Source organism: Uloborus diversus, chromosome 3, assembly GCF_026930045.1.
Source record: "Uloborus diversus isolate 005 chromosome 3, Udiv.v.3.1, whole genome shotgun sequence".
Lineage (NCBI taxonomy): Eukaryota > Metazoa > Arthropoda > Arachnida > Araneae > Uloboridae > Uloborus > Uloborus diversus.
Window position 1 is genome coordinate 195370032 of NC_072733.1, and position 72089 is coordinate 195442120.

The 72089-nt window shown below is 32.9% G+C and overlaps 1 protein-coding gene across 2 annotated transcripts; it reads left to right on the forward strand.

Annotated features, from left to right (window-relative positions):
- Window positions 1-3990: 3990 nt before the first annotated feature.
- LOC129218590 (cytokine-like nuclear factor N-PAC) lies at window positions 3991-60011 on the forward strand. 2 transcript variants are annotated; one of them, XM_054852906.1, is made up of 5 exons: window positions 3991-4073; window positions 19187-19433; window positions 37888-38762; window positions 48497-48774; window positions 59501-60011. In XM_054852906.1, the coding sequence occupies exons 2-5, from the start codon at window positions 19194-19196 to the stop codon at window positions 59947-59949; spliced, it is 1842 nt and encodes a 613-aa protein (XP_054708881.1). In that variant the 5' UTR covers window positions 3991-4073; window positions 19187-19193; the 3' UTR covers window positions 59950-60011. The 2 variants fall into 2 exon arrangements, with proteins under 2 accessions (XP_054708881.1, XP_054708880.1); XM_054852905.1 differs by having other exon boundaries at window positions 3992-4073; window positions 19165-19433.
- Window positions 60012-72089: the final 12078 nt, after the last annotated feature.

Consider the following 72089-nt stretch of genomic DNA (forward strand, 5'->3'; position numbering starts at 1 on the left):
TGTTTTCATGAAAAATAGTGTTTATAGTAAAACTAGTATCAGATTGTCTTAGTAAATTCAACAATAGTGCACGATTAAGAACTTTTGATTGTGAAGTATCTTTATTTGAATGATAAAGAAAATAGATGACTTGCTTTAATACTCATTGTATTTTGAACTTATTCAAGCCTAGAAATATATCTTTCTATTCTAAATATTATTTAGAATATAAAAAAATATTTCTATAAAATAATAATACAATTATTTTTAAAAATTAGAAGAATTAGCATCTAAAGCCTCTAGGATTTCTTTTCCTTTTTGCTTGTCAAATACAACAATTAGAATTGTGAGCAAAAATGAGAAGTTTTATGGGATCTGATCTTAATTTAAGAAATGTATTGATCCTCAAAAATCCATACTCTGAACAGTAGTTTGATAGATCATTTTTGAAAGTAATAAAATTAACAATTTATGCAGAATAAAGTACTTAATGATAAAATAGATTTTTTCTATTTAATTCAATCTAAATTTAATGGTGGTAAGCTAAATCTAAAATAAAAATTTCTTCAAAGTGATTTTCTTATACATTTAATCTGTATTGAATTTCTATCACCTGTAAATATTCTGCTGTAATTACTTACCTTAGGATTGTACTACATAAATTTGTTTGATATTGAACCTATAAGTCTTCTCTCTTTCTGTTTACAACAACAGAAGTACACAACCATTCAAAGAAAATCATGTATATCCGCAAATCAAGTTATGCGTAATTTTTTCATTTTGTAATTTAAAAATACTTGCTAAAATAATACGAGGGATAATGTGTTTGTATATGAGTTATTTTACAGTGTCTAATAATTGCAAGGGTAAATGGGGGCTACCACTAAAAGCCCACAGTGGTCCACGAGCAATCTTCATGTGATCTGCAAACATTTTAGTTGATGGTGAACAGCATCATTTTTGTAGCTGAAATTAAATTTATCAAAAAAACTTTTGGAATCATATGATTTCATCACACATAATTGTTGTAAAAAAATATCTCCATTGTATGTGGTGTCATTTATCGGTTTGGGGAAAGGGTATAAGTTGAGAACTTTTCCCTCCCCCCAAGCCGAAAGAAAAAAAATGTAGGAATCTGCGAGAATTTTTTTGAAAATATAAATTTGCCAAAGTAAAGAGTCTTATCAAAGAGTAAGACATGATTTGGAAAATGTTTAGTTACTGCTATAATCAGCAGTGAAATAATTAGATGTCTTTAATCATCTCCACTGGAGCAGCAAGAATTTTAACCTGAATGGGAGGGGAGGTCTATAGTCTTGATGTGTTTAATTTATCTAATTGGTAGCAAATTGCTAACTCTACCGTTTCTACAGTAATAAAATTAGCAGTATATGTTGAAGCTAAGAACTCTGGGGAGAGTTTGACCTTCAAACCATTCTTGTTGCACCACTACTTATGTCAGATTAACTACCAATTAATTTACAATACCTCATTTTACACAGATTTCATTACACACAGTTTAAGATCTGACTCCGTTATTTCATTTTATATGGATGAGTTTTGATTTATGCAGATGCAACATTAAAATGCATCAAGTTTTTCAAAATTTTCATATTTCAAACTTCTAAGATTGTAGATAACAAATGATTTGGCATGCTTATAAGGGAGCTTGAGCCATTGGAGACATTTTTAGAGCTCTTTTCAGAAGTAATGTTATTAAACTCGCACAATTCATAGCTCACTTGAAAAAAAGCTTTTAGAAGTGACAAATAAGAACAAAACCAACAACAATACCAACATTGATGATACTCGACCGAAAGCTTCCACATTTAAATTTTGAGCCATATTTTGACAGTGGATCTTTCTGATTTGTGTTTATAAAGGAAGATCCCATCATGGAAATGATGCAAGTGACCATGGATGTGCTCATGCCCCACAAAGGAAAAGCCCTGCATAGAAAAATGACTGCCAAAGGAATATCATAAACAGCTCTTATTCATATTCCCTAAGTTAATTCATATTTTCTTCATATCCATTGTGTATTTGTATTGGAATTAGTACATATTTTTTATCAATGGAACATAACCTAACCTATTTTAACATTACTGTTAAGTCTTCATTTACACAGCGTTTCTGTGGAATGTAACCCCTGCAAAAAACGAGAGTCCATTGTATGTAGTTTACAATTTACATGTTGGTTATAAGTAGTAATCCTTACTAAGTGTTTGCTTTGCACATTGCAGAGTTTTAAAAAAAGTGTAATTTTATTTTAAGTGACTGCTTTTTTTCTCTCTCTCTCTTTAGCAAGTGTAAAAATTAAGTGGGATGCTGCGAATACAAATGCTATCAGCCGCAGAATCGGCATATACTTGCTGGAGCTGTAGACTGGGATCATCGGTCTCACAGTATCAAATAAAGGACACTGAATGGTCGAAACGAAGACAAAAAAGTTGATAATATGTAAACACAATATATATGTATGTTTTAATGAAACATATTTGTTATAAATAATATGTATGTTTTTTACATATTACCTAGCTGATAGTATGTAAAAAAAATGAATAAAAATTTTTTCCCCAATGAACTTGTAAATATATAAATTGTTCCTTTAAGAAAAAAATAAGCATTTTGATTATATCATTTATATGAACGAATGAGCGAACAAAAACACTTATGATGGAAATACTGTCAATGGGAAGAACTATCATGCTTAAATCTGATCCTTACTCTTAACAATAATGAATCTTAATTTCCCACAATCTTAACATTTGGCATAAAAAAAGTAATTTGCTGCTCATTAAAAATGATAAAAAGTGAAAGATATTACTGTCAGTAATCTAATTATAAAATAAATGATAAACCGTCAATTTTCCTCTAGTCTAGTTATTGTAGCCGTAAATTATGTCATTTTAAGACAGAAAGGTCGAGGGACCTTTGACCAGTGCGCTAGGAATAAAACACAAACGCACAGTTTTGTGCCACTTCTCAGTAAAGACGAATTCCGTTATTTGAAAAAAAAAAATCGTCGCACAGATTTCCATCCTTCAACTAAAAGAGGTAAAACAAAACCCTAAAACTGATGGATGGAAGGCTGTATGCCGATTTTTTTTAAGACTGAATTCTGTTTTAGCAGTATTGCCCGACACTGGCTAATAGCTATATATAATCGGCCAGTGTCACCTGGCCTCATTGGCCGGTATTGGCTCGAGTATCGGCCAATGCTGCAAAAGAGATTGCTACCCGGTATTGGCCAATTTAGTTCTGCCGGTACTGGCCAATGCTGCATCAAGTATTGCCCAATATTGTTAAAAAGTCGACCGTTCGACGCTGGCCAACCCAACTTTAACCGATATTGGCCAAAACTCGCTCCGAGTATCTGCCAATACTGCGGGAAAATTACCGGCCAACATTAGCCAATTTTGATTTGCCAGTATTGGCCAATACTGGCAACGAGTATTGCCCAATATTGTAAAAAAGTTAGCCGTTTTACGCTGGCCGACCCAGCTTTACCCGATATTGGCCAATCTACCAAACACCGTGGTTATGACATTGGCCGATACTGCTGTGCTGCTGGGGACAAGACAAGTTTTCTTATGATACCTTTTCCAGATTTGTCAGAAATATTAACGGCTAAACAAGTGTTTCTACAAATGTTACAGCTTGAGAGCTTTTCATTTTCGTTCAATACGTTAAAATACTCGAATGACATTTTTTCCCTTTTGCTTAAAAGTTTAACACGCCGAACAACGGGCAATCGCCACAATCGCCATCGTTTCCTATATAGATTCTTTTTGGTGCGTATGGGGAGGGAGGGGGTATTATTTTGAGAAGTAGGCAAGTGTAATAGTAAACTATTGTTTCTCCACTTGGCTTAATCAACAGCTTGAAACGGTAACCGGTCCATTAACCGGTAGATCATAGACCGTTGCTGTTACAACCGGTTAGTCACCGGTAGACCAGTTAAGATGGTCGAACGCAACCATTGACTGCAGTTAAAAAACCGGTTCGACAGCAGAACCGTTGAAGCTTTTGCTTTTGCCAAGCATTTAAGATTGGAAAAATTAATTTATTAAGATCAAGAGGTCTTTAAAGAGGTAAGAAAATTTCCAGATGAATATTTATGTATATATTTTTATGTACTTTGATTTAAATCAAGCAGATGTTTGTGATTCAAGCAAACTATTGGAATATTTTTCAGTTGATGCAAAGAAGATGCTCTAAAATGGGGGAATCGAAACGAAACTTCCCCATCATACAAAGAAATTTCCTTTAAACGCACGCTTGGGTATTTTTTTGTTGTCATTTTTTTCTTTTAAACACCATAAGAAATTGAGAAAGTTGTCTTTCTGAAAGCAAAATAAGGTAATTTACAAGACTGCACATTGAACATCAGATACCTCACGTTTTCGTCATAAACAAAACTTAGGGTTTGAGTGCCAGTGAGGTAGCCAGAAAACCTTTCCAGGAAAGGTTTTCAAAAAAAAAAAAAATGTATATATATATATATATATATATATATATATATATATATACACAGTCGGATCCCGACTTACGCGAGGGATGCGTTCCAAGACTCCTGGCGTAAGTTAAAATTTCGCATTGTGGAAAAGTGTTGTGTGTATGATTTTTTTATTGAAATACCCAATCATTTTAGACATTTAAACACCTTTTAAACTGTTTTTTGACCATTTTTTAACTATGCATGAACGTTTCTTGCATAAAAAGCTGAATTTTTACCGATTTTTATAAAAAGTTGCATTATTCAACATAAAATACTGGTAAGATGCACAAAATCAATGATCAATGCTAGAGAGCGACATAAAAATAATAAAACTACGGTACGTACAATATGTAGTAATAATGAAGTATTGCACTGTAAGAGTCTATACACAGTAGATACAATAAGTTACATTTATAACTTAAAAATTGAAGATGATTTATCCTGCGCAATCTGATCGTCATTCTAATATATATTTAAATGCCGTAGCTTCACATTTACTTTTATAACATTTACATCTATAGTGACACCCCTCTGGGACCCCCCGGACTTATACGGATTGCCTTCTCTTCTTGACTTTTAATTATACGTATGAAAGATTCACCCTATACCTGATTGTCGTGCTAACTTCGACCCACTTTCTAGTTGTTCAAGCGTATCAAGAATCTTTCCCTTTTCTTAAATTGTTGCAAACTTAAGCTTTTTGTTTCCATTTTCAAACTTTAGATGAAACAACGTGCCTTGATGCCACAATATTTCATCACCTTTCATATTTAGAATAAATAAATGATAAATGAGGAGTGGTGATACATGCAAACTAACAATGCTATGTTTATAGTGCGGTATGTGGGAACTTGCGCAGTCAGTGGTGCTGAAAAGATGAAAGTACATCTACGAATTTTTGTTTAGCTCTCAATAACAAAGCCGAAACTTTGCATCACGATTCCTTTCCAAATTTTTTTCATGTTGAGAGCGAGAAATTCGCGTTAGCTCTAAAATTCGTTGCTCCTGAAAAACTCGTGTTATAGCTATTTCGCGTCAGTTGGATCTCCTTGTAGCGGGAGTCGACTGTATATATATATGCATACATATAAAATATAAAATTAAGCAAACAGATTTTCAAATATTAAACAAATTATAAATAATTAATGATGATAAAAAAGAATAATGCAAACAGCTATTAAGTAGGAAAAGATAAGATATATATATAATATATATGCATACATATATAAATATATATATATATATGGGCAATTCTCAAAAAAATGAGCTTCTGAAGGCACTTTTTAATTTAATGAAATATAATTTTTTACAAACTTTTTTTAAAAAAAATGGACATTTCAAGGTATATGAAAACAATATTTTTATAATTTTTAAAATGAATTTTATACCATCTATGATTTAAATGTAAGACTTTTAACTTTCAAATAATGCAGACTTAGGAGCAAATTTTAATGTTTATTTTTTAAATTCCTTGCCATATTTGGTCAAGTTGTTTACCCAAATTTGTATGATCATGGTATGTACTACTTAAACAAAAAAACAAATTGCATTTGAAAGCTAATTATCACTAGAAAAAATGTAAAAAAAAAAAAACCTCTAACCAAAATGTCCCGTGTGTTACTTTTAAGAGTATTTTGTTTGTGTACAAACTTCATATCACTGAAATAAACAAAATGTATCTGGGTACAAAAGACATTTATGTAATGCTTCCAGGGGTCTGTCCAGGATTTTTCACAGGGTCCGTTTTTTGTGAAAAATTAAATAATTTTGTAAAAAATGAATAAATTTTGAGAAAAATAATTAATTTCGCAAAAAAAAAAAAAAAAAAAAAAATTGTTAAAACGAAATTTTATAATTTAGAAATGGCACAAACTGCATCAATTAAACTTAAAGTTGAGTGTTTTCCTCTTCTATGTCGAGAATATCATTATGGAGTGTTTTTCTGATATTTGGCGAGGGGGGGGGGAGGCATCGCTCTCTCAAGTATCAATATTTATCTACCATTCTACATTTTGTTAAATTATACTACAAATATTTCTGTCCAGTATTTAAAATAATTGTAACAAAAAAAAAAAAAAATAAATAAATAAAATTCAGAATAGGGTTCAGCATTTAACTTTGTGACCCAAGACACTCTTAAAAAGCACAGAATTTCCTTTAAAACGTATAAATTCCGTGATTTTAACAAAAATAAAAAGTTATTTTAATTGTTTACCTCTTAACAAAGCGTAATAAACATCAAAAATTCGAAAAATCGGAGTCCGATAGCGGATGCAAAGAGATCGCAATTCTCAAAGTGAAGGCATCAAAAGTATAAAAACGACTTGTAAAAGAAATATTTTTGATAAAATTATTTTAAAATTGCATTTTAGAGTCCTATGATAAACTTTTCATTAACATCTGTGGACACAGTTGAAGCAAAATAAATAAATAAATAAATGAAATAAAATAAACCATCTATTCAGCATTTTAATTTTTGACTCATAACAAAAAATGGAATTTTGCTTTAAAAACTTGAAATGAGAGTTCTAACAGAAATAAAGAGACTTTTCATTTATTTGCATCCTAATAAAGCGAAGTTAGCTCGAAAAAAGAACAAAATATGACTCTCATATCAGATTTAAAGGATTGCATTTTTCAAAATGTAGACATCTAAAGAAAAAAAACGGTAATTAAAAGAGTTTATATAAAGTTAATCATCCTTGTTAGCATCGAAAAATCAAAACCCATATAATTTTCTCCCAAAATAACAATTAAACATCGCACCGCACTGTAAAAACGCAAACATTGACAAGCTAGTAAAATGAGAATATTTTCTAATCATAAAGGTTCAACGCCAGATGCTAAGTGGTGATAATTTTAAAGTTGGTAACCCTATCTGAAGCGATCATATTTTTTCCCCACCCTTACTATCCTTTTGCAGTTCTAAGTTCATTTCGCAGATATATATTATTATTGTTTATTAAATCATGAGCGGAAGAAAAGTGCTTACCAATGCCTTTTCAGAAAAGTTTACAACAACGCCGCTGCTAATTAGCTGTGATAAAACAAACAACCATTATATTTATTTGGCAGTAGCAATTATTTATCGCTTGCAGGAAGGAGCATCGCAAGAGTGCGGATTTTTCTCTTTCAAAATTAGCCGATTTTGTATAAGCTGATCCCTCTAATTTGACTTCAAAAAAGGTTCCAAAAATTATCGGTTTATACACATATGCATTGTTTTGCTTTCAGATTTGCTCTTTTAATTAACAATTTGTGAAAGATCCGATCTTGTTTATCAGAATTTTGTGAAGGGTCCGTTTTGTTTGATCGGGATTTTGTGAAAGGTCCGTTTTGTTTGATCGGGATTTTGTGAAAGGTCCGTTTTGGTTGATCGGATTTTTGTGAAGGGTCCAATAACGGACCCAAATATCCTCTGGCCAGACCCCTGGCTTCAAAAATATAACGTTTTAGGATGTACATAAATTTAATCAAACATGTAAGAACTATAAAAAGTTTTTTTCCCATGCGTTACTTATGGTTCACTAAATGTGAACTGTCCTCTATTTTCAGCAATACTACTGGTGGATTAATTACTTTGACTATATTGTCACATAGGTACCACAACCTATGGCCCCTATATATAAGAGCCGACACATCAGCTTAAGATCTGCCATTTTGGATCAGAGCGAATATTTGAGTGGTTGTCTTTTCTATCAAGTTATCGCGTTTGTTGAGTTTTCACTGGGAACACGTGAATTATTTATCAAATAAAATATTATTTTTGGCTAATTTGGCAAAATCCAAAACTTTTCTCTGGTAACCCTAGCTCTGCAACAATGAAAAATCTGATCCAAAATTGTCTAAACTTAAGCTAATGCGCCAGCCTATCTATATAGGAACTCTACCACAACCTGTCCTCTTTTTTTGGCTATTTACATGTGTTAGGACCAGCCTTGACCATAACAAAACTTTAAATTCATCATTTTCATTCACCGGGCAATAATTTCGCCCGGGAAAATATTGGAATCATAAGTCACTAACACCCAATTCCCTACAGTGAGTTCAGAAGTTGGATTTTGAAATTCATTTTCTATCAACTTCTTTGCAATATGCATCATGATATAATATGGATTTGGCACTGATTTGATCACATGATATCTTTTAATGTGCCAGGAATAGGTTCAGTTTCTTCCCCCACATTGTCACTTTCAGGAATTTCTTTATCCTCAATTAAAATGACAGTGGTACTTGGTATTAGGTCCCTTCACAACAAGTGCAAAATCCTTGGCATTCTGAACTAGGACTGCAGATTGGCCCTTGCTCATCACTGCAGTTCTTACTAAGAGACTTTGACCACCCACCAATTCCATCAACAATACCTTTGCCGTATGATGCGGCTAGGTATTTCCAAACAAAAGTCTTGTGATTGCGAAAAACATAATTTGAATTCAAGATGTCATTATTCAAATTATTTTTTTTGCGCCCTTGTTCCTGAGCTCCCTTCTTTTTTTTACTCCTTCAAACCTTTTTTTTTTTTTTTGAGCGATCATGATTGCTTATTGTTCTCACTTGACAGTTTTGAATTCCAATAATTTTATTTTCCCACCGCCTCCCTCTGCAGCACCACCGTCGGCCAGCCGCCTCATGATGCTGCTCCTCTAGCGAAAATCGTCTCCAGGTTGCGTCACTTACTTGCCTACACTTACACATACACCTACACACACGCAACATACAGACACCTACACACATGCACACACCTACACATATACACAACTACCCACACACAAAGACACGCTTACACACACTCGTGATTGCAAAAAACGTGATTTGAATTCAAGATGTCAAAGTTCATATTTTTTTTTCTTCTAATTTTATTTTATTTCTGCCTTCAAAACATGTGCACCTTCGTTTTTTTTTTTTTTTTTGACCTCCCCTCGAATCTGTGTGACTGTTTCTTTTTGCGCACTCAAACCTGAGAGCTTTCTCTCTTTTTTTGCATCCTTGAACATGTGCGCCTTCTCTCTTTTTTTTTTTTTGCCTCCTTGAACATGTGTGCCTTCAGTTTTTTTATTTTTATTTATTTATTTATTTTTGCTCCCTTGATCCTGAGCGCCTCCGTTTTTTTCTCACCCTCAACCCTGAGCTTTTTTTTTTTTTTGTGCCCTGGCACCTTTTTTTTTTTTTTTCATTGTATTTCATTTATGCCCTTGAACTTTTGAGAATTTGTTTTTTTTCCTTTGTGCCCTCCCCTCAAAACTTTGCGCAAGTTTCTTTTTGCTTCCTCAAACCTGTGCGACAATTTTTAAATTTTTATTTGGCCCTTTGTACTTATGCGCTTTTGTGTCTTTTTTTGGGGGGGGGGCTTTGCGAGTAAGGGTTGGCACCCTTTTAGGGGAACTAGTTCGGCCCTGGTATAAAGATCCATTTTTGGGTCCAAAATGTAAATTTCGAATAAAAAAAGAACTATTCATCAATTTTTTTTTTTGAAAATGTCTATAACCTTCCCAGCACTAATCTAAAAAAACTGAAAATTTTAACGAAATCGGTCTGGTATTTTCTGAATTCACCCTGTACATGTACATTTGGATTTTGTGTTTTATTAATATAAAGAATATATTAAAGCTAATTTATAGGCATACTAAATCTCACTTTAAATCTCAGGCTAACATGGATGTTAGGAAAAATTATTATTTTAGCAGGGTAGTGGAACCTTGGAACAGTTTACCGGAAGAGGTGGTAATGAGCAAGGGAGTAGATAGTTTTAAGAGGGCCATTGATCTTTACTGGGGATTGTAAATTGACTAGGACCAGTCTAGCTGGGTCCAGAGCCTGTTGCTGGTCGTCACATTTGTATTTGTAAATTTCATTCGTAGTCTTCAGTGTAATCGTAACTTCAATAAGTATACATAATCCGGGAAGGTTTGTGACTGAAGATCTGTGATGCGACTTATATGCAACATACAGTGCTTCAAGATTTATTTTTTTTAAATTTATAATTATTTAATTTAATTTATTTATTTATTTATATTTATTTTTAGTATTTTTTTTTTTTTTCAATCTGAACTTTTTTTTGGACATGAGGCTCATAGAAGTAAAGCCAATACTTGTATTTTACATCAAAAAGTACTATAAAAAAAACAGTTCGTTTAGAAGATGATTTTTTTAATGTGTTAGGGGGGAGTACCACCCTGATTGTAACTCCTTGCTACAAATGCTCATATTTTTTAACTTTTCTTTTCTCTAGTCCCCCAGAAGAATGTTAATGTTTAATATAATGCTCCCTCCCACTCCAAATAAAAATATTGGCTTAGAAAAGATTGGGAGGAGGAGGAGGTTGATCTCCAGAACTCCAAAACAGGGTGGGTAATAGAAAGGAATAGTGGTCATATTTGCATGTCCGGATCTATACATTTTGGACTCCCCTGCAACTAAATCTGCACGGCCTCTCCCCAGAGGCCTGCAGTGTATATTTGCAATGTTAGTCTTAGTGCTAGTTTTTTAGTTTTTTTTTTAGTTTCTTGGGACATCGGGCCCCCTTAAGGCCATGCCCCCCCCCACCCCCCACTCCTCACGCTGCAGGGTCTGCGGGTACTCAGATCCGGGACTGCATATTTGGATTCAGGAGTCATTTCATACAACATTTTACAGAAACGACTGATACAATCGATATTGATAGTGTTGTTAAAGAATTTCTGTCGATAAAAAGTAGAAAATTTAAATTTTAGGTTAAGAAGAAAAAATCTTTTCAAGTATAAAAAAATGTATCGATCAGGAAGTCAACATCCAATTGCTATTCGAGTCCAATTTCTGCTACCAACATTCTTTCATACTAACCTTTTGTCAGAATTTTATGCTGTGATTTCTTAGTTAGTCAATCCTTATCTGTAAAGCTCTTGTAAATAATTCTATCTTTTATATATGGGAGTCTGGCACTACACTCTGTGCTGTTAATGAATGGCTAGAAAAAGGTAGGTGAAGTAGAAGAGGACCTGCAAACCCTGCATGAGGGGGAAGGACACGCTTCTAAAGGGCCCCACAGACCAAGAAACCAAAAGAAATTTCACTAAATAAATTTTCAAAAACTATACTCGAGTTTTAACAGTTGAAAATGTTTTTGTAATGTTTTGGTAAAAATGAGGAAAAATTGAAATTCAACACTGAAGCACATAAGAAGGGGTGGGGGTGGCAATGTAAAGTTTTAGCAGATTTATTTTCTTGCTGAGATAAAATATAAAATAATCAGTTTCCAAAAATCAGGATGAAAAACCTACGCAGCTTCAAACAAATAAGTTAAAAACCTTAAAACAATAATACCGTATTTTCCTGCTTATAATCCGTGGATTATCTGCTAAGAAACGAAAAGTTTATGAGGCACGGATGATTCGCTGCAGCGGATAAACCTGTGATTTTTTCCCTTAACACAAACGCATTGATAGCGACTGTACGCCGACTGAATGTTGTTTATTTTACAAAGCATGCATGTTCTTCCGCACTGCCTGCATGTAGGTTATTTTACGTTGCTTGAATGTTCCTCTTGGGGATTAGAGATGAGTTCAGGCTCATTTTTGAGAGCCCTGGCCGAGCCTGAATATTTGTAACCGAGCCCGAGTGATATTGACTCGAAGCAAAATCCGAGCTCACCCGAGCCTGAAGGAATTTTTCTTGTATCAAAAACCGAGCCTTCTACAGTCTGATATGATCTCTCTGTTAATGAAAAATGTTACGTCAAATGTTCTTCATTAACAGAAGTTTCTAAATTTTCTTAAAATGCTCCACTTCAAATGCATTACTGTATGACATATTGCAATAATAATCGCAAAAAAAAAAAACACTATAAATAATCGTTAATTTTTTTTTGGGGGGGGGGGGATAAATTTGACATTGATTGAACTGATTTAATGTTCCTTTCATTTTCTCACAGTAGGAAAATGTTTATTTGCTTTGAATTTGTATGGGAATTGGCGATTGAATATCTGTACTTGAGCACGAGCCCGAAACCTATTTTCCGTTCTAGAGCCCGAGCCTGCTTCGGGCCCGGGCTGAGCCTGTCTCATCTGTATTGGGGATTAGGTCATGTAAAATGAACAAGATTACATTGAAATAGGTAGCCATTTGCACAAGATTAGACTGTTTCCTCCTTTGTCTTGACTCTTTGTTTTTCAAGTAATTAGTGTACTATAATCAAGATTTAAAGAAATCTTTATATTTTAGATTATATTTCAGATTAATTTTGATTATGCCTTCAAAGTAATTACCTTTTCACATTTTTAGTTTAGTTGCTCAAATGGTATGTTATTCAAGTTAATTCAAACTTTTTTTTTTAACATTGTATTATTCGTGGATTAAAGGCCACCGCAGATTACGCAAAACTTTTTTTTTCTTCAGGTCGATATTAGGACCTGCGGATTATAGGCCGCACATGGATAATATGCAGGAAAATACGGTAATAATTAATTGATAACACAGCTAAACAAATGAATTCAAAATATGAGTGAAAATAAAGAAGCAGTTAAAGACATACAACAAATACTACTTTTGAAAGCAAATATTTTTCAATTTCAAAACCTGTTGTTTTCTTTTTTTTTCCCTTCTTACATGAAAGTGTTACCTACTAGAAGTAACCATAAACAATAGCCCAGCTGTGTTCCAATTATTTTACTCATAAAGAAAAAAAAAATTTTTTTAATGCCTTGTTCATAGAAATAAAAAAAAAAGAAAAAACTTTTAATATTTAAAAATCGAGGCCAATTTAATATCAAAGTAGAAATTTTGTTAATTGGGTAAACAATCAGCTATTTTAATGAATTGTGGAAACATAATATCAAGCTCTCTTAATTAAAGTATGCCTTAATTAGTAGTTTCAAATGTCTGTTAAAAAATAGTATTTAGTAAACTTGAGGATATAATGGCAATTTATAATTTTGGTAGAATGCTTATTATTGATGTATTTCTCCTCCATAATTTATTTTCACCTCAGAAATAATGACATTGATAAGGGTCTGTCACGGAGGTGAAGAATTTTCCATTAATATAGGCCTAATAGATGCAATTTTCATGGATTTTTTTTTCTTCTTTGCTACAATCTGCACATGTTAAGCATAGGAAAACATTTTCACTACTTTTTTTACATTAATTTACATCCCTGAGATTCAAGTTCACGGAGGTGAGAAGTCAGAATAACCATACTAAGTTTTTGGAGCAAGATCTATCTTTTTGTTTTTCGACAAAAATCTCACAACTTCAACTACGCCTGAGAATAAACAAGGGAGCTAACTCCCTTGTATCATTGAAAATACAATTTGATGTCATTACTGTCACGTGTGAATGAGGAATGACATTTTGCGTTTAGTTAACGGAAGTGAGAATTTATTGTGTGACATGACTTCTTGTCCTACTAAAACGAACTAAAACACAATATTAAAAAATTAAATGTAACAATTAGTATTTGAGACACTTGTGAAATGAATAATCAATAAATAAGTACATACTTTTAATTAACAAGTTATTAAACAACATAAACAGTCACACAAGGTGTGTGACTTGCCACGGAGGTGAGAATTTGCATGTTGTGACAAAAATATACTAAAATAAAATATATTATTAAAAAATTGTTGGCAGATTTAAATAGATGTATTTTTGATGAAATTTAAAATCATTGTTAAATGAATTGTTCCTTGAAGTTTTTACTGTAAAAGGCGTGTGACAGAAAAGTTACGCTTTTTGAAGAACGACGCATCAACTACCTTTTAATATTGGAAATAAATGTTGAAACCGGGGGGGGGGGGGGATTTGACTTTTAAACATCCTCTCTGGCTGTTCCACTGAACTTGGGTATTTTGGTTTCCTCCCATAAAAGTTGAAAACACTCATGAAAGTTTTTTTTTTTGAATATATATATATATATATATATATATATATATATATATATATATATATATATATATATATATATATATATATATATATTTTGTGTATATATATATATATATATATATATATATATATATATTTGTGTATATATATATATATATATATATATATATATTTATATAATAATAATAATAAAAGTGAAAAATATTGAAAAGACCACACCAAGAGCCCATAGATGTGCAACGCAGCAAAACTAAAAAGCCAAGTAAATATAAAATTAAGCAAACATAATTTCAAATATTAAACAAATGATAAATAACAAATGATGATAAAAAGTAAAAATGCAAACAGCTATTAAGTAGGAATAGATAAAGAGTGAATCCAGAGCTCATCAGCCGTGGAGGATTCATTAATTATGGTCAAAAGACCAAAATTTTAACTATAAACTAGAAGAGAATGTTTATGCTCCAGTACATGTAATATAGAGTAACAATGGGCAAAAGCACCACTTGCTAAGCCAAAAACAATAAACTAGAGCTCAAACCTAAAACTAAAAGCAGGGGGTTTCGCCTCGACTAATTAGGAAAACAAGTTCCGATAATTAGCCTTCCACGGGACAGTACCTGCCTATAACAAAATTGTCTTACCTTGAAATCCATGTAAACATAACCAAATCCATTGTTCAATCTGATAAAAAAAACATTCTATTTGTCAACAAAACATTAAAAACATAATAACATATCCAGAAATCAGTCCATAGACATACCGAGTCGCCTGTTTCGCACGTGTAAAAAATTCATCCACACCGGTGATTCATAAAAAATGGTTTGTCACGGTTGTATCATACATTTACACAGTTAAACAGTTTCAAAAGAAGCGAAATGCTCATCGAAGGCTATACTTAAGCAAATGTTTTCAACTAGATTTTTAGGGAAGTTATTATTAAAAAGTAAGTTTTTGAGTACTGAAATTTCTTGCTTAAATGCAGAAATGGTATTGCAAATTCTTTTAATTCTGATAGCTTGCGAAACAATAATGCCAATAAAAACCTTTTTACTTAAGCAGGAGGAAAAATCTTGTAAGCTGTTAACTGTGAAATTGAATTTGCGTCTTTTATCATAGATTGTAGTGGAACAATTTGAGTTAATTTGTATGTTGATATCCAGGAAATTAAAGCTATTTTAATTAGAACTGGTCTTTTTGAGCGTTAATGAACTATGATAAATAGTTTTGCTAAGTTCAGAAAAATTAGGAAAATTTATACACAAAAGGTCATCAATGTATCTGCAACAAAGAGGTGTAGAGGAAGGATTGTCAATTCAATATTTTCTCTCATAATATAAAAGAGAAAGGTTGGCTAATGTAGAGCTAAAATTAGCTCCCATTGCTATGCCATTAATTTGTAGAAAACATGAATTACCATTTTTGAAAAAATTATTGAAAATACAAAATTTAAAAAGACCAAGAAAAAACAATTCATTAAAATCAAGGGAATCCTTGACTGAATTAAAAAGTTCTGAAACAGAGGAAAAAAGTTCAATGAGTGGGATATTGGTGAAGAGGTTTTCAAAATCAAAAGTTTCAAAGTAATTTATATCAAGCATATTAAGTAAATTGATCACTTCAACACTATTATTAACAATCCAGAACCAATTCATTTGTTGAAGTTTAAGTTGTTCAAGAATTTTTTTGAGAAACTGTTCAAGCTTTACACTCAGATTTTTTCCAATGGTGTTGGTGGCAGAGTGATTTTAATGAATTGTTTTTTCTTGGTCTTTTTAAATTTTGTATTTTCAATAATTTTTTCAAAAATGGTAATTCATGTTTTCTACAAATTAATGACATAGCAATGGGAGCTAGTTTTAGCTCTACATTAGCCAACCTTTTTCTTTTATATTATGAGAGAAAATATTTAATTGACAATCCTTCCTCTACACCTCTTTGTTGCAGATACATTGATGACCTTTTGTGTATAAATTTTCCTAATTTTTCTGAACTTAGTAAAACTATTTATCATAGTTCATTAACGCTCAAAAAGACCAGTTCTAATCAAAATAGCTTTAATTTCCTTGATATCAACATACAAATTGACTCAAATTGTTCCACTACAATCTATGATAAAAGACGCAAATTCAATTTCACAGTTAACAGCTTACAAGATTTTTCCTCCTGCTTAAGTAAAAAGGTTTTTATTGGCATTATTGTTTCGCAAGCTATCAGAATTTAAAAAATTTGCAATACCATTTCTGCATTTAAGCAAGAAATTTCAGTACTCAAAAACTTACTTTTTAATAATAACTTCCCTAAAAATCTAGTTGAAAACATTTGCTTAAGTATAGCCTTCGATGAGCATTTCGCTTCTTTTGAAACTGTTTAACTGTGTAAATGTATGATACAACCGTGACAAACCATTTTTTATGAATCACCGGGGTGGATGAATTTTTTACAGGTGCGAAACAGGCGACTCGGTATGTCTATGGACTGATTTCTGGATATGTTTTTATGTTCTTAATGTTTTGTTGACAAATGGAATGTATTTTTATCAGATTGAACAATGGGTTTGGTTATGTTTACATGGATTTCAAGGTAAGACAGTTTTGTTATAGGCAGGTACTGTTCCGTGGAAGGCTAATTATCGGAACTTGTTTTCCTAATTAGTCGAGGCGAAACCCCCTGCTTTTAGTTTTAGGTTTGAGCTCTAGTTTATTGTTTTTGGCTTAGCAAGTGGTGCTTTTGCCCATTGTTACTCTATATTACATGTACTGGAGCTTAAACATTCTCTTCTAGTTCATAGTTAAAATTTTGGTCTTTTGACCATAATTAATGAATCCTCCACGGCTGATGAGCTCTGGATTCACTCTTTATCTATTCCTACTTAATAGCTGTTTGCATTTTTCCTTTTTATCATCATTTATATTTATATTTTGTTTAATATTTAAAATTCTGTTTGCTTAATTTTATATATATATATATATATATATATATATATATAAACATCAATAGAACAATAAACAGACAAGGTTACAACACAGATAAATGACAGAGATGAAGCCAGTATTCTTCAGCAGTGGAACCTTCATCCTATGGTCGAAAGACCAAAAATTTTAATACTAAAACTAAGAATAGGATGTCAATTCCGAAAAAGTCAACATTCATGAATACATTGGGCAAAAGCACCACATGTGAAAACTGAATGCAGATTTTTAGAATTAGGACCTAAAGCTAAGCACTGGTGTTTCGTCTCGGACATTAGAAGCCAAGGCTATCAATAATGTACCTCCACCGTACTGCCAGAAAAAATCAAGTCACCTATGTGTCTAGGTGTAAAAGTAAAATCCACGTCCATCGGGGTAATTTTCGTGCCAGTCGATAAAAATGAAAACAAAATCAAGCTCATAAATATAAAAACCAAATAAATAAGTGTGTCATCCATAAAAACAATTCCAAAGAGGAGTTCCACTGGAGTCCAAACTTTAAAATACATAAACACTCCAGTTTATGATGTTTTTGTGAATTAAGTTTTCCGATCGGCCTGGAATGTCTTTGGAATTGTGTTTATGGATGACAGACACACTTATTTATTTGTTTTTTATATTTATGGGCTTGATTTTGTTTTTATTTTTATCGACTGGCACGAAAATGACCCCGATGGACGCGGATTTTACTTTTACCCCCGGACACATAGGTAAAACTTGATTTTTGCTGGCAGTATGGTGGAGGGACATTATTGATAGCCTTGGTTTCTAATGTCCGAGACGAAACCCCAGTGCTTAGTTTTAGGTCCTAATTCTAAAAATCTGCATTCATTTTTCACATGTGGTGCATTTGCCCCACGTATTCATGAATGTTGACTTTTTCGGAATTGGACATCCTATTCTTAGTTTTAGTACAGTCAACGCTCTATAGAACGACCTCTTATTACTGCGACCCTTCCGTTATAGTGACCGATGCATGAAGTCCCATCTCCTATTCCATAAATGCAATGTTATTTTACTGTTCATTAGAACGTCGAAACTGAATCGTTCATTCCAATATAGCATCCAAAATTAAGTTTCAATTTTTTGATATCCTCAGAACTAACTATTCGAAAACTAATATTTAAACATTTTATGTTTCTAAAGGTAAAATATTTCCATTGAAAAGAATTATTTATTGGCCAAAGACTTGATGAAAACCACACACAAGTTGTAGGCATTACGAATTATTTTTTTTTTGAAAAAGTCAAAAAGCAGAAAGCTTTAGAATAGCAGCATAAATTTTTCAGAAAGAGAAAGAAATCAAAAAAAAAAATATTTTAAAACTATCTTGTTAGTTTCTTAATTCTCTCAACTGTGAGCAATTATTTGTGCATTTTAAAAAATGACTAAACAATGTGCAATACGTTATAATGACCGCTCGTTATAGCGACCGATTTTGTTTGAACCATAGTTGTTGGCAATAGCGTAGAGTCCGTAACCTGACTTTTTTGCCATCTTACTTTTTAATTTACTGTTTGACTTGCACATTATTTTATTTTGTGTTTGTCTTTCCAACACCCAAACTCAAACTAAATTTATTTGCAAGTCAAACAGTAAATGAAATAGTTATGGCAAAAAAAGTCATTTTACGGGCTCTAAATTTGTCCGAAATACTGTGAAATGGCCCTACTTATTTGAGAGACATATTAATAGACAGGGAGGGAAATTGCCCCCTCCCAAAAATGATGGTTCAGAGTTGAGAACAAATAGAGATTTCGAAATGACACATTATTTTCCAAATTGTAAGACATAATATATACTTGTTGCTTATGTTGTGAGGTCTTTTAATATGTTTTTCCCCATTCTTAATAGTGTTTGTTGCTCCTATGTGAAGGTTCAACATGAGTTCAAGTCCATTTTCCATTGGAGACCTTGTGTGGGCGAAAATGAAGGGTTTTCCACCATGGCCAGCAAAGATAACTGAACCACCTGTGCATTTAAAATCATTAGCACGATCAAAAAAGGGACACCAATGCTGTTTCTTCTTTGTATCAGAAAACTACTCCTGGATACGTGATGACCAAGTCTTTAAACATTCTGATTCTATGGTGCCTAAGAGCATGAAAAGAAAAAGTTTACAAGTAATGTCTTCCTATCTTTTTGCATCTTTCCCTTTACCTACTTAATCTTTTCAGTAATATTTATTTGATGTACTGTCAACTCTGTAGTGTATGCAGCTTGGGATCAAGCAATGTTCTGATTTCAGAATTGTGTTTATTTCAAGTCATCCATTAATTTATACATTTTGTATAGTTGCAGTAATTTCTGGAAGAAACACCGCGGCATTAACGTGTTTAAGAGTTAAATTTTTGGAAGTGCGGCTTTTCTGCCGACGCAGCGTTTACGATCGATTTTTGCTTTTTAATGCCCCGAATTTAATCCAACTCTTTTAACAAAGCAATAAAAAAATAGATACTGATACAATTATATATCATCTACCCGTTAATTAAAAGCTTTAATAGGGAAGTATCAACCTATCAAATATTCAAATTTTAACTATTGCACATTGTTGACAGGCTTACAAAACACAAAAATTCACCATGGCCGGATTTTTAAAACCAACGATTGATTTTTATGAATTTTTTAAAGAGCGATGCGCAAAAAAGAGGTGTGGCCTAAAACGTCAGCAGCTGACGTCATTTCCCTGTTCCGATCAGAGCTCCATTTCCATGCCGTGTTGCGCCTACCAGGAGGTGAATAGCACTGTCTTTTTCAGCCTTTTTAAAGCCTTTAATCAGCTTTTTTTCCATCATGGAGCTAGGATTCACGAAAGGTCAATCCAATAACCTTCCTCAAGTAAAGTCATTCATGGTGTTTGACTTTTTTCAAAAGGACGAGAGATTTAATGTCCTAGAAGTACGGGGAGTGAAACAATAAAATTTCACCATTGTTATTCTTTAAAATTGTACGTACATAGCCGTCTATGTTTGCAGTTCATATTATTCGCATTAGTTTCCCTTATCAAGATTGATCATTTCCATTTGTGTGTCGATGGTTTTTATCTGAATATATAAATTATAATGTAAGAGCGCTATTCCAGTTCTTACTTGGCGGCTTTTAATGAGGCGCGCATTTTGTAACAACCCTACTGCAAGTGATTCCAGTACTAAGTTTTAGAGCAGTTTTTGCATGAAAATTTTTCGCTTTGTTGGCGATAAAGTTGATCTGCTTTTTTTTTTTTTTGTGGAAAATTGTTTTAAATCCATTAATACATGTTTATTATCCTTGAGTTTTTGTACAACTTAGCAAAAAAAGGAAAAATATATTTTTTTGCTCTTTTGATAAAAATCATAAATTTGAAAATGGTGTTCATTTCATAAAATAAGTACCTTTTTGCATGTGAGAAAGGTCTTGTATATATAGTAACGCTTCTGGTGATAAACTGAAAATGTATTTTTAAATTATCAATGTGTAATAGTTAAAATTTGAAGACAGTTCGAATGTTAAAAACAAAGTATTAATAGTTTTTGCATTGTTATTAAAATGGTAATAGTAATGCATCTATTACTTTCTATTTACGTTTATTGTGCAGGGTTTAAATTCCTTTGTTTACTTGCATTTTTTTAAAAATATCTCATATGCTTATTAAACATTTATTAATGAACAGTTGTGAACATATATTTCAAACTGTATTTCTCACTTGACATAGTTTTTAATTAAAATGCAGTGCAAATTTTCATTTTCAAATTTTAATTAATAAACACACTTGAAAACACTTCTTTCGAAGATCCTGCTGGGACGAAACAATAACAAATCGCTTGTGAGGAGTTTTTTTAGATGTAGATACGCATCCAGGAACGAAGCAATACTTGTAATTGATTCTACTAGCCATGACAAAGAAAATCAAATTAAAAACAATCGCAGAATGCATTAAACCCTACAGACAGCAAAGGATTTTCACTAGCCTTTTATGCAGGGCTGTGGAGTCGGAGTCTGAGTCGGACTGATTTTGGGGTAAAGGAGTCGGAGTCGTTAGAACACAAGCCGACTCCAACTCCGGGCTTCTTTTTTTCTTTCCTTTTTATTAACTCTCCTTGCATTTTTAAAAAATTGACTACCAATTGGTTCGGTTACGTGTGTAAGAAGATTACTAATGAGAAAATAACTGCCATTATGGCAATTAGCCAAGTTGAGTGCTTACCGAACTTTCTGTAGCCGTCCTCTAGTTTGCTTGCTTTTTAACTTAACTAATAGCAACTGTCAGCGAACGGTTTTGTTGCCTAACATTTTCAAGTAATCACTTTCATATAAAAATAGAAATATATAGTTTTGTTCGATCTCAGTTATAAAGTAGTAAGGAAACGTAACAAATTAGTAAATCAAAGTCCGTAGCTAAGGTTGAAACTTTTAAGAGTGATCGGCAAATTCAAAGAAGTTCTGGAGCGAAAGCACGAATCCAAAAAATCTGATGAAATAATTTAATGTTTTTTTCTTTGATAAGACTATTTCTATAAATTTGGTTCTCACTAAAAAGTATAGAACAAAATAAGTGTAAATGATTTCTTGATTACAACACTTAATAATTGCAGTTAATCTTAAAATCTTCATATTAATGCTAATTCTAAAGCAGCCAATAAAATTTAAATTAAAAATTTAGCAAAGAAGAAATATAGGTATAGTAAAAGCTATTCGTACAAATTTGTATACCGCCGCATTTTGTGTAAAATAAGCTCCTGATGTATATGAGCCCTATTTTCGTTGAAATTTTATTGATGAAATACAATTTAAAATATATTCACGAAAATTTTCAAAATTAAAATATTTATATTTTTTATAAACTCTGAAATTAACTTTGGGTGTCATCAAACCACCCCCTCTCAAGAACTTGGATTTCGAAAGAAAGCTTTTTTCTCCTCTCAAGTAACAGCTTTTAAAAATTGAAAGAACACGATTTGGTTAATATCTATTTGTTAGACATTAAAGGGGGGGGGGGCAAATTACAGGCAATCCTTTTCAATTTTTTTAAAGGGATTTTTATGTCATCTCACTTTTTAACTCGTAACTATTGGAAAATTTGATTTTTAAATTGAATTTCTAACATTGTATGCGCCTTGGGTTTACAATAAAAAACAAAATGAGAAATTTTCATAAAAAGGAATTAATATTTCAATCTCTGTTTAGAGGTTTTCCCCCTTCCCCTGAAGGGAAAGAGGGAATTGAAAAAAATACAATAAAAAAAATTTTAAAAGTCCGGAGTCGGAGTCGGACGTTTCAAAATCCAGGAGTCGGAGTCGGCCATTTTCCTTCCGACTCCGCAGTCCTGCTTTTATGGGCGCTGCTGTTAGAAGGCTCTTGTTTTCCCGCGCTTTCCCCCAAAGATCGCCAAGCACTTCTTTGTCCTAGCCAGCCCCGCCGCCTCGCAGCGCGGCAGTGACGTCAGTCAAAGGACTGATTTCGTTAACAAGCAAATGACGTCACTCGCGAGTGAACTTTTAAAAATTATTTTAAAAAAAAGTATTAGTCGTATCGTAAAAAATTTTTCGCAGATGATATTCATGTATGTTACTCTATCATATAAAAATAAAATTAGAAAATCGAATACTTCCCTATTACAGTAAACAGTCGTCTGTTTGAAAAGTGCGGGAAAAGCCGAATTTCCCATTCGCGAATTTTTTGTGTAGTTGATTACAAGCAAAATGAAGCTCGTTTTAAAACAAAAAGGCAGCGTAAAACCTTAAAAAGATTGTGAGGAAGCAAAAATGAAAAACCTGTACAGATTTTATTGATGTTAGTTGTGAATAAAAGCGACAGATAACAGAAATTCGCAAAAACGAACCATTTTTTAAAAATTGCGAAAACGAAGCTTTTTCATTCAAAAATATTATTATTTTCTTTCTTTGTAAATAGTTTCTTTGCAAAAAAAAAAAAAAAAAAAAAACGCGGCAAAACGTTCCCGATTTTTGGAAGAAAAAAAAAGTCTGGAATCGATTTAAACGCAAAATTCCGTTTTTTTTTTCATTTTTTCTTTAAAAGTTGGGAAACAAAGCCACACCCAAGTATATACTGTAAATCCTTTCTTTTTAATATTTATTTTCTGCTCTAGTATACCTTGGATGAGGTAATCATTGTTTTTAAGTGCGGTGTTTATGAGTATTTTAAATTTTTTGACACACGTTTTTCGGCGTGCGTCGATATTGCCGATGCGGCGTTTATACCGGAAAATACATACAAAATTATCACCAATATTTTTAAATCAACCATTTCTTGCATATAAAATAAATATAACTATATTGAAGTACCTAATAAAAATTATTTTAAAATGCTTTATGTTTATCAGGGATGAGATTTTTCCGGCTTATCTGTTGGCTCTTAAAACCTTTCCTCTTTATTTTATTTATTTATTTTTTTTTGTTGTCATTTTCAGTCTTTTATAACGCTCCTATTTTTCTTTAAAAATTTGAAAACATTCCGATTTTTCTTAACTTTCGGTCCCCTTTTTCCTTATTATTTCTATTTTTCCTTCTTAAATCTTTATTAAACTCGACATCTGTCGAAAACTTATGTTTGGGAAACATGCCAATGATGTCAAACTCGTTCTTTGCCAAAAACGGCGTGCCTTGTTTCAGATTTCAATCTTTCTGCATCCAGCAAATATTTCAATCATATTTAATGTTGGAAGGGTTTTTACAATGTGCTACCTTATATCTGCTTATTTTATTCATTATTTCAATGCTATTTTTATTTCTTAAGTTTATTTTAGAAAAAATGCAAAAGTCAATAAAAAAATGTGGTTCGTCTCCCAGTTTCGGATTTTAATTAAACTTGCCATGATTACTTTTATGTATTTCAGAAAGTGTGCAAAATATTTATGGTGAATCTCAAATGGTTTAGGCTTTACAGCTTTAAAAATTTTTTGAGATTTTATAATTTTTATGATTAATTGATGAACTGCAAGTTGTTCTTTTTTACCCTGAAATAGTATTATGAAGTTTTTTAAATCAAATTTTGAATTTCAATGTATTAGTTCTAAATTAAAAAAGATATTTTTCTCAAAAATATGAAATTTGTCATTATTGAATAATGCAGCAAAGATTGACCTTTGGCTCTCTTAACCCTTTATTTGAGGACTCATGGGTTAGAAATTGTTGCCTCTCTTTCAAAATTTAAATACAGAAATAAACAAACTTGCAAGAAATGCTGCAATGCAGCAAATATGTACAAAATGGAATGTTACTAACAAATGAAAAGCACTAATAACAAAACGTGTTAAATATCTGGACAAAAAGGGATTCAAATTCTTTTCAATTCCAATTTCTGACAGTTTTAATAAACTACTGATTTTCTAACTACAGCAATTCCCATTTTCCTGATCTTCTTTTATGACTGAAATTTTTAGAAATGCCTGTGATTTTTAGAAAATGCTTTAAGAACAATACTATGTGCCATGTACTAATTGCTGTCCAATTATTTCAAAAATTAATATGGGGGAAAATTGTATTACCTCTGAAACTGATGCTTTTTTTTTCTTGAATTTTTCAAGATAATGGCTTCCAGAGGTTATTGTGATGCAGTTTTGGATATCATCCCTTTGCCGCATGAGTTGATGGTTTTTCCTTTTTTTTTTTGATTTCCTCCTTTTTGCTCTCTGACCACTCTCATCCCTGGTATATACAATTTTTAGACTTCTTGTTTGCTTGAGGTTTCTTCCAATCACCCACGCTTTTATATTTTTAGTGTCAATGTAAAACTTAAAGGTTCCAGATACGTGATCATATGAAATATAAATGGTCAATTAAATTTTTAACCCTTGCGTCAATAACCAAAAATGCTACCCTTGCTCTCAACAACCAGGTATCCATTTCGATTTTTGAATGAGTGGAGCAGGGGAAATTTTTTCCCCTCCCCTCCCTTCTACTTAAATATATCTGTCTTACACCCCCTCTTGGGAAATCTGTGTACCCCTTTTCTTGAAAAATGATGTAATTGTAAGTGAATCATCCTCTTCAATTTTGTGTTTTCCACAGCGTGATTGCTGAACAGTCATTTTTTCAATCACAGCATAAAAATATGCCTTGGGTCAGGAAAACACAGAATGGTGAATAGTTCTTCTCGCAAAACAGGTGGCAAGGTTTCAAGTGCAAATGACAGTTCACAAATTTTGCAGCTCCCTGCTCTAGCGGTGGGGAAAAGGAGTATGTCAGGGAAGCTCGAAACACGGCTGAAAATGCGATTACATTGGAATGTGCTTGTAGAAAGTGACTGTGCAGGAGTGACAATCAATGACACCTTTTTTTAATCACCTATTTTTGCAACTTGGATTGCCATGCTAATTTTCACCAGCAGTGTACATGGCCTATTAAAGATGACCCTTGTCGGGTACTACTTAAAATATATTAATATAAATGCTCTTAATATCTTCAACTAAAATATCCTAAAGTTGAGCAACAAATTTTAACTCGAATTAAAAGAAAGTTTGCGGAGAGAATGAGAGAAGGTAAAACATTTTTTGCTGAATTTGTCAAAGGTCTTTTTATTATTATTGCCTGTGTTATAAAATTCATGAAATCCAAAATTATGCTGTGCATTTTTTAAAAAGTGAAGCAAAGGTAAAAGCTTTTGCTCCATTTACTCATTTATCTAGTCCTTTGAATTCCAAGAAATTCACATAAATGATGAAGGAAATGCTGTTCTGAATTTTATTTTAAGCTTGGAAATCGAAAGGCAATTTTTAGTTTCTTTAAGCAAATAGAAAACATAATGCCACATATTCTTGCAAAATTTGACAGTTGCCTGAAGTTTCCCTCGTTTAAATTTTTGTGCCTGCGTGAAGTGAAAAATAATCATTTTACAAAATGTCTCTGGGTTTAAAACTGATTTTAAAGACAAAAGAATTTAAATATAACTTCAAAAGTAAGATATTTCTTTTATGACACTTAGCACTTTATTGGATATTAATTTCAGCAATGCTAATACAGTTTGAAAAAACTGAAATACTTTACCAATGGTTTTTACAATTTAGTTAAAAGTTAACTATTGCAATAAAAATAGTAAGTGTTAAACAGATAAAAATAGCCTTAATCCAAAGATTACAGTAATATGCAACTTTTTTGTTTACATTAACTAGATAAATAAAAAATAATTATTGAATAAAAACAAAAAACCCGACTGCGTAAAAATCAAGAAAACTTAAAAAAGAAAAACATATAAGCCCAGTAGATTGGAAGTACTACTGAATAACTACACCATTGAAATAGTTTTATAATCGATACACACATAAGACAAATCATAAATTCAAAAGCAGAACAGAAGGAACAACAGTCGGGGACCATTCCTTTTTGACCAATCAAGGAACCCCGTAAAATTTGAATGGGCCCTGACTTTTTATCCTTCCAGTCTGCTTTTGAATATATGATTTGTCTTATGTGTGCATCAATTATAAAATTATTTCAATGGTGTAATTATTCAGATCTACTTGATAACATTCTAAGCAACAGAGCTTATGTTTTTTTTTTGGTTTTTACGCAGTCAGGTTTTTTGTTTGTAAATTTCGCAATCTTGTTATTTTATTGAGAGAGTTTATATCGTGAGGATTATTAAGTAACTTGCGGTGGTGTGAACTAGGGATGCACCAATTAATCGGCAGTACCGATTAATCAGCCACTTTGCTGATTATTTATAATTGACCAAATTTTGAAGATTAAACAGTGGAAAAAATATTCATCAAAATAAATTTTTTTAAGCATACCTTCAACAAGAAACGATGATGAATACATTTATGAACAATAAAAAAAGTAATTTGCAGCAAACTTTATTAACAAAAATTTAACTAAAAATTTACTAACATTAACTAAAAATTTACTAACATTAACTAAAAATTTTAGAACTGCAATGTGAAAGTGTGCGGAGAAGAACCAAATAATTTAGAAAGTGTGTAAAACTGAATGAAATATTAAAGAAAATTTTCGCGGCTGAAATTCACATGACATTACAAAGAATGATTAAATTACATGACATTTAAATTGGAATGTGAAAATTATTTATCCCCCTAGCCTCCCCCCCATTAACTCTTTTGTTTTATTTCTTAAAGAAAATCAGGATCATGTCCTAAAGTTTACGATGATACCCTAACCCCAGCTTTTGGTGACACAACTTGATTATTTTTTAGTTATTTTGTTCCTCGTAACTGTACCTATGATTACATCATGCCACTTACTATAAAAATTATTATTTTTTGATTCAACAAAAAAATTATTTTTTAAATGTATTATTTGATGTAACAAAAATATGCACATACTTTTGCTTTGTTTATTTTGTTCACAAACTGATAGTTGAAACAATATTTTTTTTTTTCATTTAATTCTTTTATTTGAATAAATATGCACATATAAACATTATTGCATCATGTTTCATGAGTCAATACTTTTCCCCTTTAGAAATAGTGCTTTTGAATAACTTTATATTTTTTGCAATGAATAAAAAACTTGGTTTAAATGGCTACTAATAATTTAAAAATAACTTTAAATTAAAAAAAGCTACTAAAGTTGCCTGATGACCACAGGTTGCTCCTAATATTTTAAATTTTCATGTCTAGTTAACATTATGTGGTTTTTTCAACGGCTGATTTTCAAAACGATTGACATTTTGGTGTTTTGACTTGATCCGTTCATTTTTATGTTGATAGAATTATTATTATTATTTTTTTTTGCATTGCAAAACATGCTGTAAGGCATTGTTTTACACTTAATTCATTGCATTCGGTGTTTTTTTTTTTTTTTTGAGCAATCACGATTGCTTATTGCTTTCATTTGACTGCTTTTGACGTTCCTTTGATTTTTCCCAGCGCCACCCTCCGCACCATCACCGTTGATGGGCTCCTCACGATGCGGCACCTCTAGCGAAAACCGTCTCCAGGTTGCGTCCATATGCTACTTACACACATACATACACGCACCTACACACATATACATATATACACATACACAAACACATACACACACACATACACACACTGCTAAAATTGATTTTACGGAACTGTTCATCTAACATTTTAAAATTTCAATGCAGTTTCAGTCCTTAAGTACAACTCATGAGTGTTACCCCAAAGAATTAAATATTTTTTAAAAGCAAAATATTTCCTTATCATAGTTATAAACACTGTTAGGGAAGCCATATTTGTTTCTTCTTTCAATGTGTGAGTCTAAAAATGAATATACAGTTGGATCTCTGTTTAAAACTACTACTAGTTGACTCTCTATTTAACGACTTTCTCTATTTAACGACGGCTTTTCACGGTCCCAGATGCCCCCCTATAGTGTTAAAAGCATTCTATTTAAGGACGATTTCTACTTAAGGACGATTTTTGTGGTCCCTTGAAAGTCATTAAACAGAGAGCCAACTGTCTTTATTTCTTATATGCTCTATATTGAAATGTACAATTCAATGTGAAAAGTATTTTAATCATCTCTCATGGGCCTCACCCATTTATTATGTAATATTTTTTTAAGTATAGAAACATCCAATTAGGCAGGAATGTGTTTTTTGTTAAGGAAACAAGAGAAATTTCAAAAACACTAATACAATTTATTCCAGGAAAGTAGTCTTCTATAAATCTCATGAGTGCATACCTGTCAACTCTACTGGTTTTTTTGGGAGATTCCCGGATTTTTATCATTTCTCTTGATTGTGTAAATGTTGTAAGGAACATTTGGTTGCACTAAGATGGATAATAAGAAATCCCTGTTTTTCCCTAAATAACAATGAAAAGTCCGTGGTAATCATCAACTGGATTTTTTAAACATCTACTGGATTTTTCCCCAGTAGATATTGGCAGGTATGTGAATGTTACTTTTAAACACTGACACAAAGCTAATGTTTGCAAAAATGAAATTTGTGTGCGTTGTTTAGGAATGACTAATTCTCAAGATATGGTATTCAAATGACATATTTTAGAAGAATTACTGCCAAAACTCTACAATCTCTCCTCTCTGATATCCATGTGGTGACCGGAGCAGAATAGTCCCAACGTAGTTCATGTGTGTCATAAAAGGCGACTAAAATGGATACCCTATCTAGGGTGTGAGGCACTTTAGAAAATGGACTGTAAATAATTAATGTACCAGTGATAATATATCAGTAATCGTGTAAGGTCTTGGCCGTTTGTTTAAATTTTTACCTCTGCATTTGGAAACAGATGAGTTTTTCTTACACAATTGATGGAAGAAAGATTTTAGTTTAGTTTTAGCAAGTTCATTATGTATGTCGTAAATATAGATGGTTTTTACCTGAAAATGTTTTATTAATGTGTATTAAAGTATTGCGTTTAAATTGCACATGAGTTCTTGATTGAGTTTCAGGACATCGATCCCGAGTAAGAGTTTTTTTGATCGGTTTCCAACATCTGGCGTCCGTACAAAAAGACCACCTATATTGCGATACGAGTGAGTTATATAATTATTGAGCTTATTAATATTTTGTAATGGAGAAAGTAAAGGCTTCTCAAAATCAATATAGGAGACTGTTTATGATTGCCAACAATGACTTTTATAAAACTGAAGCGGAGTTATCTTCCGAAGATAAAATTGCAAAATTAAAAGTTATAGAAGATAAAGCGAAACTAATGTTGGCGAGTGAATATGAATTCAAGGAAATTTTATTTGCTTCCCAAGAGACCAAGAAAATTATTGAAGAAATCGATACATCAGAGGGCTATATTGATAAGGGGAGGATTTTGGAAAATGAGTTAGGTGATCTCATTAATGAAAAAAATGCACCTTCTGAGTTGTCAACTGTTATCAGAGCTTCAGGTACTGTACATAATAATTTTTTGCATTACCCGAAAATAAATTTACCCACTTTTGATAGTGGGGGGATATCAAGAACTCTGGGAATATCAAGAACTGGTTGTGTTTCTGGGAACAATTCCAAAAAATTGACAAGGACCCTAACCTTGATAATCATGACAAATATGGATATTTAGCTCAAGCCATGGTGAAAAGTTCAGCCGCTGATGAACTTATTAAAAGTTCCCCCCTGGCGGCAAAAACTATGAAAAGGCTGTGAAACAACTACAATTACGTTATGGAAAAGAGGAGCTACTCATTGAAGTTTATGTGCAGGATCTACTATCTATTGTGTTATTAAAGAATAAGTCACAAAATATTTCACTCCGACAACTGTACGATCAGTAAGAAACCATACTGAGGGCTCTGGAGACTTTAGGATTTATGAAAGATAAATATGCTGCAATGCTTTACCCTCTTGTGGAATCGACTATTCCGGATGAGACTTTAAAAACATGGGAGCGCTTTAGAGCTGCACATTGGCAAGTGAAAAGGGAGTCATCAGAAGAAAATATGACTAAAATTACTTCTACAAATGACCCAGATCGTCTTCTTGAGTTTCTTCAAGATGAAGGAGAGGAAAGAATTTTGATTGCCACCTGAGGTTTTGAGCTGTGTAAGAAGACAAATCATTTTAATAACTGCAAAGAATGTAATGAAAAGAAATTTCAAGCCAGAATTTCATCAGTGACAGTACTTTTGACATCGAATATAAATAAGAAATTATGCATATTTTGTTCTGAGGAACATAAATCTTGCAAGAAGGCTGCTAATTTGACTTTGCAAGAAAGACAAGGCGCTGTTGAAAATAAATGTTGTTGTTTTCTATGTTTGAGAGATAGACATGGAGTGAAAACCTGCCATTCAAAAATGAAATGCCAACTGTGTGGAAAAAAACACCATTTATTTTTGTGCCGAACTTTTTCACAGGTGCATAATTCTTCCACTCTTAAAAATAATGAAATGAAAGAACCAGTGATACAGCTTGATGAGGCTATGGCCAACTTGTCCAAATCTTCCAATGTTTTTTTGCAGACCTTGACCGTGTTGGTAAGAAAAAATATTAGGCGTACAGCTCGTGCAATTATCAACTCTGGATCTCAAAGATCATATATCCTCTATACAACCGCTGAAAAAATGAAATACAGTTCCAAATGTAGGGAATATCTATAACATGCATTGTTCGATGGATCTAATACATCAACTTGTGGACATGATGTGTTCACGATATACTTGTCAAGCTGGACGGAAGAGTATAGTTGTCATTTTGAAGGGCTTGGACAAGCAGTGATTTGCAACACAATATCAGCTAGCAAGCGAGGGCTGCACTTAAAAGAACTTAGAGACCATGGCATTCAGCTGGCAGAAGATAGGGAAGGTCCGATTGAAATTCTCATTGGCGCAGATATTGCGGGAAAGTTGATCGCGTGGAACCACCTTCAACTAAAGAGTGGACTTACTGCAATCAAAACAAAATTGGGTTGGGCAGTCATTGGTCATTCAAATAATGAGAGTGCAAGTTTTTTAATTTCTTCAATGGCTTACAACTAGTTCTTGCATTTCCGATTTGTGGACTCTTGAGTCACTGGGCATCAATGATCCCGCAGAAAAGAAGACAGCAATTGAATTACAGGAGACGGCCAAGCAACATTTCTTAGACACAATTAAGATTGAGAATGATAGATTTTTAGTTAGTTTACCTTGGATTGAAGGTCATCTACCACTTCCTGATAATTTTGAGCTCTCTGAGAAAAGACTGCAGAAAATTGTGAGGAGTCTTAACTCTGAGGGAATGTTTGAATCATACGAAAACGTGCTTAAAGAAGTACCAGAAGATGAAATCCAACGCTCAGCACATTATTTTCCTCATCGACCAGTTTTAAAGGAGAATAGCACAACCAAAATACGTCCGGTTTTTGATGCTTCAGCAAAACAAAAAAGTGCCCCAAGCCTGAACAACTGTTTAGAGAGTGGAATTAATCTAATAAAGTTGATTCCAAATGTTTTGTTTCGCTTTCGCTTGAAGAAAATCGGAGTTATATCGGACATTCGCAAGGATTTTCTACAAATTTATCTTTCCCCTTCCGATAAAAATTATTTGCTGTTTTTATGGATTGGAGAAAACGGCCAACTAAAGCGCTTACGTCATTGTCGCTCAGTATTCGGTGTATCGAGCAGCCCTTTTTTGCTTGGAATTGTGGTTATGCATCATTTGCAAAGTATTTTGAACCGTGGAGATGAGAAATATCCAGAGAATATGATGGAATTACTGATGAAAAGTTTTTATGTGGACAACTGCGTGACAAGTGGGTCAAGTGAATAAGAATTAAAGTTTTTCGTTGAAGTTGCAACTAAGGTGATGGCTGAAAGAAAATTCGACTTAAGAGGCTGGGAATACACAAATTTTACCAAAGAAATCACTCCCAGCACAAATGTGTTGGGGTTGCAGTGGGATAAAGATGCAGATACGTTAGTTATCAACATGAATAGTTTGAAAGAACTTTGTGTAAAAAAAGTTATGAAGGAAGTTATACTTTGCTGCTCATCGGATTTTTGATCCCATTGGTGTCACCTGCCCTGTGGCAGCGTTCCCAAAACTGTTATTGTGGAAAACTTGGGAAATGAAGTTGAATAGGGAAGAGGAAGTTGACCCCGAACTAAAGCAGAATTTTTGAAGTGGATTAGAAATATTTTTTTATTTGGAAAAAGTTCAAATTCCCCGATATTTGAAAATTAGTGATGAGAGCGAAAAGTACTCTCTACATTTTTTTTTTCGATGCAAGCATGTATGCCTAGTTGCCTATGCAGCAGTAGGGTTTTTTTGTGTCTAAACGAGTGAATGTGTCAAGGTACAGTTGTTAAGCGCTAAATCAAGAGTATCCCCAACTGAAAAGAAAAAAACCACTACTGCTAGACTAGAATTGAATCGACAGGTTTGAAAAGGGAATAAGTCCAAAAATCGCGTTTCTGGGAAATACGAAAAAAACTGTATAAGTTTCGTAAATTTAATTCAATATTTTCCGGATTTGTGCATGGGATTGAGAGTTCGGTTATGCGTAATGTAGTATCGTGAAAAAAATATTGAAACTATTTAGAATTTTTATAGATCTGGTAGAAATTGTTGGATTTATTTCCTTCTTAAAACTTATGACATTTTAGTTGTAAAAATAGCAAACAACTTTTGAAATTAGTAAGAAATTATTACTTTATTTAAATGAAAGTTACAAAAGTGAAAAAGTTAAATTATGAGAAGTAAAATTTAAATTATAAAGAAAAAAAACACAAAATCAATCATCCAATAATCTTTATCCTGGTGAGATGTAGTAGACCAAGTCACCACGACATCGTAAAATGCCTTCTTTTCGTCTGGAATGTAACGAAGAATTTTTTTCAGATCATCCAATTTTTTAGAATTTATTGCAAGTTTAGCAATGTAAGCTGGACCCGTGGGGAGTTTCACATCAGTTCTTGTTTTTGCCAGAGAAAAATTCTTTTGACAGGGCCATCAATTAACTCACAAATACTTACATATCCTGCAGTTGAAGATTCATATATTAAATTTCTATATTTGAAATTGCGAATGTCTCTGTTTTATCAATATTATGAACATCTCTTTTCCATTGTGGGAAACCACAAACTTCTGACACTTTATCGGATCCTCCCGATGCCATTGTTGCAGTAAATAAGTTAATAAATAATTAATTAATCATTCTTTGATGGAAATAACGATATAGTCTTTGATACACTGCGAAAACACATTTTTGTAAACCAACAACGAACGATTATATAGTAAACATTTAAAATAGTTTTCTCAATTGGAGTAACTACTCGTGCTGCAACCTAGCGGACCAATTAATTATAAGTTCTAAGAAGGAAATAAATCCGGGATTTGTTTCCTTTTTACACCTGACGCTAAATTCAATGCTCTATAACTATCTAGAGTGTTATTTTTTCATTTCTTACCACCCACATGTAGATTGAAGCTAGGAGATATTTTAGATTACAAAACAAAATTTGAAATTTTTGGTCTTTATTCCCTTCTTAAACCTGCCGATTCAATTGTTAGCAGCCACAATTGTTTCTCGCCTTGCTTCTACAATTATGTGTAAGATTCCACTTGAAGAAGTTTACTTTTGGATGGACTCTACTACTGTACTTTTTTGGATTAAAAGAGAAGAGGCGTGGGGAACCTTTGTTCAAAGTCGTGTCTCCGAATTCAGAACTCTGACTTCCAAGGAGAATTGGCAACATGTACCCGGATTTTTAAATCCAGCTAATATATTAGTAATGGTGTAAGGTCTCGGCAGTTTGTTTAAATTTTTATCTCTGCATTTGGAAACAGATGAGTTTTTCTTACAAAATTGATGGAACAAAGATTTTAGTTTAGTTTTAGCAAGTTCATTATGTATGTCGTAAATATAGATGGTTTTTACGTGCAAATGTTTTAGTAATGTATATTAAAGATTTGCGTTTAAATTGCACCTGAGTTCTTGATTGAGTTTCTGGACATTGATCCTGAGTAAGAGTTTTTTGATAGGTTTCCAACAGGCACCGTGCTAATGATTGATGGCATCTGGGTTGTATGATGTCTAAACGGTCCCTTCGAGGAACCGGGCGAAACCTTGTTGTAATTTGCCCTGCACTTTTACAGGGTGGTTGGAGGGGAGGCTGTTACAGAAGGCAAAAGCCACTGGGCCAGCCATTCCCGAGTAGGTAGGAGAAACGAATCGTTATCGATCGGAGGTTTCAACTCCTCCTCCTGCACAAACTGCTGCACTTTAAAGAGTAAGGACTGGTAAACCACAGTTCTATGCTCAAGCAGTGCGTATGTTTAAGATGACTGTTGTGAAAGAAACCTTCCTTTTGGAGAGGTTATCTCACATTGACATTGAACATATTCAGCTTGTCTTTCTAAAAGGCAGAGACCTCATTCTCTCTGAGGATTACATGCCAGAAATGCAATAGGCTTTTTAACAAAATTAGTATTAGGAAGGCTTTTGGTATTCTTACTGGACTTAACATCTTAAAGTGGCACCTTGCTAGAATGGATGTCAGTAATGTTTCAATTTGCAGAGGTTACCTCTTTAAAGAGGAAACTATTACTCATACCCTGTGTGATTGTGAAGTGTTCTCTGCCTGTAGGTCTGAACGCCTTGGTCATCATTTGCTTGAACCATGCGTGATTCATGATATTCCTATTAGATGTTTGCTGAATTCTGTTTTAAGACTTATGTTTGGGAACTAGTACAATAGACTTAGGTCGCCATTGCTTATTTTGGTTGAGCCCCCCCTTGCATTCATTTCATTTCAACACTCACGAGAAAAACATTTTTACAAATACTTAAAATTCCTTAAATAAATAAATATTATACCATTTTGACTTGAAACTGAGTATTTAAGATAGTTTAATCAAGATTATTTATTTTTAGAAAATAAATTACAGAATGGTTTATGGTAATACTCATGCGAAAAATGGTGACTTAAAATGAAGTTTTTTGGAATTTCAAAAATCTAAGCAAGTTAACTCGCAAATATTCACCTTGTTAGAAAGTTGTAAATTGTAAGGAATTTACTCCAAGGAAAGTTTTAATTTTTTTATAACAACAAAAATTTTCAAACTGTGTTGAACCTAATGTGTCAATGCATTTGAAAATCACCCACTATGAAAATTGGCTAAAAAAAATTGCATGGAATTTTGAAATTAATTTTTAGAAAATTAGGAAAGAGGAGAAAAATCGTCTCTCAGAAATAAACTGTTTAACTATTTCTAAAGTCAAAAAAAAGAAAGCAGGAAAAGAAAAAAAGTGCCGAAGAAATTGGTAGCTTTAAAAATAGGCATTATGATCATTAATAGGCCAGAGCCGATTAATCGATCGATTATCAACAGCTGATTAATCGGTAATCGCCCAATTCTCTTATCAGTGCATCCTTAGTCTAAACTACTGATCATTAGTCCATAGTCTCTCTAGGGACCTATCTCGGCTTAAAGCTACATATGCTTGATCTTTAGCAAAAATGTGTGAACTTAATTCAAGCACAGCTATATAAACGGCCTGTATCCTGTATATAACTGTTGATGCTCGGAAACATCGTCAATCAAATCTTTCTCGCAAAACTAAAAAAGATTGTCAAGAAAATACATGTCGTGAAACTCAATCCCCTGAATCTTAACAAAAACAAATGCAACATATATTAGAGGTGAAAATCGAATTAGTAGACTTAGTAAACATAAAACTCAAGCAGCGAAAACGCTACCTGCATTTGTCGACACGATCCCGAACTGACAATATGGCGACTGGTTGTTGATATGGTGAATTTTGATTATTGTCATGTGTTTAGTGACACTCCCAAGGTTAAGACAAATTGATTGACGTAAGAATCATCAAAATTGGCCAAGGCGTTTAGCCTGTACAATGTCACATAGTAACAAACATGCATACATAGACTTATAAAAACACATTACCCTACTTTTCATTGCACACGCACAGTTGGGTAAAAAACACAAGGCTTCAAAAATGAATAATTTACCATTTGTGTGAATGATGTTCAATTGGGCCAGGTTTCAATTGCATGTAACTACTAAAATAAAAAATATTTAGACAAAATATTTTAGATATTTTTATACATGCATAAAATGAAGCTGTACACCAAATTTCATAAAAATCTATTACCATACAACTACCACTTTTATCGCACTTTTGCTCATTTCATAGTGGAATGACGCTAAATCATTAATTACTGTAAATTAAAAATCATTTGAAGAAATGGCTTAAATCCATGCCCTTCATATTTGTCTTTTCTGCTTGTATTTTGTGTATGGCTATCTTAAAAGTCTGAAGCTTAGAATTTTTATGTTTACTAGTGCAGAAAACATGAAAATGTGTGTAAAATTTACTTCTCGGTTGAAGTAGATTACATGTGTAAAAAATAACACAATATTTCTGCTGCTGCAGAACAACCTTGTTTGATAAAAATGAACAGTGATCAAATAAGTTTTGTGCTACAGTATGATTAAATTAATAAAATAACATAAATAAAACACAAACTATCTAGAAAATATAGCAAATGGCTATTTCAAGGCTACAATGGAGCCTCTTCGTCAGTGCAAAAAGCTCACCACACAACCAGAAAGTCGTGAGAGAACCGACGCCAACCACGTGTAGGCGCAAGAGGATCTAGTTAATGATTTTTCCAGTACTTCATTTTTTCCTGATAAATGGAAGCAATTTTTACAATTTGCTTCTTTGTGTTATTTGTTTTCTTCCACTCTCTTTGTTTCAAGACTTCTGATTGGTGGTTGCCTCCCCCCTGTTGCACGGCTTGGGTTGACCTGCTGCTTATTGTTTGGTTGATTGTCGTCTTGTGCCGTGAATTCCTATTGGTTGGCCCGTTTGGTATAAATACCGGTGTCCAAATGATTGACATCAGTTCTCTTGCAACTTTCTGGTTGTGTGTTGAGCTTTTTGTACTGAAAAGGTGCCATTGTAGCCTTGAATAGCTATTTGCTGTATTTTCTTGATATTTTTTGCTTTATTTACTTTGTTTTTTTAATTTAATCGCCTTGTTTAATCGTTTTCAGTAAGCAGGGCTGCTTAAATGGTATGCTAGCCTAGTCAAAAACTAAGGCCTTGGCTGACTTGCAATTAAAGAAGTGCAAAGAATAAAATTAGCAGTAGCCCCCTTTCAGTGACCAGTAGGAGGGGCAGTATTTTTACAAAAAGTTACATATTGATTTAATCTTTTTTTTTTTTTTCAGTACCGACAAGCTGTAGAGTTGTTTTTGCAAGAATGTCCCATACCGGATTACACAAAGACATTGGAAATAGTTGAAGATATTGCAGAAATACAGCCATCTACTAGTAGCAGTGCTTCAAAACGCAAGATTTCGAGTGGAAAGTTGCAGAAAAGTAAAAAACTTAAGCAACAAGGTTCTGATACTATCAAAAAGACTCCCAGAAAACGAGGATCTGGTACTCAAAATATTAAGCAGGATGCGGTAGAGGCCAGAAAGAAAAAACGTTTGGCAAATATGAGGGGGTTAAGAATCAAGTGGAGAAAGAGCAAGACTAATGTGGACGATGAAGATGATGATGAAGATGATGGTCAACATTCCCCCTCAAGTTTGAATGAAACTTCTTCCTCAATTATGAATGGCACAACTTCCACAGTTATGAATGAAACTACTTCCTCAATTAGGAATGGAACTACTTCTTCAATTACGAATGGAACTACTTCCTCAATTATGAATGAAACTACTTCAATTATGAATGAAACTGCCTCACTTATGAGTGAAACAGCTGCTTCAATTTTGAATGGAGGTGCTTCCTCCTCTTGTAGTAATGAAAATGCGCTTCAGTGGTTTCCTGGCTATAATCCAAACATTGTACCAAAACGTCCCAAAGTGCCGCCTTATATCGAACTGCCTCCGACTCCAGAATTTGATATGATCATTGACATGGAAGATATGAAGAAAAGAGAGATAAAGCCTTCTTCAAAAAAATTCGGCTTTTTAGGACTAGGTTTCATTGGACAAATTCTTGCGAAACGCATCCTTTGTTCTGGTCATGATCTAACAATCTGGAACAGGAGCCCCGAGAAATGTGAAGATTTCTTTGAAGCTGGAGCTCATAGGTATGGTCCCTTCAAAATTTCTTATAATAAGTACAAAAATTTTATGAAACTCTTTATTCATTAATTAAATAAGAAGCATTTTTTGTTAAAGGGGCATAAGTCAATTTTTATCAAGATGAGTTTGATATTGTTTTATATTGTTTGAAGCTTTGTGTTGAAAATGCATTTCTAACTATTTATACTGACTCAATAAAATAGTAACGACATGAAATTTTTTACTTCTGGAAAAATTTGTATTTTGTGATTTACACCCTTTTAACATAAACTGATTCAATTGTCTAAACATCTTTTTTGTTTTTCTCCCTCTTTACATAAAGTCAATAGAGTGGTGAAGCAAGACATCTTGCGTTAGTCATTATTAACTTACAGGTCTTTAAACTAATATAACCAGACCATATGTTTTACTGGCGCATAAAAATTAATGTTCCCAGTTAATTTGAGAAAAAATATTACACATTCAATCTTATTTGAAAAAAAAAAATATTTTCAAATCTATATTTAATATTTTTTAAACTATAATCTGATATTCAAATAAAAAAACCACAAACAAGATTGAATATATTCAAATTCTGTATTAATTATTTGTATGTGTAATCAAGTCTTCTGGTCTTTGCAGCGAATTTGTCTATACATTTAGAATAGAAATCTTCCTTTTGTCAAGTATGCCAAAAATTGTTTTCTGGTAGATTGTAACAAAAGAATATATAGGCAATTTTCACTTTGAGCTGATCTTTTATAGGTCTGAATTCTTTTGTGGGCTGAAAAACAAAGTTCCGCTCATGTTGTCATTGCAGGTACAGTTGATATCAATGTTGCAAGTTGGAAAACTTCTTTAAAAGGCTTTTTTATTCGTTACTAAAAAACTTGACTACTTTTTGTGCTGATTTTCCATAAAACAGTTTGTCAAAAAGTGCTATCAATTCATTTTTTAGACCTGACAAATTGATAATATTTGGATTAATTCTTTTTAAATCTTGTAAAAAAGATGCAGAAAAACTTCTTTTGTAAGAATATTTTTGATATTTCCTGGGCTTTAGTACGAGTTCAAAGAAAATGGCCAGTTAAAAATGGAATTGAAATACAGTTGGCTCTCTGTTTAACGACAGCTTTTCACGATCCCAGATGGTCCACCATAGTGTTAAAAGCATTCTATTTAAGGACGGTTTCTACTTAAGGACGGTTTTTTTTTTTTTTTGGTCCCTTGAAAGTCGTTCAACAGAGAGCCAACTGTATTACTAGTTTTATAAGCTTGCGATAATGTAAACATTAAAACTTTTTGCATAATTAGAAACAAAAAAATGTCAAGTGAGAACAAAATATTGCGAGTAGAGTTTAACTGTCGAGAAGAAATCAGGCGACGTCAAAAACAAAACAGCAAGACAGACAGCCAGGTGAAAATTTATGAACTTAGCCAAACCGCTACTTGAAATTAGCCAAAAATAGTCAACCTATGTGAAAACTGTTTCCTCTTTTGGATATTTAGGAAATCTTGATATTGCAATCATACTTACCATTACCATTCATATATTACCATTCCAGTGTTTCTATGTATGATTTATTATTGATTCTATAATTACTAACTCGCATAGTGCAACCAAAATTTCCTTCTGGAGGGGTTTTTAAATCAAAACAATGCATTATATACATGCAAATTGCTGTATTAGGAATGGCAATAAGGTTAAAACAAGGCCTCTAGGAGAGGGTGTTTTCATCACTAACCCCCCCCCCCCCCCCCAAAGTATAATTAAATGCTTTTTCGAGGGTCAATCCAAAAGTAAAGTTCCCATCAATTTTACACACATACAGCACTGTCTATTCTCATTGAAATTTACATCATTGGAAGGAAAAATGTTTCTCTATTTTTATGCATAATCGCCATCTTTTCTGTTCATTAATTTTGACAGTGCCTTCACTTCTCTGTCAAGTGTCACAAAGTTCCACCTCCAGAGTGGGATACTTTGATGACCAACGTTTCCGGAGGGACGAAAATGTCAACAAAAGGGGTGAAACACTTCAACGGGTTGTTGGTGGAATTCTGTGACACTCGATACAGAAGTTAGGGCACCAACAAAAATAATGCACAGAAAAGAAGGTGATTATGTATAAAAATAGAGAAACGTTATTTCTTTCCAACGATGTAATTTTCAATGAGAATGTGTATTTGTACAATTGATGGGAACCTTTCTTTTGGATTGACCCTTGTACATTCTTTTTGAATCCTCTGATGAATATTTATATTTTTTTCATATTTTTAACTTATGCTTCCTCTAACCCATCTGTTTCATTCAGAAACTAAGTAATCAGAAATTATACAAGGGCAAATCAAAAAGTCATTGTGCCTATTTTTTATTCACCTAAAATAGGTACATACAGGTATTTACAAATATAGGCAATATACTATGTACCTTACCTTATTTCTCTATATAGTCACAACACCAGTTCAGACATTTGTCCCATCATAGCACTAAATTAGAGATCCCCCTGTGGAAAATTCTTCCTGCTGCCTGTGGAACCACCTTTGAACTGCATTCTTGGCTTCTTCGTCGCATGTGAATCTGTCCAGTCAAAAACTTCTTCAGGGGGAATGAAAATGTGAAAATGACTAGGGCAAACTCTGGACTGTAGGTGCATTTCCCTGTGAATTGCTATAGCCTCCCTTGCTCCATAGAAAACCAATAGCACTTTGCTGCTCATAAGCTGTGGACCTCTGAAGAACAACCATCATCTTAAATGATCGAGAGTTGCTCCATTCTTCTGAGCAAAAAGCAGATACGGCTGGTACGGCTCAAGGAACTGTCACAGCTGGCAATGTATATGTTTGCTTTGTATTCACAGCTGTATTTTGGCTAAAACATAGGTGCAAAGACTTTTTGATTTTCACTCGTAGCAGAATAAAACTAGAAAAAACAGCAAAATGGATATTGTGATAAATGTATGTTTTCTTCCAAATAATTTCTCAGCGAAAAAAAAGCATTTTTTTTTCTCCATTTGGCTTTTTTGACGGTGAATTTAAGAAAAGTTTTAGCTACAAAACTATTTGAAAAACTAGCTCTTGAAATTTTGAGACTTAAATCATCATTTTTACTGACAGTCTCAAGTTGTTAGTTTTTCAAAATAAAATGTAGATGAGCAATTTAAAAATTGTATAAAGCTGTTTGAAGTGCAAACAGATGTAAAACAATTATTTCTTAAAAGGTTGCTAAACATCGGTTTTGCTAAAACTTGTGAATTCTTGCCACGTGTGATCAAAATTAGCCAAATTGGTTAATATTAGCAAAACCTGACAACCTTACTGAAGGATGCGAAGTTTTGACTGATGAAAGCACTGAGATTTCATGAGGAATGGATTCAATAACTTTACCAAAGATACAGTGAAACTTCGACAAGCCGGAATGAATCTTGATTCCTGTCTAATTGAATATGGAATTAATGTTATTTATTTTCGATGAGCTGAATTTCAATGAGTCCAAATATTTAATAAGTTAAGCCAAATTTTATTTCACGAATGTGGTTAGATTTTCTTTGCTAACATAACTCCATAAGACAAAGTCATTGTTTTCTCCAAATAGTATGAACAAAAAGAAAGGCATCAAAATGGTTTTAAGGAAGTGAATCCAAGAGATCTCTGACCTGAATTTACAAATTGAGTCAAGCTTTTTACAAAGGAAAATGAACCTTTCAAACAAAAAAGATTTTATAGCTTTTGTTATAGTTGATGGCGTAATTCAAGTCACAGAGTAGCCAATTGATGAAGATATTTTATTATGCATTGGTGAAAATAACGAAAATGTTTCTGAAGGGTTGCACATCTATCTTTTTGCCTCTTCCATTTGAAAATTTCTGTCGGGTTGCTTCCGAGTTAATTCGAGCCAACGCTGTACTGACTGTTGATATGTATAATTACAGTAAAATGAATATACAAGGTCCGGCTATTAATTTTCAGGACTGATGTAACTGTAGGAGAACGAAAAGCAGAAGATGGAGCTAATGATTGTATATTGAAGAGCGTTTTCTTGTGCATGTGTAGTGCATTCGGCGTCATTCTTAAGTACAGACCTCGAAAAGTTTCTATTTTTCCTACTTATCTACTGTGTGGAATATCTACTGTAAATTATTGTGCTCATGGTGCCGGATCAAGGGGGGGGGAGAGATATATGCAGGCATTTGACGCCAGGTGCTCCCCCTCACTTGCAATTCCGTGAACAATTTCCAAATGAATATTTTTGTTGTATGGTGAGGATTAAGAGAAGCTACATGCTTTCCCTTTTATGCACAGAGAAACATTAGTGACTGATCTTTGTCTTCGATAAAAATGTTATGTTTGCCATGCATGGCTTTCTCCTTTTTTTCCCTGGACAAAAATTTTATAACTAGAAGTAGGGAAAATAATCATCAAACCAATGAAACAATATTTGTTTTTATTGCTTGATTAAAATTAAAACTGGCGCGTAATTTTGATTTTTCCCCGGCGGTGGCTAGTAAAGGATGCAAATGCTCAATGCAAATGCATGCAAATGCTCAATGCAAATTTTATCTGAAAGCAACAAAAACCGCTCAGACTTGTATAGTAAAGCATTGATTTTCCAAATCCAGGGAGAGGACAAATTGACCCCACTGGCCTCCATAAATGACGTGCCTAAAAAAAATGTTGAATGCTAAAAATACATAATACAAACTTTTTAGTTTGCTTATTTCGTTATTTATTTAGTTTAATTATTTTATTATAAATTTTATGTCCCATATTTAAGAACAAATTTATTTTAGCTCTGCATTTTGAGTCTTTTTCCTTTTTTTTTTCAAATTCAAACATCTGCTCCTGTTTATGCAAGAATGCATGTGAGCTGCTGATTATTTTAAACTAAAATTAATTTAATATTTCTTTGCTTTTTGTATCATAGTTTATGACAACAGGAGCTGAAAGTGTTGAAATGACTGAAAGGGAGGCTCTACCAAACCAAGCACTGTGACCACAGGTCTATTGTACTAGTCCCCTAACAGAAGTCTTAAAACAAACCAGTAGCTGAAGCAGAATTCATCAAACACCCTAATAAGAATATCAAAAATCTCATATGGTTCAAGCAAATGATGACCAAGGTGTTCAAACCTATAGGCAGAAAACACTTCACAGTCACACACAGGGTGCGAGTAATAGTTTCCTCCTTAAAGAGGTAACCTCTGCAAATTGAATCATTAGTGACATCCATTATAGCAAGGTGCTGCTTTAAGGTGTTAAGTCCAGTAAGAAGACCAAAGGCCTTCCTAATACTATTTTTGTTAAGAAGCCTATTGCATTTCTAGCATGTGATCCTCAGAGAGAATCAGTCCGTATGCACGCTGGAAGCAATTTAAAAAGTTTGCATTATGGTGATAACAGGAATTGAAGCGCTATGTTTAATGCACCTTTTCATTTCACTTACTTCAGAATGGTGCTGATTGCACTGCACATGCGCAAGAAAACGCTTTTCAATATGCAATCATTTGCGCCATCTTCCGACTTTTCGTTCTCTTTCAGTTACCTCAGTCCTGAAAATTGATAGCCGGACCTTATATCTAAAATATCTTTTACATTTTTTCAATTTATGTGTGCATGATTTAAATTTTTTAACTCTTACTTATGGTTGAAGCTATATTAATTTTAAGTTTCCTTTTTTTCATTTTGCCCAAATGTGCACATGTTATAGCTACTGGTCTCATTTTCAAAGACTTTTGTGTACATCCAACATGGGGCCTTGAAATTTCTTCATTGTTTTCATTGAAGAAAAAAGTCTCTAGAATCTTCTGGAAGATTTCTAAGGTGGCGCTTAAAAAATTGTTTAGATCAATATTTTTTTCAAATATCGTTTGATTTAAATTATGATTAAAATCACTCATTTAAATATCCGAAAAACTAATTTCTTCAGATACTGCCATTGAAAGGTTGACCTTTTCAATGGCAGTATACAGTTGAACTTGCTTATAAGGACAGCAATCTGGACGGCAATAGTTGCTTGTTATAACCAAGTACTCGTAAGAAATGGGTTAATAATAATAAAAAAATAATAATAATAATTTGAATTCTGATGCTTTTAATTCAAATTATCTTTTTCGCAGTCACGAGTTGCAACAGGACCCTACTCATTGGGGTTATCGTTTCTAGAAACTGCTCCTGTCTCCCCAAACCTGCCCCTTCTCCTGGGAGGTTACTTGTGTGTAGTTGTGTGTGTATAGGCGCGTGTGCATGTGTAGGCTTGTGTGTGCGTAGACCTGTGCATGCACGTTGGCGTGTGTGTGAGCATGCGTGTGTGTAGGACATGGACGCCAGCAACCAGGAGAAGCAGATTTCCGGGGACATTGCTCAGGACCGGAGGAGCCGCGCCTCTAGAGGAGGGTGGGCGGGAATGCTGCAGAGGGAGGAGGGGGAAAAATAAAATCAGCATAACGTCAAGGACAGTCAAATGAGAACAATAAGCAATCGTGATTGCTCAAAAAAAACATAAGTTTTCATGTATACTTGCTTTGTCTGTTTTTTTTTCTAAAGATTTGCAAAAACGTTGATTTTGCTTTGAAGAGTCTTATTGTTGCTTTCTTGTACCATTGTTTTTCAAGAGATATGCGCTACGCCTGAAAGCCGTACTGCCTCACTGATTTAAATATCAGAAAAACTCATTTCTTCAGATACTGCCATTGAAAGGTTGACCTTTTCAATGGCAGAATACAGTTGAAATTGTTTATAACCACAGCAATCTGGACGGCAATAGTTGCTCGTTATAACCAAGTACTTGTAAGAAATGGGTTCATAAAAAAAAGAAGAAAAAATTGAAAATTAACTTGAATTCTGAAATTTTAAATTCAAATTATATGTTTCGCAATCATGAGTTGTGCAGCCGTGTGTGTGTAGGGGTGCATGCGTGCATGTGTAGGCTTGTGTGTGCGTCGACCTGCGTGTAGGCGTGTGCATATGTGTGTAAAGGCTTGTGTATGAGAGTGTGTGTATGAATGTGCGTGTGTCTAGAACATGGACACCATCGACCAGGAGAAACTGATTCCAGGAGGCAGTGCTCGGAGCCGCGTGTGCAGAGGATGGTGGGCGGTGGTGCTGCAGAGATCCCTGGTGTATGCTGAAAAAGGCACGGACATCAAAAACGGTCAAATGAGAACAATAAGCAATCGTGATTGCTCAAAAAAAAAACAAATTTTCATGTATACTTGCTTTGTCTGTTTTTTTTTCTAAAGATTTGCAAAAATGTTGATTTTGTTTAGAAGTGTCTTATTGTAGCTTTCTTGTACCATTGTTTTTCAAGAGATATGCTCTACGCCTGAAAAACATCATCATTTGCACCTCCTGGCCTCGAAAAACGTTTCAAAATTTCCGCATGTCAAAAAGCCATTGAGTAGGTTGAGGGTAGTTCAACTTGAAGTTCTTCACATTTGTTGTTATAGCCGTTGCTATCATTATTTTTTTCATCTTCATTAATTTTAACTTGAACTGCAATACTGTCAGAAGTAGTTTGGAAGTGAGAACATTGGTGTCAACAATTATACAATTTTCAACTGCTTCTCTTTATCACAAATTAAAATGAAATAAAACTGCTGTCATCACTTGTTTACAGAATTTTTGACTCATCACTAACTTTTTTGGTTGATTTTGGGATGTTCAAGGAAGTTTTCTAAGAAAGGATAAGCTGAACTAGAAATAAGTGGAAATTCCGTGAAACACAAAAATATTGCTCGTTTTAAGCAGGGTTTGCTCATTAAAAGCGAGTTATGCTCCTACAGGCTTAAGATTGTACCACAACCAAATACAGTGGCTCCCAAAAGTCTTCGTACACCTACGACTTTCAACGAAATAGGCCCCAATCCATTGGTTAGAATTAATATTTTGGAATAGGTATTTAATTATAAGATCTATGATCAATTTTTAACAAAACTACATGAAAAGTTTTTAAAAAATATTAAAACTTATTTTTTTTCAAATCAAAAACCAAAAAGTGCCGGAAATTTTATCTCACAAAAGTCTTCGTACAGTTTATAAAATGTCTACATATTATTGAATAATCTAACTTTTGATTAAGTTATTAATTAGTAGAATATCATACAGTATTCATAACACCTTTTAAACGTCTGGGAATAGATTTCATTCTTTTTCTTTATTTTCTTTTTTTTTTTGCGTAATTTCTGAGTAAGTGTTCATTCACTCTTCGAGTCTTACTGTTTCTAGCTCTATTTTCGTAATCTAGTTTCCAGATATCTCTAAATACGTTACATTAAGTTAAAATCTGGAGATTGAGAGGGTATTTTCTAAAATTTAGGACAATTTTCGAGGCACTAGACTCAAACGTTAAAAACCGTGTGCTTCTTATCGTTATCTTGATAAAAAACAAAGTTGTTTCCAATAACCAAATTTTTGGCTACTAGTTCAAAATTGGTTTTTAAAATATCTAAAGGAACACCATGATTCATTATTTCATCAAAAAATTACAAACTACCAAGCCCTGATGCTGATATGCACCCTCACATTAGAACACCTCCACCATCCTGATTAACTGATCCAAATAAATTCTTAAGATTAAGTTCCTAATTTTTTCTTCTACTTACAGTTATACAACAATTTAACTAAAAATGTTGAATTAATTTTTATCTGTAAGTAAGACGTGATTCTAAAACGTTTTTAACTTATTGATCATTGATTTTGCGACGAAAAGCGTAAGCTTTCTGTTTTTCGCATGACCAAGAAAATTTCTGCGGGAAGAGGTCCCATTTAATCCAGCTAATCAGAGAACTTGGCGAACAATTTTAGGTGAAAATTAAATGTAAAATGTTTCATTTAACTCTGCAGAAACTTTTATAGCACTCAAATGTGTATTTTTCATAATTTTTTTAACTTTAAATCTCCGATCACGTTTTGTCAACTTTGCCGGTTGACTTTTTCTTACCTTGTTTTTGGTCTGATCCTTTCTTTAAAGCATTTTATCAAGCATTTTACTATACAAACAAATAAATTAACTAATTTAGAGACATTTCAAACCAATTTACCACTACTGTGGGAAAAAAATTCAAATTTTGAACGGTGTTTGCGGTTTTTTTTACGAATACCAGCATTTTGCAGTAATAAGCACAATATTAAGGAATAAATATACGAAAAATTAAAGCCAAATGACTTATAAGGGTCAACACAATGCAAATATATTAATAAAACGGCATATGATAATTTTAATCATGAATTTATTCGAAAATATTTGAATGTACGATGACTTTTGTGGCGTTAATTCTCTGTCTCTTAGTTTTCTGACCCATTTCAAAAAGAAGATCCGTCAATATTTTGAAAAAACCAATGGGTCGTATTTAGAATGACATAGGAATGATGTGAAAAAAATATTCCACTTCATATTCAAATTCAGTTTCGAGTTATTTTGGTTTTACTAAAAAATTTCAAAGTGTACGAACACTTTTGGGAGCCACTGTATTTCCGATTTCCTTGTTAAATCAGGGCTCATTATTAGCAAGTTTGACTGTATTATCAGTTTACTCGTTCAAAAGTTCAAACACTTTAGTAAGATTTCAAATAATAACAAGTATTGTAAAGTTGGCAGCGTCAAAATGCGACTTGGATAAATTCAAATAAGCTGGATTATAACTATAATTTATACTAAAAGTCTATATTTTTTGTCCATTTTATTGCCTTATTATATGTATATATATATATATATATATGTATATATATATAAATATATATATATATATATTTTGTATTTCAGTGCTCAGACACCTGCAGATGTAGTGGCTGCGTCAGATGTAACATTTTGCTGTTTTTCCGACACTGAAGCTGTCAAGGGCATTGTATTTGATAATTGTGGTGTTCTCAGTGCAATGGATGCTAGTGGTAAAGGATTTTGTGTACTAAACACAATTGACCCATCTGAGTCTATACAAATAAATGAGGCAATTGTCAATAAAGGTGGTTTCTATCTTGAGGCCTTTGTACATGGGACAAGATCTATGGCTAAAGATGGAGAACTGCTCGTAATTGCTGCAGGTACTACTTTCCTACCATTCATACATCTCTCTTTCAAAGTATAAAATTACAAGTAATTTACAACCATAAATCGTTGCAAACCCGGTAGCAGAATCTTTTTCAGCTGTTTGCAGCACAGATTAAAAACTGAAAAATAGTCATAAGGTAAACCAGCATTTGATTAATTGTAATTAGAAATGAAAACAGTCGGAAAAAAAAAACTGGAAAATTTCTGAAAAAAAGGAAAAAAATCGTTTTTTTTTCCCCGAAGGAGTTTATTTTTGCTCCGGAAAAATTAAAAGATTATTTTTTTCAACTTTTCAAAACATTTTAATTTTCAGGAAAAAGTGATTAGAAATTTTTCATACTTAAATTCTGATGCAATTTCCTCCCCCCTCCTTGTATGTTAAAATACTGTCTAACTTTGATAATGCAAGTTGTTGTATGACAATATAATTTGCATGTATATCAAAAAACATTTAATACTTTTTGCAAAAAAAAAATAAATAAATAAATAAAAATAAATAAAATAAACCAATATCCTTAGTGAAGAATTTTTATTTTACTTCTTAATAAAACTTCATAACTTTAATCACAGAACTATGTTTTTGCTGACTGTGCGAACCAAATGTACAGGATGCGGCAAAAAAACCTGGCAAGCAATTTTCCTTGTAACTTGATTCAAAGACTTATTTGTAAAATAATTCGTAACTTATTTGTAAAATAAATAAATTAACAAATCACAAAAATAATATGAGAACACCTTTAGAAATCAATAAATTGGTTTCAAATTGCCACCTTTTGAAGTAATACAGAGGTGCAACTGCTTATTGAAATTTTCATTCAAGGGCATCAAGTCCATTAATCAATCATATTCCCTATAAAAACAATTGGTTTAGAGAGTCCAAACTTATGTGTAGTTTAGTAGTTTAGGGTAGACCTTTGACTCTAAAACAGGCCATACAGTGTAATGAACGGGATTGAGGTTTAGTGAGTAGAGCGTAAACTCTAAAGATGATATCATGTCAAAAAATATTCGCCTTGCACCACTCTTGTCTTTTTGGCCGTATGAACTGGTGTGGAGTCAAATTGAAATGTCCAGTCTACATTGCTATGCTGAAGTGCCCTTAGGTCCACAGAAGTACAATAGCTTTTAAAATGTCCTTCTGGTGCACTTTTTTATTCATTTTATGCCCTCATCCACAAAAAACAGAGTTTTTTTGCTTTTTTGCATGGCCGATCCTTGCAGGTGTGCAGCGCGTGCACCGCACATGGGCGGCAAAGGTAAGGGCGGCAGTAGGCCGCATATATTTCTATTAATCAAGCAAAATTTCTCAAGATTTTCTCACAACCAAACCTTAAATTAGTCGAATAAACATAAGCTGAATTTCAAATCTTATTAAAAAATCAAAGTAAGAGTTGTAAGTATGAGCTGGTTGACCGGTAAATCAGCTTCCAGCATGGGCTTGCGACCGGTCTCAAATGTTTCTGGCATCCTTTGAGTCATACGATTGCCTGAGCTTTTTGGAACTCGTAAAATTTCTGTTTGAGCTGTTTTTGCCCTTAGTCGCCCTTATCTTACAAACAACTTCTCTAGTGGAAACCCAAGAATTTTTTTCATTGAACTCACTTTTGCATGACCTGACAATTAACTGAAATGTTCACTGTTCGTTTTTGTCCACTTTCCGGACATCGACTATCATTTCCAAGCACTTGAAGCAGCATACCACATCAAATACTGTTTGATGAGGCACAACAAGTAAACGAACTATCTTTCTACTTGGTTAAAGAAATTTAAAATAGCAGGTCTTTTGCTTTAAAGTGTAAGAAAACCGAAGAACAATACATAAACTAGGAGATATATTGTAAGTTATTTTCTAATACAGTGAGAGAGAAAAAGAAGTAAGACACTCATTAAAATGAAATTATGTCCATTCAATGATGCAATGTTTTTTTTTTTTTTTTTTTTTTTTGCCACACCCCCTGTATACTGCCATGCTAAGCACAAAAGTGGAATCTACTGTTGAGCTCAAGCTGAGTTATTGTGTTTTGAAGTTTGGTTCCTCCATACATTTGATTCAGATGTCTTTTTTTTTTTCCAGGATTTTTTAACAAAATAGTACCTGATGAAATGACTTTAAAACAATTTATTTATTTAGTTAAATACAAAATAAAGAAAAACTTTGTTATAATAACTCAGTTTTGTTCAAAAGTGCAGGTATGACTACTTTTACTATTGTGCTTAGCACGGCCATATGAATAAAATCAAACTCCAGTTTAAGTTTCGGTTCAGCTTTAGAAATCATTACGCAGTTTTGGTTTGGGGTTTCTGTTGGAAAGAAGAAGAAAAACCAATTTAGTTTTCATTTGGAGTTACACTGGATTGGAAAAAATCAAAACTCAATAGCTTTCATTTATAGACAGTAAGGAAGGAAAATCATACTTATTTTTCTTTCAAACAATATCAATCATGTTTGAGAGCCAAAAATTACAATTATTATTTCAAATTTCAAAGGCAATCTAAAAAAGAAATTGTAATTGCTATGATTGGACCACCTTACCCAATATTATTGCTTTAACGACGACTTGACTTATTTCTAGTGTTTGACCACGAAAGCTCTCAGTTATACAACAAAAAGTTTTTTTTTTTAAATTAAACTTACCTTTATGTGTACTTCTGTCAAGCAGAATGCAGCAAAATGTGTGGATTGTACATATTTTTTAATGCTTAACCCTTTATATTTTCCCAGAAACACAGAGCTTGAGAAATCCTATTTGTATTTATAAAAAAAAAAATCAATTTTTCCACTTTTTCCAATTTTTCCCGAAAAACCTCCGGTAAAAAACCGCTTTTTTCCACTACTTCAAAACTTCCGTAAATTTTACATCTCTACTCATGTATATTATAATATGTAGAATTGTTTTTTCAGTTCAATGAAATTTTTTAACCCCCTCCCCATACTTATGAAGTTTGGGGAAAGGGGTTGAGCACCGTCTTTCAGTTGAAATAGGAAGCTAAAATTCTTCCAGTATCTAAGTCTAAAAGTATTGAGGGATGTCCTCCCAGCAAGCAAAATATCTTGCGCCTCAGTATCATTATGTTACTCCATTTATGCTGTCACAGCAGGCTGCCATAATATTAACTGACAAGGTGTATGCAGCATAATATGAAGAAAATATCAAAATAGGCTGCATTTGTAATGCTGCCTACATATTGATATGACAGGAAAATATCAAGATGTTGTCATGACAGCATGAATCCAGTCTGTAGCCAAGTTGACCTTGCTTTTGTAATCCTGCATATGTATTGATACGACAGGAAAATGTCAGGATACATTGACATGACAGTGTGAAATCAGTACATTTGCAAGATTTCTTATCTATTTATTTATTTGTATTATTTTCCCTTCAAACTTGAGAATTAAATTTGGTTCTTTAATTATTTCTGTTATTCTTCAGAACTGATTAATTTCCTAGCCTAAGAATATTTTCGTAAAGCTGACATCTGATCAGAAAATCATATAAAGATATTAATATTACTTGCAATTTAATTTAAAAAATGAATTTCTTCGTTTTGCGTAATGATTGACTTATTTTTTAAATTCATGCATCTAATTGTATTATAAAGACATAAAATGCCTAGTTAGGAATAATTGCAGAAGTTTTTATAGCAAGAGTAAAGATAGCAATAAATAAATAAATAAAATAAAGTACATTTCCGAGTGGATGTCAGCATTGAAAATATCCCTTGAACAAAACATTTGAATTTATCTCAAAGAATGACACAAACAATCATTGAATAAAATTAATCTTACTCGTGAGATTGAAGTGATAATATAAAATTCTGGGCTGTGTCCTTTGTTTCAAAGTCGAGGGATGAAAAACCTTTTTTTTGGCCATTTCTATCATTGATTGCACATCTTCTGCGATATGGCTTGTCTAGTACTATATTAATAAACAAGTGCAGTTATCAGTCATTCATAAGTTATTCCTAAAACAGTTGTATTCCACACAAACTAAGCAACCAATTTAGCAAAGCCTGAAGATTACAATGCCACGTGGAGCTCCAGGAATGACTGTATCGAAGGTCAAATGAGGAAGATAACATGCCAGCTATGTAAGGGACGCAGGGTATAATGAACTGTGTGCATGCGCAACCATCAACGAACATCCACCTGTTCTATTGTGTACTAATTACCTTGACGGCAACAGCATGAAATCAATACCATCTTGACGCTGTCAACATGTATGCAATGCTGATATTGTACGGTAATATCAATATTGGTATTTTAAAATGAATACAGTGTTGCATAAAGGTTATTGTAATATTGCTTTTTAGTCTTTATGCAGTATGAAACACGTCAATATTGACGCTGTCAGTATAATATCAAGATCTGTCAAGGTTGATGCAAGAAATTTTGCTAGTAGGGCTGTTATCTGGGAGAAACTTTTTTTTACATGTATTTTTGAACCACCCTGATGTACATATACTGGTGTATCAGTGTAGCATTTATAGACTTTTAGGACAGATAGAGTACACTTAGAAGATGGGAAATCACACCGCAATGCATGGTTGGAAACGCTTTCCTGACACGATAGTGACAACATAAAGCACAAGAAAGACAGGACACAAATAAGAGGAGAAAACATGTTTATTATTTTTAATGCAGCAAAAATGCTGGTAAGTTTTTGTCTGGTGTACACGATAGATGTCGTTATGGGTGCAGGGGCACATGCAGTTTTTGTTGTCGCTCTCGCTTTAACGTTCAATCTTCAATGCTATGGAAATGTGAGGCATGCACCTTGGCTCGAGATTGTAATTTTGAACACCTACTTTTCGAACTACTACTATTTACATCTACTGGAACTACTACTTTGATGACGATTGTTGGCTCCTTCGTGTTCTTTTTTCTTAGTTTTTTGCTGTACTAAGGATAATAAGCTTGTTTTCTTCTCTTATTCAAGTCGTGTCTTTTTGGTGATTTATGTTGTCACTACCGTGCCAGGAAAACTTTTCCGACCATGCATTGCTATGTGGTTTCCCATTGTCTAGGTGTACTCTATCTGCCCTGAAAGTCTATAAACGCTGTACTGATAGCAGGATTGGCGAGGTTTTGGACACTGCAGTAAAAACCACCGTAAAAACCTTGGTTTTTACCGTCTTGTCCAAAACCCTTGTGTACAAAAGTGTCCAAAACTATATTTTTAGAAAAATTGTATTTTGTGGAAAAAACATTAAAAATGGAATAAAATGTATTAAAATAATGCTTTATATTGAAAATTTATTCAATAAGAACATTCAACTTATTTGTGGAGCTGATTTTAATCTAGTTACATAGAAGTTGAATTCTTGATTACAATTTCAATTTGTATGCATGAGTTTATTTTTTATTTATTTATTTATTTTTTTTTTTTTTGATAATAGTAACCAAATTTTCCTATGTTTATGCATGTGTGCAAATAAAAGCAGGATTGGCAAGGTTTTTACCATCCAGTTCAAAACCCTTGTATCCGAAAGTGTCCAAAACTATTTTTTGAGAAACTATGTTTTGTGACAAAATATCATTATGCAGCTGATTTTAATCTAGTTATGTAGAAATTAAATTCTTCATTAAAAATTCTAATTTGTATGCAAGAGTTTTTTTTTCATTAACAAAATTTTTCGACATTTGTGCATGTGTGCAAAAGAAATATAATTTATTCAAAATATAGTTCAATAATAGACTTAAATGCAATAAATTACAAATTCTGTAGTTACAGAATGTATTATATTAAAAATATGAACTAAAAAAAAAGCACAAGAGTTTTATAATTAAGTGTTTAATTATCAATTTCTTGTTCTTTAATCCATGATTAAGAAAGTAATTTTCATTAAAACATTATGTAAAAATATTTTCAAAAACCATTAAAAAAATTAAGCTCTTTTTTTTCACCTCAATATTTATTGCATATTTAATGACATTCCTTTGAGTTTTAAATGGAACTGAAAAAAAGTTGTCTTGGTAGTGTTGTGAATTTCTTTTCATAACTCTACCAACTGTTACATAAGGAAGTTTTTATGCACTAGTTACTGGCATTTTTTTAAGTAAAATATTTTTTAAATGAACATTTGGAGAAAAATATTATGAAATACTCATTATATATAATTAAAGTTCATTAATATCTATATTTATGCATTACAAACATTGCAATAAAAACAAATTGATTAGATTTTTTTTAAAGTTTAGCAGCCCTTTAGTTTTAGCAGTTTTGGACAGTTTTGGATACTTTTGGACAGTTTTAGACCGTTTTGGACGGTAAAAACCACCTGTCCTGTCCTACACCAGTTTTGGACAGTCCAAAACCCAACCCTGACTGATACACCCTGTATATGTGCGTGTGCTTGGGCAGTGTGCAAAACCGGGCCCCTCCGGAAAAAAAAATCTGGGTATGGCCTTGTTACCCAGGTCTTAAAAAGTTTATATTTTAGGGACTCTAAGAGCAAAGGGGGAGGGGAAAAGAGATCCAGAATTTTAAAAAATGAAAAACACAATTGTAGGCAATTTATCAAGTTTAGGGTGGTTCGGGATTTCTCCTCTGCAAACTCTTAGAAATTTAAGTCAAAAATTATTAGGCTGTCTTTAGGGATATAAATATGGGGGGGGGGAGGCTTTGAAAAAAAATTGGAAACTGAAGTCTTAAAAACACTAGTTTAGGCAATCTTTGTTGAATTAATGAGATAGGGTTTCTGGTATTCTGATTGAAAAATTTTTTTGTAACTGAAGTATTGAAACCTTGATTCCAGGCTATACTTAGATAAGGGAGAGGGTATTCAGGCATCACCACACTAGAGTCAATGCCTGTGAACTGAAAAATGATGTCATCATGCATCGGCCGATCATCAGCCATATTACTGTTTTACGGAAATCCTGTTACATGTTAAATTTTTCATATCACCGCTTCTTTTAATCTCCAAGTATTTGATATTTCAAAACAGAAATTCAAAATTGGATTCAAAATCCGTGGTAAGCGATATTTCCCAAAGTTACAAAAAATTTTTTTATAAATTATTGAAAATTTTAGTGATTTTCTTTGACACAATTTTTAACTTAGCGAGAATTTTTGATGTTATTCTTTGCCTCAATTTTTAGCCTAAATTACATAGAATTTACTTTGGCAAATCTATGTACTTTTTTTTTTTTTAAACAAAACAATCAATAAAATGAGACTAAATTCTCCATTACAATGAAAAAATATCCACCAAAAAATTAAATGAAGCTTTTAAAATCCGCCAAGTAAGAACCAATTCATTAAATAACATAAAAAGTTGATTAAAATAATCCTGAAAACAAACAAACCAACATTTTATAAAAAATCCATCAATAATAATCCGCCAAAAAGACTTTTTTATTATAGGTGCGTCACTTTACTTGGCAACTTGTTTATTTTCTACCTTGGCGAAACAAGAAAATATCGTTTATGTTTGCTCCTCTTTTTCGAGTTTTAACATTTCTATGGAACTTTTAATATTAATTAATGATGCAACTTATATTGCGGTATGTTTTTGTTATAGTCTGCATCATTTTACACAGTATTGCTTTTCACATCTTCACCTTCAACATAGGATAAAATATTTGGTCCTGAAAATGACCTTTCTTTTGAAGGAAGGTATTATGAACACTTAACTTTTCAAGAAAGGTAAAAAGATTTACTTCTTTAAAATAAAAAGGTTGAATGTACAAGCAATTAAATCAAAAGCTAACATTTCTTATTTTCTTGATTAAACTTATAATGAAATTACTTTTTTTGGCGATACCATGCTTTATTTTGTTTATTCATGGACTTATGATAAAACGAACCATTAAATAAAACTAAATGTTGCGTTAAAATAAAAAGTAGCTCGCCTCATGATTGAATTAAGCTAATAAAAAGAAAATTCTCTGCCAAATAAAAAAACAAGCTAAATGAAAACCGTGAATGGTTCTTTTGAAATAAATCGCCTAATAAATTAAACAAATCTTAAAGCTGTTTCTTCAGTGTCAGAAACTTTCGTTTCTAAGACTTATTAGGTGTCGTATTTTGAAAAGTTGTTGCTGTTGCTACAACAGGTTTCATTAGCTAAAACTTTTTTTATTTATTAAACTATATAATTAAATTAGTTCAAAGACTGTTGGCTAGGGGGGAAAATCAAAATTATACTCATTGAGTGATAACATTGTCGATTGGCAAGTTTTTACTTCTATATGAACACTTCAAAAATACTTACCCAAGTGGATAAGGTAGCAAGTTTTGAATACCTAATACTGTAACTATACATAACTACTACATTTCTTACATGCGGGATAAAGGTAAATTAGCCCTCTCTATCAAGATTTTTTTTTTAATCTAATGATGCGAGAATTCAAAGATAATTTTCTATCAACGGTCAGTTTTTCTTGAGTCAACATCACACTTGAAACTTTAATGTAGAAAATGCAATGTCCAGTTAACTATAATATAACAGGTAACACAGAATCGCATTTTTTTTTTTTTTTTTGTCATCATTATGTACTTGAGATAAAACATCAATAAGATGAGACAGATATTACTTATGTGCATCTCACTCGGCAATTCATCATAAAAACAATCATTCACAATGCTACAAAACTCATATGGAGCCATAAGACTCATTTACAGTCTGCTGCAACCGTGTTTGTGAATCAGATTCAAAGGTATCTAATGTTATTATGATCCAGCTAATTAGCAATATTTCCCAAATCTGGCATCCAATAGATGACTTCGTATAGATCCAGGGCAAAAGTGACGTTTTTTGCTCTCCTTTGGAAACGAAAAAGTAATTTCCTTTGCGAAGTTACACAACACATTTATGGACCAAAAAGATTTTCGTTGGACTAAAGAGAAATTTTAAAGGTAAACTGACCGATCTGCGCTTACGTCATCAAATGTATCGTTGCCAGTTAACAGGCATTGACTCTAGTACAGTGATGATTCAGGGCCCTCTCTCGAAAAAATGTTTAACTGAAGTCTTAAAACTTTTATGTTGGTTTTTGGTAATGTTAAGGGGAGGGGTTCTCTGTAGGCTAATTTCTGAAACTGGAGTCTTAAAAGCGCAATTTTAAACCATCTTTAGTGAACATAGGAGATGAGGTTCAGGGGTTCCCTATCAACACTCCCCCCCCTGAAAATTTTCCATGCTGAAATATTCAGAACTCTGTTTTCGGCAATCTTTGCAGGGGACCTAAGAAGAGGAGATTTCGAAGGCTGTCTTTTGATAAATTTTAGAAATTAAATTCTTAAAACTTTGAGGCTGTCTTTGGAGATAAAAAGGGGTAGGGATGGGGTTAGCTCCTTTAAAAATTTATGGAACGGGAGTTGCAGAACTGCAAATTTAAGTTAAATTTGGGGGGCTCTCCCCCGAGAATTTCTCTATGCTGAAGTATTGAAATGCTATTTTGGCTCACTTCGGGTGAGTTAAGATATAGGGAATTCGGGGGTATCTCTCTCGAAATATTTTCGAAATTGAAGTCTTAAAATTTTCGATTGTCTTTGACGATGTGGGGTTGCTGTTTCAATAAAAAATAGATCTAAAACACAAACCCACTGTCTTGGGTGAACACAAGGGCAGAGGTAGGGATTCCGCCACTCTGCTCAATAAACTTCCGTTTCTGAAGTTTTAAGAGCTCTGTTTTTGGCTATCTTTAGATGTCTTAAGGGGGAAGAAAGTTGGAAGTTTCTTCCGAAAAGTTTCCGACATTGAAGTTTTAAAACTTTTAGACTGTCGAATACATTAATATGTATATAAATTTTGAAATCTTGTTTGTACAAAATTATTTGATTTTTCACAAAGAACGGACCACGTGAAAAATCCTAAGCAGACTCCTGCCGGTGCTCTATATAATAGTTTGGTAATGTACGGATGGTTGTGGGCTTGTTGATAGACCTGTAACTTCACTTTACCTCATAAGAAGAAATTTAATGGTGTTAGATCACATGATCTAAGGGACCAATTCTGATCACTGAAACAAGAGAGAACATGACCACTAAATGTCTCATGCAATTGAATCATTTCAGTTTGCAGTGTGACATGTGGCATCATCTTGTTAAAACCACATATTGGCCACATCAATAGCATCTAATTTTGGCAGAAAGACCTGTCACGATATCAAGCACCAGTAAGTTACTGCTTGACCAACCTCAACTTTCATCCTTTTTGAAACATTGTTCAATAATGAAAACACACTGTTCCTCCCACGTATGACACTCCCTAAACTCTCAGTTGGCCAATAGATCTTTTTTCACGGTTAACAGCAATTTAATGCAAAATTGCGGCAGTTTCAAATCCTCCTTTGTTACTATCTTTTGTCACAAATCAGTTGAAATTTTTCCTTACCATTTGTACTATATATATAGTTATGTGTCTCCAAATTTTTATTTTTTGCATAGACAACATCTCTTCAGCTTTTCTAGGGGAAATTTAAGGGACTTTCAGTGTATTTTCAAAGATGTGGTGAAAAAGCATTTGCTTTCTATATCAGTCAATGGTGCCGATTCTAAAAAGTAAGAATAATGCATCAAGAAGAAAATAGTCTTTATTCAAAACATACATATTTTAAACATGAAGTTATATAGGCATAAAACTTGTTTCATTCAGTTAAATGTTGTGAAAGAAATCTCCAATTTTAATAATTCGCAATAAACAGTTATTCTATTTAATATTTTTCAAACATTTTGTGATGATTTATTATTGAAACTTACTTCATTTTTTTAGGTAACCGTGCTGTATTTGATGATTGCACTTCCTGTTTTCAGTCTTTTGCAAAAAATGCTTATTTCATCGATTTTCAAGTTGGCAAGGCTGCAATTGTGAATGTGCTTCTACTTGGGGTCGCTGCTACTTCTTGCCTTGCTCTTTCAGAAACATTGCATTATACGGAAAGGAGGGGCATGTCAATAGAATCGATTGTAGAGTATTTTGAAGAAACGAGGTTATCAAATTTTGAACTTATTAAAAATGCAAGTGCAATAGACACACAAGACTTTTCCACAGACATCAGTGTCAAACTTATTCAGCAAGCTTTACACTCAGCAGTTAATTTGAGTGATGCTGATGGTACCCAGACTTTGATCACAGCACTTGTTAATGAGAAGTATAAAAATGCTTCACTGCTCAGATATTTTGATCACGACATTGCTGCTGTCCATCAGACATTGAAATAAAATTCTCTTGTTCGTCATTGTAAAAGAAGTCATTGTATGACACTGTTATTTTTTTAATACATAAATCCTTCATTATAAAAAAATGTTTTGCTTTCATTGGGCTTATTGATTTGTTTGCATAAAAGATGCATTGGTTGTCTGCCAAATTATGAGGCACTCATTATACCAAAAAGAAAAACAATTTTGTGATTGAAATGACATGCAATTATGGTTTTATTAAATATGAAGTAGTATGGGAATGTGGGGCAAAGTGAAATAGTTAATCTAACTTACTTTCTTCAAAATGAACAAGTTAGAAATTTATTCTGAAAATTACAGTACATAAAGAAAGAACAACATATTTTGCAATAAAACCCACATTAAAATGTTATTGTTTAATTTTGGTTATAAATTTGTTCCTCCAAAGACAATTAGAAATTTTTCACTTTTTTCATGAGGCAAAATGAAAAACAAAATATTTTTCTAATGAAATTTTTTCTATTTGGTTTTTAAGAGCTATTTTGTATGAGAGTCAGGCAGGTCAGATACATGCCGTTTTTGATTTCACTAAAAATTTTATTGGTTTCTTTGAATGATTTTAGAAGACACATATTTTTTCTTTTCTCCGAAAAAAATTCTTTGTGACCCGAAAAAATTCCGAAAGTTGGTCCCAACTTAGAGTTTTTCTCAAATCGACATTTTTTAACATTTAATTATCGCTGCGCATAGAGCATTAGCAAAAGTAATCTTTGTGATTACAACATGGTATTTAGTGCCTCAAATGAAATATATCGTACATTTTATGGCTGACCTTCAGTGGACTCTGGCAGGGGTGGCTAAACTGCCGAAGAAAGTGAAATGTGTAATGTTTGAGGCATCATGGTTCCATGCACTGATGTTAAACCATAGTTTTTGCGAGCAACATTAAATGCATGATTAATGCTCACTGCTGTGAAAAAATAGAAGTTTAGTCATCAAAATATGATAAAAAGTACTTTTTAGGGGCCTGTATCTCAGTGCACTGAGGATCAGTATAGAACTTACTGCCTACATTTCAAACTAGAGTATGTGTATTTTCACAATCAAGTGACAGAACTATGGGCAAATTCTTTTCAAGAACACACTACGTATTTCAAAACAGTAAAATGAACTATTTAGTTTTCAATTCAATCAACAAATATCCGGGCTTAAGCTTTCCTCCAGGGACTTCCAAATACTATTTAAAAACTAGTGTGATCAAAAATTTATTTCAAAAAAAGAGTTATAAACTTGCAAATAGACTGATTATGCTTACTCACATACTTTATAATATGATAGCTGGAAGCAAAGTGAAAAAAAAAGTTATTATTGCGGTAAAAACGTGAGTTTTTTGTAACACTTTTTTGGAGGTGTTTTAAGTATATTTTTAATTATTTTAAGATAGCTTTTTTACGTTTGTACTGTACATTATAGTTCATTGGCATTCATTTAGGCTGTACATTATAGTGTAAAAAATTTTTTTTCTCTGCACTAAACTACTATGATAGTAAACAATTACTAAGTCATATTTTATTACCTATGATAAAAGCTATGACATTATAAAACAAGGGTATAGTTGCGTAACTGACTAGTGGGACAGTAAAAAGAATGCAAGACAAACCATTGTAGCTTGAGTACAACTAACCGGATGCGTCGTGAACTCTTATGCAATTTCCTCATCTTGAAGTGCATTTTATGAGCCTGAAGAACCATTCCCCATAGTTATGTCACTTGTTTGTGAAAAGACATACACTCTTTTAGTTTGAAATGCCTGGAGGAAAGTTTAAACCCGGATATCAAGGGCGTATATAAGGGAGGGGCTGAGGAGGCCCGGGCCTCCTCCAAAATCTGGATTTTTTTTTTTTGTTAAAGGTAGTTGGTTATTTTTGGTTTTAGTTGCTCACAAAGAATTTCCAAACTTTTAGCAAAAAAAAAAAAGAATAAATAATTATGATAGTGATAGTAAAAAATCATAAAAAGTTAGATCAGAGATTTCCGAACTGGGTGTCGCAGGAGGAGGTGAGGGGTGCCGCGAAGGGACTATAGGATGTTGTGAGAAAATTCGCGAATCATTAAAGTTTGGGAACCTTGCGTTAGCTGGGCTGGTACTAGAGGCAATGGTGTTCAAAAGGGGTCAGGGGATCTGTACCCCTTACTCAAGAGAAGAACGTGTCTTGGGAAAGCGAGGTTATTTCAACAAAAAGAAAAGCAAATTATGTTGGGAAAAAGATTTCAATTCTTCGAAAAAGATATCATTAAATTTAATTTTTTAAACAGATGCAGCTTATTGCTTAACAGATTAAGTTCCCCTCTCTCCCCCAACCTCCTTTTTTTCCCTTCCTAGTCCTTCTAAAAAGAAGGGTCTTTAAAATGTTTCTCTCTTCCCCTTTCTGTCTCACATCCCCTGCAAGACATTTAAAATAATTTTCAGTTGTTCGGTTGGAGTAATGATAGAAATTGAAGTCCTAAAGACGCATTTATTTAGGCGTTTTTCAGACATCAATTCCAAAACATTTCCGGAGGAGGGTCCCCGAATCAACACCCCTTCACTAAGGTTACTACAAAAAATAGTCTGAAATTGTGACTTGAAGATTTTAATTTTGAAAAGCTTCGGAGGAAGATCCCTGAAACCTCTACATTTTCTAATGCCATTGATTCAAACGAATATTTAACTGCAATCGAAAAGTTTCAGTATTTAAAATCATTACTCTCGGGACCTGAATATAATGTTGTGGTGGGATTTCAATTAAATGATAAAAATTATAAAGTTTGCTTAAAATTGCTTGAAGAGCGGTATGGAAGACGAGAAAACATAATCAGTTGTCATGTGAACAAAATTCTAAATCTTGAAGGGGTCAAATCTGCTAATAATGTTAAGGGTTTAAGAAAACTTTACGATAGTGTAGAAGTTAGTGTCAGAAATCTTGAAGCAATGGGAGTTACGTCAGCAGAGCCTGATTACCGCACATGCCAACTAGGCCTGGGCTTGGGGCATCATCTTCATAAGGGGCCCCAAATTGCTTAAAGAATTATGCATAGCATTAAACCTATGAAAAATACATGTATTTTTAAAATAATAATAATAAAATGACTTGTTAAGTGGGGAAAAAAACTTCCTTAAATGATAATTTTTATTCATTTTACAAGTAGCGAATTTACTCAAGGGACACAGAAGTTGATTCATAAGAGCACATGATAAATGATTTAGTCGGGCCTTGTACGTCAGGCTCATATGGACATTTGCTTTTGCCTATTTTTCTAAAATTGTTGCCGGAAAACTTAACATTAGACCTTCACAGAAAACGCGACCCAGACAAAGATACGGAAGTTACAGAGTTAATCACTTTTATTAAAGACTAGTGTGGTACCCGCTCGGCTTTGCCCTTTGTAGAAAATTAAAAGGTCATTTGTTTCGCCTGTATATTTACAAATAATGGATGATGAATTTCTCGCCAGTTTGCTATGTTAAATGGCTCGCCCATGTTACGTTTCCAGGTTAGGATAATTTCGTAATTTACCATTCCACATTGTGATAATTTGCTCGGTAAAATGTTCTTAAAATTGGAATAGAAAAAGAACAAAATCGAGTTTTCGAAAAATCGCTTCGAGGTGCAGACCCCCATGCTACAAACTAACTTTGTGCCAAATTTCATGAAAATCGCCTGAACGGTCTAGGCGCTATGCACGTCATAGAGATCCAGACAAACAGAGACTTTCAGCTTTATTATTAGTAAAGTGAACTCCGATGTCGTGAAGCTACTAGTACAATAAATAACTCGTCAAATGAAAAATTCTCAAAACAAGCATACGAATTTCTCTCAAGGTAAGCGTATGCCTTCGACTGCTGCTTTAAATGCCACTGTAAACAGTTCTGCATATTTTGGAAAGCTTCCGACAGGAATAAATTATACGAAATTCCCGGATGAACAAAAAATATGTAAATTAAAAAAAGAAGGACGTTGTTATAAATGTTTTCTAAAATCTCATTTGTCATCAAATTGCAAATCAAAGCTTATTCCTTGTACAAAATGTGAAAGTCGTGATCATAATTATTTATTTTGCTTTAGGGCGAATCTCAGTAAACTCGTAATGGCACATACAAAAGCTGTCCGGACATTTTTTTTTAGCATTTTCATAAAATTATAATGCTATTGCTTAGAAAATTAATTATTACTTTAAATTCAAAAGAGGGTCGATTGAATTTCTATATATTTTTCAAGTTATTTGTGGTTTTCTGATACATCATGACAGGGGACTGTTACATGCAACAGGGGACTGTTTACATGAGACAGAGGGTCGATTTTAGTAGAAGTAGATCATATTATTAGCATCAATTATGTGTTATGAAATATTTAACCATCAACATACAAAGTTCCTTACGGAAAAAAAAACAACTTCTGTGTTGCAAAATAAAAACTGCCATATTAAAAACATAGTAAAACAAACATTTTTTACTTAACCTGAGATCAGGTTATAGTTCAATTATTTTAATATTATTATTGATATGAATTATTCAATACTGTATTCCTTCTTTCGTGAAACACACTTTAATAAAGTTATTACAAAACAGTCGTTCATCTCTACAATCATACATCTAATTTCAAAGAATTTTACTAGATCTTCCTCCAAATGAGGTATGAGCAGGGGCGGCATTTCAGCATTTCATTTGGGGGGTCGAGTTTCTTAAATATGAATTACCACAGTATGGAACCAAAACACATATTGGCTAACAGCAAGTAATCATGATATGGGTTTAGAATTAATAAAAATAAGTGTTCAAAAAAAATTTAGATTTTTATGACAAAATTTGTTGTTTGTTTTAGAATTTGTTATCATACCAAGTGTTTTGGTCCTACAGTTTTCACCTTTTAATAAAGTTTTGATGCTTTATTTCTTAAATACAGAAGAACAGGAAATCTTGTTACTAATCCAGCAATGCCTTTCACATCTTGCTCTTCAAAATCACCCAGGTAACATTAAAAATTGTGATGATATTCATTTTCCATCATTGAATAGTCTATTCTATGCTTGTCTCTAAACAATTCTTCTTACCGCTTGCTATAAATTTTACTCATAATTGAAACAATTTATTTTTTGTTTTCAACATACAATCCAGATATATAGAACTAACAACACAGGAAAATATTTATCATCAAATCGTGTGTTAATTTCAGTAGAAACTGAATCTATCATTTTATACAATGTTATTATTTTATACAATTTTACACGTCAAATCAAGGTTTGACTTTACATCATCATGTGCATTTTGGTCACCTCTTCTAAATTCATTTGAATATTCTTTGCACCTTTTAAAAATTCTCTGAAGTTAGAATTTTTTTGAAAAGATCCTTTGCTTGGTGAAATTATTTAATAGTTTCAATTGTAGCTTAAATTAAACTGAAGTTTAAACAGTCCAAAAATTAAGATTAGCTGATTGAAGATGTTTTGATAGATTAAAGCATTGTTCAAAAATTCTCCACCATACAAATAAAACGAATAAAAATTCATATGAAGACATGTTAAAGGACATTAGTTTCTTCATTATTGAAAGAGATATTTTCCAAAATCACTGCTTTGAAATTATCGAGAAGGGGTTGGTTTAAAAAGACCATCTTGATTTATGGTTTAAAAAGACCATCTTGTGTTGTCTCTTGAAGACCCTCTTGTGTCACCTTGAGATTGCATTGTTAAAGAGTCCATAGAAAAGATATTTGTTGATGTGAGATTTTTTTTCAAAAATAGTATTTATTTTTAAGACGTATCTATGAAAGTATACTATGCACTGAGCAGTTGAAATGTATTTCTAGCAGAAGTAAGTGATGATTACACAGACACACTTCAAATATGAGCGTAACAATGAATGTCAAATACCAAGGCATTTAGTGAAAATCATGCAGCCACACCGCTGCACGGCCCTCTCATAACCGCCGTTACACAGAGCACACAAGAATGAAATATTTAGCCTATATGAGGTTTACGTCTTTAGTTAAAATTAAGTGTGATTCTTCATCCTTTTTTTTTCTGTTCTGAAAAGGCCGGTAAAGGCTAGATGAATTTCTAATTATTTAAAAAAACGGAAAACACTTGCTCATGTCTGAAAATATGTCGAGTTTCTTCAACCATTACGGAGAACCAGCAAGATTCTTTTTTCATGAACATTGTTTGCGATTTACGTAAATTGAATTTGCTCGTTTTTTATCATTCCTCTCAAAAAATTTGGCGGGTGCGACCGCTCCCTCTTGACCCCCCTTTTTGCCGCCCCTGGGTATGAGTTGTTTCGGATGCATTTCAAAAGATTTTTAAAGATATTTCGTGTATCACCATGCTTTGTATATTCGTGATTTTTATTAATGCAAGTAGAAAATGCTCTTGGTGTACAGTAGGGTGGAGTGAAAAAAAACGAAATTCAGAAATACGTTAAGCCTGTATGTGGAAAAATTGCCTCTTAACAAGCCTATTTATCATACAAAATTTCAGCTAAATCAAACAATATCTTTAGCTGCCTGTTTGAGGTTCAATTTTAGGTATTTATCCCTATTTTTCACAAAACTGACGAAAATGAGCTGATAAAATACAATTATCTCCCATTTGAATCTATGAATGGTTGAAATTAAACTCTGGAGAATTAAATACTTAATGTATAGTCAGTTGAATGACCTAGGTAATTGCAAAATGGCTTTCAAATGTGCATCAAGAACGCACATTGCATATGCTGTCTCAGCTCTGGTTTGTCTTTCTTTGCGTTCACCGCTGTCGACTGGGTTCTTTGTTCCAGTTTGTTGTCTTTCTTATTTAAAATGTTCTATTTAATTTGAATTACTTCAATCTATCAAGTTATAACTTCAAATGTTAATGAAAAGGCTGTTTTTACGTATAAATAGTTTGAAAAAAAAAACACAATTAGACGTTAAGATTTTTCTTCACCAAAGTAAACGAGATAAGCGTCAAGCAGCTGAATTCCATTGAAATATATTGAAATAATCTTGAATTCTTAAACATAGTTATCGAGTTTAGCCATTTTCCCCTTTTAACGTTCTCGAGGGTTCAGCTCTCTCACACGTTTTCTATTGTTGCTTTGTAATTATATATGTAATTTATTCCATTTATTATTTTTTAAATTAAATATCTGAAATATTTCTTTTTTTATTGCTTGTGAGATTAATTGCTAACGTTTGTGCCCTACTAAGTGCCTAAATTCCTGGCCGATTTGATGCTTTTTATTGACACCCAAGCAGTTTCAGAAATTGTTTGTATCCCAGACCGTAGGTTCGTTCATGTGTGTGGGGGGGGGGGGGGGATTGGGGTTCAATTTTCAGCATGATTCCCTCTCCTTAATGTGGAAGTCTGTATCTGCCGCTGTCTGATAGATCAGCCTCAACTATTATAAATGCTGCTTTAAAAGATATAGGAGTAATTACCAAAGAAGATTAAGCCAAGTTAGTCGATCGTAGCAAAATCAGAAGGTAAAGAAGAAAAAAAAAACATTGACCTTGAAGAAAAAAAATGAAGAATAACACTCTTCAGCAGAATATGATGCACTTTGACGGTCAAAGAGACAATACTTAGACTCAAATTAAAGATTGAAAAAATAAAGCTAGAAAGACAGCATAAGATCAAGTTATTTTAGATTTTGATGTACCGTACCCTCCTGTGTCTGGTCGCTCTCATAAGATTTAGATAAGCATAACAGCATTTTGAAAGAAAAATATTGATATTTCTAAGTTACGAGCTATGGGTTAAGTGCAAACAGTGATCAATACATGTTTTTGAAAATTTAGTTCTAAGGAAAATTGAGATTTACATTGGACGTTCATTGCAGTGGTTTATTTGTTAGTTACATACAAATGAATTTCTATTGCGCAAGATATTATAACATTAGGGTGGAAAAACAGCTGTGCCAAAGGGATATTGTTTAGAAATTGGGGACAAACTAGAGTAGTGTGAAAAGATGACTGTGTGTAAACTTTGTACAGATCAATGGTATGTCTATGAAATATGGAATATAATTTCGAATGGAAATATTTCAATCAGTTTGTTATGAAAGAAAACAGTTATTGCAGAAGGCTAACGACAGCTAATAGATCTTTTCGATTATATATTTCAAGAAAATGCCCATCAGAGAACGTGAAAGTTTCAACAGAATATGTTATTAGAGTATACTCTATTATATTAAACCTAATTCATCACGCATTATTGGAAGCGAATACTTTTACAGTTTAATAGAATAACGTATAGTCAGGTCAAGAAAACATTATATTGGTCAATGCCGGTCAACAATAGAAAACGCGTGAGAGAGCTGAGCCCTCAAGAGTTTTAAAGTGGAAAATGCTAAATTCGATAACTATGTTTAAGAACTTAAGAATACTTCAATAAATTTCAATGGAGTTCAGCTGCACTTAAAAACATTGACGCTTATCTCATTTACGTTGGTGAAAAAAAATCTTGACTTCTTTTTTTTTCAAACTATTTATCCGTAAAAACAGCCTTTTCATTAACATTTGAAGTTATAACTTCATAGATTGAAATAATTCAAACTAAATAGAACGTTTTAAATAAGAAAGACAACAAACTAGAACAAAGAACCCAGTAGATAGCGGTGATCACAAAGAAAGACAAACCAGATCTGAGACAGCATATGTAATATGCTTTCTTGATGCACATTTGAAGGCCATTTTGCAATTACCTAGGTCATTCAACTACTATACATTAAGTATTTAATTCTCCAGACTTGAATTTCAACCATTCGTAGATTCAGATGGGAGATAATTATATTTTATCAGCCCATTTTCGCGAGTTTGGTGAAAAATGAGGCTAAATACTTAAAATTGAACCTCAAATGGGCAGTTAAAGATATTGTTTGATTTAGCTGAAATTTTAATTGTATGACACTGTTATTTTTTTAATACATAAATGCTTCATTATAAAAAAAATGTTTTGCTTTCATTGGGCTTATTGATTTGTTTGCATAAAAGATGCATTGGTTGTCTGCCAAATTATGAGGCACTCATTATACCAAAAAGAAAAACAATTTTGTGATTGAAATGACATGCAATTATGGTTTTATTAAATATGAAGTAGTATGGGAATGTGGGGCAAAGTGAAATAGTTAATCTAACTTACTTTCTTCAAAATGAACAAGTTAGAAATTTATTCTGAAAATTACAGTACATAAAGAAAGAACAACATATTTTGCAATAAAACCCACATTAAAATGTTATTGTTTAATTTTGGTTATAAATTTGTTCCTCCAAAGACAATTAGAAATTTTTCACTTTTTTCATGAGGCAAAATGAAAAACAAAATATTTTTCTAATGAAATTTTTTCTATTTGGTTTTTAAGAGCTATTTTGTATGAGAGTCAGGCAGGTCAGATACATGCCGTTTTTGATTTCACTAAAAATTTTAGTGGTTTCTTTGAATGATTTTAGAAGACACATATTTTTTCTTTTCTCCCAAAAAAATTCTTTGTGACCCAAAAAAATTCCGAAAGTTGGTCCCAACTTAGAGTTTTTCTCAAATCGACATTTTTTAACATTTAATTATCGCTGCGCATAGAGCATTAGCAAAAGTAATCTTTGTGATTACAACATGGTATTTAGTGCCTCAAATGAAATATATCGTACATTTTATGGCTGACCTTCAGTGGACTCTGGCAGGGGTGGCTAAACTGCCGAAGAAAGTGAAATGTGTAATGTTTGAGGCATCATGGTTCCATGCACTGATGTTAAACCATAGTTTTTGCGAGCAACATTAAATGCATGATTAATGCTCACTGCTGTGAAAAAAATAGAAGTTTAGTCATCAAAATATGATAAAAAGTACTTTTTAGGGGCCTGTATCTCAGTGCACTGAGGATCAGTATAGAACTTACTGCCTACATTTCAAACTAGAGTATGTGTGTTTTCATAATCAAGTGACAGAACTATGGGCAAATTCTTTTCAAGAACACACTACGTATTTCAAAACAGTAAAATGAACTATTTAGTTTTCAATTCAATCAACAAATATCCGGGCTTAAGCTTTCCTCCAGGGACTTCCAAATACTATTTAAAAACTAGTGTGATCAAAAATTTATTTAAAAAAAAAGAGTTATAAACTTGCAAATAGACTGATTATGCTTACTCGCATACTTTATAATATGATAGCTTGAAGCAAAGTGAAAAGAAAAGTTATTATTGCGGTAAAAACGTGAGTTTTTTGTAACACTTTTTTGGAGGTGTTTTAAGTATATTTTTAATTATTTTAAGATAGCTTTTTTACGTTTGTACTGTACATTATAGTTCATTGGCATTCATTTAGGCTGTACATTATAGTGTAAAAAAAAATTTTCTCTGCACTAAACTACTATGATAGTAAACAATTACTAAGTCATATTTTATTACCTATGATAAAAGCTATGACATTATAAAACAAGGGTATAGTTGCGTAACTGACTAGTGGGACAGTAAAAAGAATGCAAGACAAACCATTGTAGCTTGAGTACAACTAACCGGATGCGTCGTGAACTCTTATGCAATTTCCTCATCTTGAAGTGCATTTTATGAGCCTGAAGAACCATTCCCCATAGTTATGTCACCATAGTTTGTTTGTGAAAAGACATACACTCTTTTAGTTTGAAATGCCTGGAGGAAAGTTTAAACCCGGATATCAAGGGCGTATATAAGGGAGGGGCTGAGGAGGCCCGGGCCTCCTCCAAAATCTGGATTTTTTTTTTTTTTTGTTAAAGGTAGTTGGTTATTTTTGGTTTTAGTTGCTCACAAAGAATTTCCAAACTTTTAGCAAAAAAAAAAAGAATAAATAATTATGATAGTGATAGTAAAAAATCATAAAAAGTTAGATCAGAGATTTCCGAACTGGGTGTCGCAGGAGGAGGGGAGGGGTGCCGCGAAGGGACTATAGGATGTTGTGAGAAAATTCGCGAATCATTAAAGTTTGGGAACCTTGCGTTAGCTGGGCTGGTACTAGAGGCAATGGTGTTCAAAAGGGGTCAGGGGATCTGTACCCCTTACTCAAGAAAAGAACGTGTCTTGGGAAAGCGAGGTTATTTCAACAAAAAGAAATGCAAATTATGTTGGGAAAAAGATTTCAATTCTTCGAAAAAGATATCATTAAATTTAATTTTTTAAACAGATGCAGCTTATTGCTTAACAGATTAAGTTCCCCTCTCTCCCCCAACCTCCTTTTTTTCCCTTCCTAGTCCTAAAAAGAAGGGTCTTTAAAATGTTTCTCTCTTCCCCTTTCTGTCTCACATCCCCTGCAAGACATTTAAAATAATTTTCAGTTGTTCGGTTGGAGTAATGATAGAAATTGAAGTCCTAAAGACGCATTTATTTAGGCGTTTTTCAGACATCAATTTCAAAACATTTCCGGAGGAGGGTCCCCGAATCAACACCCCTTCACTAAGGTTACTACAAAAAATAGTCTGAAATTGTGACTTGAAGATTTTAATTTTGAAAAGCTTCGGAGGAAGATCCCTGAAACCTCTACATTTTCTAATGCCAATGATTCAAACGAATATTTAACTGCAATCGAAAAGTTTCAGTATTTAAAATCATTACTCTTGGGACCTGAATATAATGTTGTGGTGGGATTTCAATTAAATGATAAAAATTATAAAGTTTGCTTAAAATTGCTTGAAGAGCGGTATGGAAGACGAGAAAACATAATCAGTTGTCATATGAACAAAATTCTAAATCTTGAAGGGGTCAAATCTGCTAATAATGTTAAGGGTTTAAGAAAACTTTACGATAGTGTAGAAGTTAGTGTCAGAAATCTTGAAGCAATGGGAGTTACGTCAGCAGAGCCTGATTACCGCACATGCCAACTAGGCCTGAGCTTGGGGCATCATCTTCATAAGGGGCCCCAAATTGCTTAAAGAATTATGCATAGCATTAAACCTATGAAAAATACATGTATTTTTAAAATAATAATAATAAAATGACTTGTTAAGTGGGGGAAAAAACTTCCTTAAATGATAATTTTTATTCATTTTACCAGTAGCGAATTTACCATGTCACACTTATCGAGGGACACAGAAGTTGATTCATAAGAGCACATGATAAATGATTTAGTCGGGCCTTGTACGTCAGGCTCATATGGACATTTGCTTTTGCCTATTTTTCTAAAATTGTTGCCGGAAAACT

Coding starts and splice junctions, on each gene's coding strand:
- LOC129218590 (XM_054852906.1), top strand. CDS start 19,194: ATGAGTTCAAGTCCATTTTCCATTGGAGACCTTGTGTGGGCGAAAATG. Junction 38,763..48,496: donor TTTGAAGCTGGAGCTCATAG/GTATGGTCCCTT, acceptor TTTGTATTTCAG/TGCTCAGACACCTGCAGATG. Junction 48,775..59,500: donor ACTGCTCGTAATTGCTGCAG/GTACTACTTTCC, acceptor TCATTTTTTTAG/GTAACCGTGCTGTATTTGAT.